Source organism: Triticum urartu, chromosome 3A (genome assembly GCF_056163025.1).
Source record: "Triticum urartu cultivar PI428250 chromosome 3A, HENAU_Tu73, whole genome shotgun sequence".
NCBI lineage: Eukaryota > Viridiplantae > Streptophyta > Magnoliopsida > Poales > Poaceae > Triticum > Triticum urartu.
The window spans coordinates 240,326,555-240,398,643 of NC_141875.1; the positions used below are offsets into that span (position 1 = coordinate 240,326,555).

Here is a 72,089-nt window from a genome sequence, read left to right on the forward strand (position 1 = left end):
CCAATGGAGTTGAGTGGGAAGAAGATCAATACCCCAAGACAAAGTTTGTTCCTCAACAAGAGAAGTATGATACTTCTTTCAAGGGGACACAAGCTCAAGATGATCTTCCACCACAAGACTACAAGCAAAAAGGCAAGGACAAGCTTCAAGAGGAAATTGATGCATTTGAAGAAGCTCCTAAGACCTTAGTCAAGTGGATTCCCAAGACTACTTCAAGTTCCACTTCATCAAGTACGACTACAACTCCAAGGATTCCCATCAAGATGGTGTGGATCCAAAAGAAGAAGAACTAGAGAGTTCTTGAGGGTGACTCCGCCAACATACTTCACTCTTATCATTTTGGCAAGAACAAGTGCAATCAACTTCCACATCTTGCACTAGTTCAAGGAGTCACAAACCCTCTTGTTGGTAAGACAAGGGACAAGGTAACCTAAAAGTTTTCATGGACATGATCTTGTGTGTGCATCACTCTATGTCTATGGATATCCTTGTTTGTTCCTTGTGGGACTAACCCATGTAGGTATTGAAAGTGCAATTCACTCAAATGGATAGCTCCAAGTGATCTACATCAACATTGAGCATCCACATCTTCAACATCTACATGAAGTCATCATCGACAAAACCCGAGGTTAGTTCATCCCTCTAAGGGGGGATATCACATCTAGGGGGAGCTTTACTCTAAGACTTGAGCTAAAGCAACTCTAAAGATGTGAACACAACAATGCTTTATGTAAAAGTGGTAACCCCACTTGAGCTTAAACGATGAGTATGACCTATGATCAAGTGTTCTCACTTGACTCCTAAGTCAATATACTCATATATAGATGACCTTGTCATCGCAAATTGCTTGATAGATGCTAGAATTGGTTGTGCATGCCTTGTCACATATTTCATTTGCCATCTTATTGTGTGAGCATGCTGGTTGCATATTTTACTCATTCGAGGACATCCACTTGTTGTTTTGATTGTTTGGTTTTATTTCCTTTTGCCAAGTGGATGGACAAGAATGCCTAAGAACCTCCTCTAGCTATCTATGCTTTTCTCGTCTCAAACTCTATTCATGCTACATCACAAAATTTGATCAAGTCAGATTCGAACCACTCTGTGTGAGGAGCGCTCGGAGTCCCCGATTTGTCATAGACTTAAACTTCCAAAACCTCTTTATGATTCTCGGTCTGACCGATACCCCACTTTCGGTCCTACCGAGCTCATTAAGTTGATCTAGGTTTTCGATCTCGGTGCAACCGATTTGAACCATTCGGTAACACCGAGTTGCAACAACTGTATACAGTTTTGCATCTCGGTGCCACCGAGTTGTTCCACTCGGTCACACCGACAGGGTCGGGCTATATATAGTCACGGGCAAAAATTTGGAAATTTCTCCGAACCCCTTCGCCCGCGCGATAGCCTGCTCTGCCAACTTGGTCTCCGGATCGTTTCCTCGCCGCCAGCCGCCTCCAGTCGCTGGTCTCCGTCGCCATCAACGGAAATTCAACCCCGCTGTTGCCGCCGTAGCGAGTCTCCGCCGAACTAGGGTATGGACTCGATCTTTGTGCTATTCCCCAATCCGATTCTTAGCACATTGTGATCATCATGATTCTTGCCACATTTGTTAAACTTCTATCCAGTCAATGAACTCGTAGATTAGGTTTAATTCGAAAATTTTAGGGTTAGGTTTCCGCCGAAACCATCTCGGACCCACCGAGTTGAAAAACTCGGTCCCACCGATTTGGCTTATTCCATTGCACAAGTGAGACTCGGTCTGGCCGAGAATTACTTATCGGTGTGACCGATTTTGGAACTCTGTGAAACCCTAGCAGTCTCGGTGCCACCGAACTGTGACTCGGTCTGACCGAGTTCACTAGTTTAGGTGCCAAAACTGCTTCGGTATCACCGAGTTTAGAAATCGGTAGATCCGAGATGCTTTCAGTGGGAAACTAAAACTAAGTTTTTGAATTATTCTTTTGCAAAAATCTCTGCATTTTGTGATGCTTATCCACTCTATCTCATCTATAACCTATTCACAGGGTCAGCAGTCAGAGTTTTCATCATGTCAGACCAAAGTGATAGCCAGAACTTGTCAGAGCAGCAAGTGCAGATGAGTGAGGGCACTAGTCCCTCAAGTTCCTCAGATGATGGCAGCAGGAGCATCCCTAGCAATCTGCCTAAAGCTGCCACAAGACAGAGAAAGAAGAGAACCTCAGACTCAGAAGATGAGGATTATGTGGCAGAAGAGGAAGCAACTTCCAAGAGAGTTGAGCCAGCACAGGGCATAAAACCAGGGATGAAGATCAAAAGGCTAGCAGGCAGGCAGCCTATGTCAAAGGCCAGAGCTTCAACTAAGAAGCCCACTCCCATTGAGCCAGTTGCTGCTGAAGGCAAGAAGAGGAAAGAAAGGGTGAAGAAAACTATAGCCAGAGTGCTTGGCAAGGCTTCCATCATGGAAGATGAGGAGGAACAAGAAGAGGTAGCTGCACCAGCACCTAAGGCACCCAAGCTGATGGGTGATGCCATAAGAACAGGGGCAGCTGCTTCCAAGGCCAAGCCAGCTCCAAAGCCAAAGCCAAAGAGGAACACAAGAAGCATCCCAGCTACTGAGAAGAACAAGGCCCCAGTGCCTGAAGCTGCAGAAGAAGAAGAAGAAGAGAATGTTCTTAGAAAGCTCAAGCCCAAGATCCCAAACCATAACGATGCTCATCCTGTGGCTGAGGATATGAAACTCAGGAGAGAATCAGGGCTCCGGAAGTGGAGAGAAGCAGACCCGTATGCTTCAAGGAGAAGGACTGTAGTTGACTACAGGTTTCACACCAAGGAGCAGCAAGACTTTTATGAGACAGTGCTGCTAGACAAGAGGCCAATTGTCTGTGATATGAGATGGGTTGATTGGCAATACATCAAGGACAACGAAGAGTACTACCCTGGAGTGCAGGACAGCTTCAAGGCATGTGGAGTAGAGGACTTTGTTGGGCAGAAGCTCACAAAGTGGAACGAGGAACTCATCATGCAGTTCTACTCCACAGCCCATTTCTATCCAGATGGCAGGATTGTATGGATGTCAGAGGGTACGAGGTACCAGTCTACAGTTGCTGAATGGGCTCAGCTAATTAATGCCCCAGAAGAGCATGACGATGACTTGGACATTTATGCCAAGAAGAAGATGGACCACAACTCAATGTCAAACATGTATAAGGAGATTCCAAATGAAGCACTTGATACGTTCAAGTTTGGCTCAGTACACTATCTTCTGTCAGGGCTGCCAACCATCAACTGGATTCTTAGGCACACCCTATTGCCCAAGTCTGGAGATCACAAGATGATCAGGGGCCACGCGATCAACTTGCTTCATATCTTTGACGTGCCACAGAAATTCAAAGTCATGAGCCTTATGATTGAAACAATCAAGAGGACAGCAGCAAACCAGAAGAGGAGCTGTGGATATGCCCCACAGATTCAGGAGCTCATCAACTCTAAGATCGGCACGGGCATATACTTATTGGACAAGAAACACCTGCCCATCCGTCCAGACTTTGAAGATAATCAAGTGGTCATGACTGAGAATGAGCCATCATCTGCCCAAGCACAAGCCAAGAAGGAGAAGGCGAGGAAGGAGAAAGCTGCCAAGATGCCTACTCAAGAGGAGGCATCTGAATATTTCCTGAAAACCAAACAAGAGCAGCTTGGTTATTTGATTGCATCCACCCTGCGGATTGAGCAAGGACTAGCCACCCTAAGTCAGAACCAGGCAAGCTTAGAGAGGATCATGGAACAAAAGTTCTATGACTTGGATGTCAAAGTGACAGAGATTCAGACTGCAGTGGAGCAGCTCCAGGATGACATGCAGGAGAGGAGAGGCAAGACTACAACTGATGCCTTTGCCAGAGTGCCACGAGGTCCGAGATCGTCTACAGTGCCAGTTGCTGACCCCAGAGCCACCACGTCTGCACCAGCTACAGCCTCACTTCCACCAGCTCTAGCGTCCACTTCAGCCTCAACTCCGACCACGTCTACAGAAGGCTTCGTCCTTGGAGTGCTCCAGACTCCACCACCACCTGAAGATCAAGCCTGAGTGTCGACTTAGCACTATGCATTTTCTAGGAACTTTTTGGTAACTTGTTGCCAAAGGGGGAGAAAATGTATAGATCATAGGCTTCGAGAGAGAGTGTTGCTTTTATTCTCTCTTGTTTTATTTGGTGGTTTTTCGAACTTTGTTTGCTTTTGTGTGAGATACTATGTCATTGCTCGTGAGACATTGATGATCATGTGTTTGATCATAAGCTACACTTAATGTTTGCTTAATATTATCATCTTATCTATCTTATGTGATCATTCACTAGTCTTGGTGATGAGTGCATGTATTTCATTCTTATCATTTTAAGCGCTCCACCAAGATGTATGTGACATGGAAGAGTAACCCATGACTCTCACTCTTTGTGCATTTGCAGTCCAAAGCAAATTTTAAATATGCACAAATTTAGGGGGAGCTCTTACTTGTCACATACTTCGCAAAGCGACGGTATATTTCATGCTTATTATCATTTGTCGAAGCTTTGATCTATATGTTGTCATCAATTACCAAAAAGGGGGAGATTGAAAGTGCAACTATCCCTAGGTGGTTTTGGTAATTCATAACAACATATAGCTCATTGAGCTAATGCTATTCCAAGATGACTATTTCAGGAAAGCTCAATGATTGGCATGGCATGGATGTGAAAGTGGAACCCTCAAAATGCTAAGGACAAAGGATTGGCTCAAGCTCAAAAGCTCAAGACTCTTCATTTTATATTTTAGTGATCCAAGATCACATTGAGTCTTTAGGAAAAGCCAATACTATCAAGGAGGGATGAGGTGTTTCTTAATGAGCCTCTTGCTTCATGTGCTTAGTGACATGCTCCAAAACCCTCAACTACTTTCCCATATCCACATATGACCTAAACCCTAAGCCAAACTCGGTCCTACCGGTTCTTTCTATCCGGCGCCACCGAGTTTCACTTGTCATAAGCCACTGCCAAACCCTAGCAATTCGGTTCTACCGATAGGGATCTCGGTCTCACCGAGATGGGATTGCAAACTCTCTGTTTCCCTTTTGTAACTTTTCGGTCTCACCGAAAGAGCGAATCGGTCCCACCGAGATTGCAGTGTAAACTCTATGTTTCCTTTTTGTAACTTTTCGGTCTCACCGAAAGAGCAAATCGGTCCCACCGAGTTTACCTGACCAACTCTGTGGTTAGCTTATTACCAAACTCGGTCTCACCGAGTTTGTGTAATCGGTCTCACCGAGATTACGTTATGCCCAAACCCTAACCATATCGGTCCTACCGAGTTGCATGTCAGTCCCACCGAAAATCTCTAACGGTCACTAGGTTTACCTTTTCGGTCCGACCGAGTTTGTTGATTCGGTCCCACCGAGATTGGAAAACTGTGTGTAACGGTTGGATTTTGTGTGGAGGCTATATATACCCCTCCACCTCCTCTTCATTCGTGGAGAGAGCCATCAGAACACATACACAATTCCAACTCATATGTTCTGAGAGAGAACCACCTACTCATGTGTTGAGACCAAGATATTCCATTCCTACCATATGAATCTTGATCTCTAGCCTTCCCCAAGTTGCTTTCCACTCAAATCTTCTTTCCACAAAATCCAAATCCTATGAGAGAGAGTTGAGTGTTGGGGAGACTATCATTTGAAGCATAAGAGCAAGGAGTTCATCATCAACACACCACTTGTTACTTCTTGGAGAGTGGTGTCTCCTAGATTGGCTAGGTGTCACTTGGGAGCCTCCAACAAGATTGTGGAGTTGAACCAAGGAGTTTGTAAGGGCAAGGAGATCGCCTACTTCATGAAGATCTACCACTAGTGAGGCAAGTCCTTCGTGGGCGATGGCCATGGTGGGATAGACAAGGTTGCTTCTTCGTGGACCCTTCGTGGGTGGTTGCTTCTTCGTGGACCCTTCGTGGGTGGAGCCCTCCGTGGACTCGCGCAACCATTACCCTTCGTGGGTGGATCCCTCCGTGGACTCGCGCAACCATTACCCTTCGTGAGTTGAAGTCTCCATCAACGTGGATGTAGGATAGCACCACCTATCCGAACCACGGGAAAAACCTCCGTGTCTCCAATTGTGTTTGAATTTTCCAAACCCTTCCCTTTACATTCTTGCAAGTTGCATGCTTTACTTTCCACTGCCAATATACTCTTTGCATGCTTGCTTGAATTGTGTGATGATTGCTTGACTTGTCCTACAATAGCTAAAATCTGCTAAGAACTAAAATTGGGAAAAGGTTAAGTTTTTATTTGGTCAAGTAGTCTAATCACCCCCCTCTAGACATACTTTCGATCCTACAGACACCCATGGTGCCGATTCGGAGGTTCTCAGCCGCAGAGAAGGGAAACGCCCCCCATGACGAGTCGGGGCCGCTTCCGCCGAAGAAGAGGCTGGCCCGCTGTCGCAACGTACTCGTGAGGCCGGAGGTGTCGAGGCCTTGGTGTGAGCGGCCTCCCCCCGGGTATCCGCTGCCCTTGTACGCCCAGGCCGAGGGCTCCGGAGGAAGAGGCGGCGACCAGCGCCGTCCGCCCCGCGGCCGTGGTCACCGCGCTGTGGTAGTGTGCGCCATCGCCCCAGGAACCCACGCCGAGGGCTCCTCGCGCGAACTCGTGATGTGGACGGTGATGCCTCAGCGCACTTGGATTCGCTTCCCATAGTTCTTCTCCGCTGAGATGCCGCTGAGGGGTCCCCTCGAATTTTGGCTGCAGCATGCCGAGTGTGATGCCCCGGTGACAGGGGCGGAGGTCGAGGTCATCTCCCTGGGCAAGATCTTCATGACCAGCGGCTGGGGTGAGGTCACCCAAGTTTGCCGTACGGAGGGCTCCCTCGCCATCCACTTCGAGTACGACGGCGCCTCCACGATGTTCTTCAAGGTCTTCGACGAGGAAGGCCGCCACTTGGAGTGCTGCCCTGAAGGGGGTCGTCGAGTCGGCGTTGCGGCAGGGGCAAGGCCTGCCGCTGGCCTTGCAGGCGGTTCCTCCGGCAGCAGCGATGGTGCTTAGGAGTCCAGCGAATTTCCCGAGCCCTACGAGACTCCGGAGATGAGCGACGACAACTACGTGCCTCCGAGCTTGCGTCGTGCCCGGAGCGCAGCCGAAGCGTCCGACCGTCGCCGGCGCTGATCTAGATGAGGTTGGCGCCTGCCTCTCATGGCCCACTGTTGATGATGGCGTCGGCGGCGTTGGCGCGTGTAGATAGGGCTCCTGGGAACTTCCTTCTTTTGTTCCCTGCGAGGAATCAAGATGGACCCCATGGGGGCGTGTAAAGGGTCTATAATGCCTTTTGTTGATATTGTCCTTATTATGAAGATTTACGAATGCATGTCCTGCTTCGGCTCGGTCTCCCCTTTCCCACTTTGCGGTATCTTGGTGCTCTACGCCGACAGGTCCTGGTCCCCAGGCAGGCTACAGCCGTCGCTGGTATGCCAGGTCGCGATGTCGTGGTCAAGGCCAGGAGGTGAGCGGCCCGAGGTCTACTTAGAGCTCCTGTGGCGCGATGCTCAAGAGGTCCCCTTTTGTAACACCCCGGATGTAACTTACCATATTTGTAACTCCGACTCTACCATTTTCGGCTATAAGTTATAAGATTTCCCTTTGTGGTTGGGTTTTGTCTTTGTTTTGCATTTTGTTCATGTCATGCATATCATATCATGTCATCATGTGCATCGCATTTGCATACATGTTCGTCTCTTGCATCCGAGCATTTTCCCCGTTGTCCGTTTTGCAATCCGACACTCCCACATGCACCGGCACACCCCTCTTGTCTCTTTTTGTGAGCGGGTGTTAAACTTTCTCGGAATGGACCGAGATTTGCCAAGTGGCCTTGGTACACCATCGGTAGACCGCCTGTCAAATTTCGTGCCATTTGGAGTCCATTTGATACTCCAACGGTTAATCGGGTAACCGCGAAGGCCTCTTGTGTGTTGCAGCCCAACACCCCTCCAAAACGGCCCAATAACCCATCCAAACCACTTCCATGTCCTCTGTCGTCGGATCATGATCGTGTGGGCGAAAACTACACTCCATTTGGACACTCCTACCTCCTCCTAGCTATAAATATGTGCCCCTCCCTGATTTTTTCACTGATGAAACCCTAGCAAAACTCCCTCCCTGCCGCCGGACACGTCCGGTCATCACCGGACAAAACCGCCACCGCACCCGCACCACTCACGCGCCGCCACGTGTCCCCAGACCCATCCCCGCCGTCACGGCCCGGCGAGCCCGAGGAGGGCCCGCCCGAGCCCATAGCCGTGTCGCGCCTCCCCGCGCCCGCGCCCGGCCGCCGCCCGCCGACCTCGCCGGCTTGCGCCGCCGTCTCCAGCGCCGCCCCGCTGTCGCCCGGTCGCCGCCGACCGCCAGTAATATGACCCGTCCTTTATACGGCGGGTTATATCGCGGGGTCATATCCCCAACACAAACTCCATCTCTCTTTCTCTCAGTCTACCTCTCTAACTCCTTCTCTAAGTGTCACTGGCACCCCCCCTTCCCGACATTTGTAGGATCGAAAGTATGTCTAGAGTGGGGGTGATTAGACTACTTGACCAAATAAAACTTATCCTTTTCCCAATTTTAGTTCTTGGCAGATTTTAGCAACTTTGGACAAGTCAAGCAATCTTAACACAATTCAAGCAAGCATGCAAAGAGTATATGAGCAGCAGAAAGTAAAGCATGCAACTTGCAAGAATGTAAAGGGAAGGGTTTGGAGGATTCAAATGCAATAGGAGACACGGATGTTTTTGTCGTGGTCCCAATAGGTGGTGCTATCGTACATCCATGTTGATGGAAACTTCAACCCACGCAGGGTAACGGCTGTGCGAGTCCACGGAGGGCTCCACCCATGAAGGGTCCACGAAGAAGCAACCTTGTCTATCCCACCATGGCCGTCGCCCACGAAGGACTTGCCTCACTAGGGTAGATCTTCACGAAGTAGGTGATCTCCTTGCCCTTACAAACTCCTTGGTTCAACTCCACAATCTTGTCGGAGGCTCCCAAGTGACACCTAGCCAATCTAGGAGACACCACTCTCCAAGAAGTAAAAAATGGTGTGTTGATGATGAACTCCTTGCTCTTGTGCTTCAAATGATAAGTCTCCCCAACACTCAACTCTCTTACACAGGATATGGATTTGGTGGAAAGAAGATTTGAGTGGAAAGCAACTTGGGAAGGCTAGAGATCAAGATTCATATGGTAAGAATGGAATATCTTGGCCTCAACACAAGTGTAGGTGGTTCTCTCTTAGAAAAGGTAAGTTGGAAGTGTAGGTTCGTTCTGATGCCTCTCTTCATGAATGAAGAGGAGGTGGAGGGGTATATATAGCCTCCACACAAAATCTAACCATTACACACAACTTGCCAATATTGGTGGGACCGAATTGATAAACTCGGTCGGACCGATTCAGCAAATCTAATGACCGTTAGGATTTTCGGTGGGACCAACATGCAACTCGGTAGAACCGATATGGTTAGGGTTAGGGCATAATGTAATCTCGGTGAGACCGATTACACAAACTCGGTGAGACCGATTTTGGTAATAAGCTAACCAGAGAGTTGGTCAGGTAAACTCGGTGGGACAATTCGCTCATTTCGGTGAGACCGAAATGTTACGAAAGGGAAACAGAGAGTTTACATTGCAATCTCGGTGGGACCGAAACGTTACGAAGGGAAACAGAGAGATTACAATCCCATCTCGGTGAGACCGAGATCCCTATCAGTGAGACCGATTTGCCTAGGGTTTGTGGCAGTGGCTATGACATCTAAACTCGGTGCCGCTGGATAGAAAGAATCGGTGGGGCCGAGTTTGACTTTTGGTTTAGGTCATATGTGGATGTGAGAAAGTAGTTGAGGGCTTTGGATCATATCACTAAGAATTTTGAGCAAGAGCCTCATTAAGCAACACCTCATCCCTCCTTGATAGTACTGGCTTTTCCTATAGACTCAATGTGATCTTGGATCACTAAAATAGAAAATGTAGAGTCTCGAGCTTTGAGCTTGAGCCAATCCTTTTGTCTTTAGCATTTCTGAGGGGTCCACTTTTCTCATCCATGCCATGCCAATCATTGAGCTTTCCTGAAATATTAATCTTGAAATAGCATTAGCTCAATGAGCTATATGTTGTTAGGAATTACCAAAACCACCTAGGGATAGTTGCACTTTCAATTTCCCCCTTTTTGGTAATTGATGACAACATATAGATCAAAGCTTCGACAAATGATAATAAGAGTGAAAAACATTGTCGCTTTGAGAAGTATGTGAAAAGCAAGAGATCCCCCTAAATTTGTGCATAGTTTAAGATTTGCTTTGGACTGCAAATGCACAATGAGTTAGGATCATGGGTTACTCTTCCATGTCACATACATCTTGGTGGAGCGCTCAAAATGATAATAATTAAATACATGCACTCATCACCAAGCAAAGTGAATGATCATATGGGGATATAAAAGGATAATGTCATCCAACAAGCATTAAGGTAGCATATGATCAAACACATGATCATCCAAGTATCACACAAAAGCATAAAGTATCTCAAACAAGCAAATAACAAAGTTCAACCACCAAACAACAAGAGAGAACAAAGAGCAGCACTCTCTCTCTCGAAGCCTATGATCTATATATTTTCTCCCCCTTTGGCAACAAGTTACCAAAAAGCTCATAAAAATGCATAGTGCTAGATCGACTCTTAGGCTTGGTCTTCAGGTGGTGGTGTAGATAAAACTCCAAGGACGAAGGCATCAGTTGATGTAGATGGAGCTGGTGGAGTGGGTGCTGGAGCTGGTGGCACTGAAGCTGTAGCTGGTGCAGATGAAGTTGCTCTGGTGTCTGTAACTGACACTGTAGTAGATCTCTGTCCTCTGGGCACTCTAGCAAAAGCATCCGTGGTAGACTTGTCCTTCTTCTCCTGCACTTCATCCTGAAGTTTCTCAACAACTAACTGTATCTCTGTGACCTTCACATCTAAATCATAGAACTTCTGCTCCATGATCCTCTCCAAGCTCTCCTGGTTTTGGGTCAGGGTGGCCAATCCCTTCTCAATCCTCAGAGTGGAGGCAATTAAGTAGCCAAGCTGATCTTGCTTGCTCTTCAAAAGATACTGAGATGCCTCATCAATGGTTGGCATCTTTGCAGCCTTTTCAGTCCTTGCCTTCTCCTTCTTTGCTTGTGCTTGCACAAAAGATGGTTCATTCTCATCCATTACCACAGTGTTGTCCTCAAAGTCTGGGTAGATGGGCATATGATCCTTGTCCAAGAGATATGTGCCAGTGCCCATCTTGGAGTTGATTAGCTCCTGGATCTGTGGGGCATACCCACAACTTCTCTTCTGATCTGCAGCGGTTCTCTTTATAGTTTTCACAATTAGGCTCATGACTTTGAACTTTTGAGGCACATCAAATATGTGAAGCAGGTTAATTGCATGACCTCTGATCATCTTGTGATCACCTGACTTTGGCAATAGAGTGTGCCTGAGGATCCAGTTGATTGTTGGCAAACCTGATAGAAGGTAATGTACTGATCCAAATTTGTGTGTCTCAAGAGCAGCATCTGGGATCTCTCTGTACATATGTGCCATGGTGTTGTGATCCTTTTTCTTCTTGGCATAGACATCCAAGTCATCTTCATTCTCCTTAGGAGCATTGATCAGTTTTGCCCATTCTTCAACCGTTGACTGGTACCTGGTACCTTCAGACATCCAGACAATCCTTCCATCTGGGTAGAAATGAGTTGTGGAGTAGAACTACATAATAAGCTCATCATTCCACTTTGTGAGCTTCTGCCCAACAAAGTCCTCTACTCCACAAGACTTGAAACTATCATAGACTCCAGGATAGTGTTCTTCATTTTCCCTGATGTACTCCCAGTCCACCCATCTCATATCACAGACTATAGGCTTCTTGTCAAGCAACACTGTCTCATAGAAGTCATGTTGTTCCTTTGTATGGAACCTATAGTCCACGGCAGTTCTTCTCCTAACTGCATAGGGATCAGTCAATCTCCACTGCCTGAGTCCTGCATCCTTCCTGAGCTTCATGTCCTCAGCTACTGGATGAGCATCATTGTGATCTGGAATTTTGGGCTTCAACTTCCTCAAGACATGTGACCCATCATCTTCTTCTTCTATAGCAGCTTCAGGCACTGGGGCCTTGTTCTTCTCTACAGCTGGAATATTCCTTATACTCCTCTTGGGTGCAGCTTTGGGTTTTGGAGCAGCTTCCTTGGGAGCTTCTTTGGGATTAGATGGAGCAGCCCCTGATCTTATAGCATCTCCCATAAGCTTTTGAGCTTTAGGTGCTGGTGCAGCAACCTCTTCCTCTTCATCTTCCATCATTAAGGGCTTCCCAATTACTCTGGCAATGGTCTTCTTGACCCTTTCTTTACTCTTCTTACCATCTCCAGTTTCCTTGGGTTTAAGAGTGAACTCCATTGTTTCTCCTTGGCAACTTTCCTTGCCTTAGACATGGGCTGTCTTCTTGCTGACATCTTAGTCTTCAGACCTGGCTTAGTTGCAGCAGATGTGCCATATTCCTTTTTCAGAACTTCCTCTTTGAGGTGGCCTCTTCCTCAACAGCCACATAGTCCTCATCCTCAGAATCTGAGGTTCTCTTCTTTCTGGTCCTGGTGGCTTCCTTAGGCAAGTTGCTGGGTGTACTCCTGCTTCCATCATCATAGCTTCTAGAGGAACTAGTGCCCTCACTCATGTGACCTTGCTCCTCAGACTTGTTCTGATTGTCACTCTGATCAGACATGATGCAAACACTGATAGTAGACCCTGTGAATAGATATAGATGAGATAGATTGGATGAGAATCACAAAGTGCAGAGGTTTTTGCAAAAGAATGAGTCAAAACTTAGTTTTAGTTTTCCACAGAAAGCATTTCGGATCTACCGATTTGAAAACTCAGTGATACCAAAGCAGCTTTTGGAACCTAAACTAGTGAACTCGGTCAGACCGAGTCAAAGTCCGGTGGCACTGAGACTGTTAGGGTTTCACAAAGAATTGAACTCGGTCACACCGATTTGCAATTCTCGGTCAGACCGAGAATCACATGTGCAATGGCCTTAGCCAAATCGGTGGAACCGATTTCAACAACTCGGTTGGTCCAAGATGATTTCGGTGGAAACCTAACCCTAAATTTTCAATCCACAACTAAACTACAGAGTGATTTCACTGGATAGAGTGATCTCAATCATGGCAATATACATGGCAAAACAATGTGCTAGGAATCAGAGTGAGATTAGCACAAGGATCAAGTCCATACCCTAAGTGCGGCAATGGACCTGCTACGGTGGCAACGGCGGAGACGATTTCCGTTGACGGCGGCGGAGACCAGTGGCGGGAGGCAGCTGGCGATGAGGAGGACAAACCGGAGACCCAGGGAGGCAGAGCAGGCTGAGCGCGGGTGAAGGGGTTCGAAGAATTTTCCAAATTTTGTCCCGGGGATATATATAGTCTGACCCTGTCGGTGTGACCGAGTGGAACAACTCGGTGGCACTGAGATGCATAACTGCAAGAAGTTACTGCAACTCGGTGTGACCGGAAAGTTCAAATCGGTTGCACCGAGATTGAAAACCTAGATTGACTTAGTGATCTCAGTATGACCGAAATGGATGAATCGGTCAGATTGAAACACACAAAGAAGTTTTGGAAGTTTAAGTCTATGACGAATCAGGGACTCCGAGTGCTCCTCACACAGAGTGGTTCGAATCTGACTTGATCAAACTTTGTGATGTAGCATGAATAGAGTTTGAGACAAGAAAAGCATAGATAGCTAGAGAAGGTTCTTAGGCATTCTTGTCCATCCACTTGGCAAAAGAAAAAGGAACCAAACAATCAAAACAACAAGTGGATGTCCTCGAATGAGTAAATTATGCAACCAACATGCTCACACAATAAAATGGCAAATGAAATATGTGGCAAAGCATGCACAACCATTCTAGCATCTATCAAGCAATTGGCGATGACTAGGTCATCTATATATGAGTATATTGACTTAGGAGTCAAATGAGAACATTTGATCATAGGTCATACTCATCGTTTAAGCACAAGTGGGGTTACCACTTTTACATAAAGCGTTGTTGTGTTAACACCATTAGAGTTGCTTTAGCTCAATTCTTAGAGTAAAGCCCCCCTAGATGTGAGATCCCCCCTAAGAGGGATGAACTAACCTTGGGTTTTGTCGATGATGACTTCATGTAGGTGTTGAAGATGTGGATGCTTAATGTTGATGTACATCATTTGGACCAATCCTTTGGAGTGAGTTGCACTTTCAATACCTACACGGGTTAGTCCCACAAGGAACAAACAAGGATATCCATAGACATAGAGTGATGCACACACAAGATGATGTCTACGAAAGCATTAGGTTACCTTGTCCCTTGTCTTACCAACAAGAGGGTTTGTGACTCCTTGAACTAGTGCAAGATGTGGAAGTTGACTGCACTTGTTCTTGCCAAAATGATTAGAGTGAAGTATGTTCTTGTAGGATCAAAAGTATGTTGGTGGAGTCACCCTTAGTAACTCTCTAGTTCTTCTTCTTCGGGATCCATATCATCTTGATGGGAATCCTTGGAGTTGTAGTCGTACTTGATGAAGTAGAACTTGATGTAGTCTTGGGAACCCACTTGACCAAGGCCTTAGGAGCTTCTTCAAATGCATTAATCTCCTCTTGAAGCTTATCCTTGCCTTTTTGCTTGTGGTCTTGTGATGGAAGATCATCTTGAGCTTCTGTCCCTTTGAAGGAAGTAGGATCATACTTCTTTTGTTGAGGAACAAACTTCGTCTTGGGGTATTGATCTTCTTCCCACTCAACTCCATTGGCATTGAACTTTCGTTCAAAACCAACACCTTGGTTCTTCCGGTGCCTTCCTTGCTTGCGTACAATTTCCTTGAATTGCTTACTCCCGACAAGGCTCTTGTAAACACCTTTCTCTATAATTCCCTTTAATACGCTATTTTCTTGCTCAAGTGTAACTTGGCTAAGAGAATCATTAGTGGAATCATGAGAACTACTAGAAGCAACAACATTGTATTGAGCATGATTATTGTTACTACTAGAGGAAGAATCTTTCTTGTTCTTGTTACTAGACTTGACTTGAGGCATGTGAGTGGATAAGAGTAAATGCTTGGCAATGTAAGAAGAACTTTTCTTGCGAAGATCATCATTGATTGCTTTTAAGAACTCATGCTCTTGCTCAAGGTTGAGCTTTTCAAAACGCAATTTCTCATGAGTCCTTAAAAGTTCTCGATGATCTCCTAAGATAGTTTCATGAGCTAACTTAAGAGTGTTTAGTTCTTTAGTTAGAAACTCAATCTCATCCTTATCATTGTCATTCGTTTTATCTTAATTATCATGATTAATTGATGTTTCATCGTAGTATTCATCACTAGAGTTGTCAACAAGTAAATCATCATCACCTAACAAGTCATCTTCATCACTATTGAAATCAACTTACTCGGGGTGTGATACCTTTGGGCCTTTATCCATGTAGCATCTTCCAAGTCCTTCATTTGGTGAATCAAATATGTCATAGGAGTTGGTTGGCACAAGTGCTAGACCGGCAACACCTTCATCTTGAGTATATTCGGAGTCGGAGCAATAGCTTCTCTCGGAGTGATTGTCGGAGTCGGAGCCGGATACCCATTCACCAACATGAGCTTGATGTCTTCGTTTTTTGTAGCTCCTTGATGACTTGTCCTTCCTTTTTGAATCCTTGCTTCTCCGGGATGTTCTTCGTTCATAAGGATCATCTCTACTCCTTCTCTCTCTTGATGGTGATTCTTCTCTTCTACTTCTTCTTTTTGGAGAATCTTCTCTTCTCTTGTAGGGTGCCGTACACTCATTGGAATAGTGTCCGGGTCTTCCACAATTGTAGCAATTTCGCTCTCGACTAGAAGATCTTTCGTCATTGTAGGACCTTGACTTGGAACTTCTCTCTTTGCTTCTACTCTTGTAGAACTTGTTGAAGTTCTTCACCATTAGGCTCAATTCTTCATTGAAGGTTTGTTTCTCACTTGATGATGTGGGGGCTTCACATGAGGCTTTGTAAGCACCACTTGACTTGTTATGGAGCTCCTCCTTATCCTTGAGTGAAATCTCATGAGCAACAATTCTTCCAATGACTTCTGTTGGCTTGAGATCTTTGTAATTGGGCATCATTTGGATCAATGTGCATACGATATCATATTTTCCGTCCAAAGCTCTTAGGATCTTGTTGATGATGAATTTGTCGGTCATCTCTTCAATTCCTAAGCCGGCGATCTCATTTGTGATAAGAGAAAGCCTAGAGTACATTTCAGTGACACCTTCACCATCCTTCATTTTGAACTTGTCAAGCTGGCTTTGAAGCACATCCAACTTGGATTCCTTGACGGAGTCGGTACCTTCATGCATATCAATCAAAGTATCCCAAATTTCCTTTGCATTCTCAAGACGGCTGATTTTGTTGAATTCTTCGGGGCACAATCCGTTGAAGAGGATATCACAAGCTTGAGCATTGTATTGCAGCATCTTCAACTCTTCCGCGGTAGCTTCACGGTTCGGTTCTCTCCCATCAAAGAATTCACCTTGCAAGCCAATACACACAATAGCCCATACGGCGGGGTTATGTCCAAGAATATGCATTTTCATCTTATGCTTCCAACTAGCAAAATTAGTACCATCAAAGTAAGGACCTCTATGGTGGTAATTTCCCTCGCTAGACGCCATACTCTCCTAGGTTGTGAAACCAAGGCTATGACTACCAAAATCTATGGAAATCAAAGCAAATGGAGACCAATGCTCTGATACCATTTGTAGGATCGAAAGTATGTCTAGAGGGGGATGATTAGACTACTTGACCAAATAAAACTTCTCCTTTTCCCAATTTTAGTTCTTGGCAGATTTTAGCAACTTTGGACAAGTCAAGCAATCTTAACACAATTCAAGCAAGCATGCAAAGAGTATATGAGCAGCGGAAAGTAAAGCATGCAACTTGCAAGAATGTAAAGGGAAGGGTTTGGAGGATTCAAACGCAATAGGAGACACGGATGTTTTTGTCGTGGTCCCAATAGGTGGTGCTATCGTACATCCATGTTGATGGAAACTTCAACCCACGCAGGGTAACGGCTATGCGAGTCCACGGAGGGCTCCACCCACGAAGGGTCCACGAAGAAGCAACCTTGTCTATCCCACCATGGCCGTCGCCCACGAAGGACTTGCCTCACTAGGGTAGATCTTCACGAAGTAGGCGATCTCCTTGCCCTTACAAACTCCTTGGTTCAACTCCACAATCTTGTCGGAGGCTCCCAAGTGACACCTAGCCAATCTAGGAGACACCACTCTCCAAGAAGTAACAAATGGTGTGTTGATGATGAACTCCTTGCTCTTGTGCTTCAAATGATAGTCTCCCCAACACTCAACTCTCTCTCACAGGATATGGATTTGGTGGAAAGAATATTTGAGTGGAAAGCAACTTGGGAAGGCTAGAGATCAAGATTCATATGGTAAGAATGGAATATCTTGGCCTCAACACAAGTGTAGGTGGTTCTCTCTCAGAAAAGGTAAGTTGGAAGTGTAGGTTCGTTTTGATGCCTCTCTTCACGAATGAAGAGGAGGTGGAGGGGTATATATAGCCTCCACACAAAATCTAACCGTTACACACAACTTGCCAATCTCGATGGGACCGAATTGATAAACTCGGTCGGACCAATTCAGCAAATCTAGTAACCGTTAGGATTTTCGGTGGGACCGACATGCAACTCGGTAGGACCGATATGGTTAGGGTTAGGGCATAACGTAATCTCGATGAGACCGATTACACAAACTCGGTGAGACCGATTTTGGTAATAAGCTAACCAGAGAGTTGGTCAGGGCAACTCGGTGGGATCGATGCGCTCATTTCAGTGAGACCGAAATGTTACGAAAGGGAAACAGAGAGTTTACATTGCAATCTCGGTGGGACCGATCGGTCATCTCGGTGGGACCGAAACATTACGAAGGGAAATAGAGAGATTACAATCCCATCTCGGTGAGACCGAGATCCCTATGGTGAGACCAATTTGCCTAGGGTTTGTGGCAGTGGCTATGACATCTGAACTCGGTGGCGCCGGATAGAAAGAATCGATGGGGCCGAGTTTGACTTTTGGTTTAGGTCATATGTGGATGTGAGAAAGTAGTTGAGGGCTTTGGAGCATATCACTAAGCATTTTGAGCAAGAGCCTCATTAAGAAACACCTCATCCCTCCTTGATAGTATTGGCTTTTCCTATAGACTCAATGTGATCTTGGATCACTAAAATAGAAAATGTAGAGTCTTGAGCTTTGAGCTTGAGCCAATCCTTTTGTCCTTAGCATTTTTTAGGGGTCCACTTTTCTCATCCATGCCATGCCAATCATTGAGCTTTCCTGAAATATTAATCTTGAAATAGCATTAGCTCAATGAGCTATATGTTGTTAGGAATTACCAAAACCACCTAGGGATAGTTGCACTTTCAACATTGAAGGAGTAGGGTGACACCTTGATCTTGATATTAATCTATCTAATGGCTTCTCTCTCAAACACACACACACACTCGCTAGTTGTGGCTCTATGCCTAGCACACACACACTCTCGATATGTCTCCCCCCCAGCAAAGACAGGAGCAGGGGGACACTTTGATCTTGATCTTAATCTATCTATTGGCTTGTCTCTCAAACACACACACACACACACACACACTCGCTAGTTGCGTCTTTGTGCCTCACTCACGCACTCTCGATACGAATTTCTCTCCGTAGCCCTCCTTAATATGTAGATTTCTCGGTGGTCCTTGATGGTGGGGGTGGCGGTGATGTACCGAGTGATCTACTCGCCGACCATCAACAACATACCCAAAATAGTAATGATATTGCTAGTTTGTTGCATCAAAGGTGTAATCAACATCGTACATAAGGATCTAGTACTCGGTAACAATCCCATTTAAACTCGTGGTTGTTTTCACAGTTCCGTAATGAATAAAGCCGGAGCTTGAAAACAAATCTTAGAATCCATTCACCTACTCAAGAAAATAGCTTATCTATCGCCAAAGAAAGCCATGGGCAACATTCATCATTATCTGTAATTGATAAATACAGGGCAAAAACAAACGCAATATGAACATAATCTCTTTCAGACAATTCAAAACAAAATATCCTTCAAATAGTTCACCTGAATTCTCAATTGCATTTACTATTTCCCCTTTGCGGATCATTCATAAAACATGTTGTTCATAGGCTGCTTAGCCTCTTCTCTGCAATTGGTCTTTGCGCCAAGGGCGCAATGGGTCATCTAGTATATACAATAATTAGAGCTGCTAAGCTAGGCCTCCTCCGGTGCATTCATAGTGTTGGGCATTGGCTCATCCGGGAGTGACACATGTCCTCGGTTTTTGCCTTTGGCTACCTCCTATCTTTGGCTTTTGCTTCCTTCGGTTTTCTACCTTCTTTTCTCCTATTGTGTTGGACCGTTCATACTGCAGTTGCTGCTTATGATGATCCTTCATGAAGCCTCGACCATTTTCTTCTCATCTAGCATCTCTCTCCCTATCCGCAGCGGAGCGGTGCCGCAACAAGAGGTGCCCTCTCCTTTGTGTCCTCTCCCTCAATTTCTTCTGGTTCTGTCTGCCTCTCCTCTCTCCAATTTACATGTCCACTCCTTTCTTCATGCGCAGGTGAAGATGACACAGGAGAAGCCCCGAAAGGTGGGACCATCTACCATCGGCCACCATGGGAAGACCAACGACTGGCATGACACGTTGCTTTCGGAGAAGATCGGTAAAGGTGGAGGCCATTGGGATTTTGGGAGGAACTTCTGCCAAAGTTGGACATCGGTGGTGCAGTAGCAGGAGTGGCAACACACTCGACCTATCTCCCCAGCAAGACCACACCTTCTCCGTCACGGCTTCTCCTTGTCGGCTGAGCTGCTAGCCTCGACATCCTTCCTCGGTTGCTTTCCTTCGCCTTAGCTGGCTCCTTGACCCCATGGTATGCCAGATTTCATTAAAAGTATTTCCTTTTTCCTTGGTTATTTAACGATCACAGTGATGTGAACTAAGATGTGCCAATCATTATAGATGCCAAAATCATATCAAACATTCGGTTAGTGTCGTGGAATTGTCACTGCAGATGTCCTTAGTGTTAGGACTTTAGTCGCGAGGCCAACGCATCTATGTGGTAACTTGAGAGGGGTTGAGCGGGACGAGAGACGTGATGTTTTACCCAGGTTCGGCCCCTCACCGTGGAGGTAAAATCCTACATCCTGCTTCATTGATATTGATGATGATGATCACAATTACACGGGTGCTCTAACTCGAGAGCTCTAGACTTGTTTGTCTAACCCTAACTTATCAAACTTGTGGAACTTCTCTCTCTTGGGGTGCCCTGCCCCTCCTTATATATGTTGAAGGGGCGGATTACATGACTAGTCCTATTAGGATTAGGATTACTCTATTACAAGTGGAGTCCTAGTCTTGATTTCTTTGTAAGGGAATATTCCTTATGCTTTCCTCTTAAGCCGGCCCACCATAACATAGGCCGGTCTTCCATGAACCGCCTGTCGGGCCATCGGGTCTTGTTGTTCCTCTTGACCCACTTGCCGGGTTACCAATGAGTCACCAGGCCCAGTCGGGTCATTTAGTGAGTGAGGAGATCCGGGCGGGTCACTTCGTGAGTCGCCAAGTCAGGGCGGGTCACCAGTGAGTCGCCAAGTCCGGTCGGGTCATGCTTCCGGTCGGGTCATTCCGCGGGGTATATCCCCGACATTAGCCCCCAGTTTAATTTGGATTCATCCATGTTAAACTTATCCTGCAAAATAAACACAAGAACAAATTTGACAGGTTGTGCTCCGGGCTAAAAATACTTGTAAGTCGGCACCTGATCATCCTGAAGTCCTTGTCATTTCCTTCTTCTAGAAAGTCCAGGTCAATAGGCCAGCTTCATAATCAATCTGATTTTCAGCCGGCTTGAAGATGTAAAACTTGCCGAGTTATAATTTCCAAAATCTTTGGGTTATAAAAGACTGATGATGCCGAGTCATACTTGTTGTTGACACCGGGTCATGTAATTGATCTTCCTGATTTGCTCAAAACTAAGAATTTGAAGTCGTTCCTCCTTTATATGCATAATACCTGTAGCCCCCAAGTCTTAAGAGGAGAACATAGTGATAGCTTAAGACTTGCTCCAATATAATTGTTGCAACCTTGAAGAAATCCGGTTTGTTCATCTCAATCATTAGTCATAATCTGAATATTCCCCATATGTAGCCCCCAAGTGTCGAGTTGTCATGCTTGCAGCAACCTGGGACTTGTAATTGCCTTATGCTCATGAAAACTTCAACCAGTGTAGCCTCCAAGGGCCGGGTCATTATGCAACAATGAGCAGGGACTTTGTAGATATAACCATGTAAACTTGAACATCAACGTGTAGCCCCCAAGGGCCGGCCTAGTAAGATATTACTGAGCTGGGACTTTGCATATTCTTCAGTGATAATAACATCATATGATGTAATCTCCACCATGGGGCTTGAACCCACGTCCACAAGGTTAAGAGCTTTGTACTCTACCAACTGAGTAGTGGATCTTTCAATATAATGGACTGAGTCTTATGTACCTTGAATTTTGACAGGAGCAATTGGTAGCCCCCAAGGGCCGGCTCATTATAATGTGATGAGTCGGGTCTTCAATAAGTTGAGCCAAAAAATGAATTTACATTAGCCCCCAAGTGCCATGGTGCATGCTGGCAGTGACATGGGACTTGCATATTTGATGTAATCTCAATATGAATAATGTAGCCCCCAAGTGCCGGGTCATAAGCCTGCAGTGACTCGGGACTATTCATTTCATTGTAGAATAAACCATATCCATTAATAAAATAATAGCCATTGCACAAAAGCGACTTTGAATACCTTATCTGTTGACAAGTAAATCCGGAGTTTAAATACCATATGCCCTGGCGACTTAATGTCAAAAGCCAGGGCGGGTAACCACCCAAATGTAGTCTTATCCTGCACACAAGTAGATCATAAGATCCCTTGACGGTTTACGCAGGGTGGGTCGTAATATCCCACATATAACCATTGTGATATTGATTTTGTACTGCCGGTTTACATGACCTGTGCAGTAAGGGTGATAACCCAATCCTTAGAAGCCAATACTTCCAAATATATGATGATTGTCACATGCTGGCGACTTATCGTCCAAAGCCAAGCCGGATTTAAACGAAACCACACTCATACTTAGATCCCCTGTTCAAGAATTCATCCGATTAACCAGTTAACTTGCCGATTAATCCCTACTCATAGGGTCCCCGAGTAGCCGATTACCCGATAAATCACCCGATTAATTGATTAAATGGCCGATTAACTTGCCGATTAGCCTATTAATCCCCTACTCACCAGCCGACCGAGCAGCTACCAGTTAACGATTTCCTCAACAATGCTTAGATCTGAACAAAAAGTCTCAAGACAAAACCAAAGATTGTTTGCAAAAACTTAAACCAAAAAAAATCGAGGTTTCTGATTCGAATACGATCAGTAAACCGTTCCAAAGGGGTTAAGTTAGGATTCGAATACGATTATGTAGCCCCCAGTGGCTTTGGCGTTGCGCCGATCAAGAGGGTACCGACAGCTATGTTCTCTTTGGTTCGAATACGACCTATGTTTGAACAGGAAGCCCCCAAATGACCTTAAGAGGTTTTTAACGACCCTGATTCGAATATGATCCAAGTTGGACCCAAAAGGGGTTAAGCTATGATTCGGATACGATCAAGAAGCCCCCTAGTGAGTTTGGCAGTGTGCCGATCAAGAGGGTACCGACAGCTATGTTCTCCTTGGTTCGAATACGACCTATGTTTGAACAGGAAGCCCCCAAATGACCATATAAATTTTGGCATCGCGCCGATCAAGAGGGTACCGACAGCTATGCTCGATGAGTAGGAAGCCCCCAAGTGACCATAATAAGATAAGCCGTAAGGCAGGATACTCATGTTTGAACCGCGCATCATGGCAGCAAGTTCTCTTTGGCAATCTTTAATTTTTCTGAGAACTCGAATCTTGCGAGAGATCAATTCTTTTTAAACCGGAACTTTAAACCGGATTTCAAAACTTTTTGGGAGACAGATTGTCCTTGAGCCGGATGTTTGAACCAGATTTGAGAGTTTAAAAGCTTTGTAAGAGACAAATTTACCTTGAGCCGGATGTTTGAACCGGATTTGAGAGCTTCAAAGCTTTGCGTGAGAGATATGTCTCTTGAACCGGATTTTAAACCGGAATCTTTATTTTGAACCAGAAATTTTCTGACGGCCTTTTAAGTTTTCACCAATATGGCGGTAGCCCCCGGGACCGGATTATCTTCCCTCCAATGATCCGGAGTTCTTGAACGAGTCATGTCCTTGTAGCCCCCGAGTCTTAAGACGACTCGAGGAGTTGGCTTGAGACTCTCCATGCTTGATCATGATATAAACCGGTATATAGTTCAGTAGATCAGTGATATAACTTGTCCTGCATTGGAAAACTTGCAAGCCAGAGTAATTACTCTTTTAAAGAAAGGAGATATATAATATAAAAATATACTGGATGGATTTCACCTGATATGTTAAACCAGAAATTATCCATTGCGGAGTTGATGATTACCATGGTGAAGCTGAAATCAATCATGGCCGAGTCGGCCGTGGGAGCAGACAGATGAGTCGGCCGAGGCGTTGTAAGCCGGCGCAGTCGGGCGAGGCAATCGCAGGTGCGGTAAGCCGCGTGGACGGGCAAATTGTCCGTCACATTATAAGCCGGCGCAAATGTGTAAGCCGGACGCGAGGGCGGACGGGCAAATCATCCATGGCATTGTAAGGCGGCGCGGACGGACGAGTCGTCTGGTGCATTAATATAGACCGAACCGCCGAGGCAGCGGCTTACACGTGTGCCGCGAAGTTGCGCGACATAAACGAACACCAATAAAAATGATGTTGGCGCATGCTTCATATCCGCGGTATATCAACACTTGTGTAATGAATAATGTACCTGTGTATAACAACATTATAGGGTAAAGTGGTTGTTTTTACAATAAAATTAACAGATACTGATAAAAAGTAAACTGGATGGATGTCACCTGATGTTTTGAAATGACTGAAGATCTGTACATAGAATTCTTGCACAGAGCTGTGGTAGTGCTCGGCAATACTTTTTAGACTGTCAACACAAATCGCCGAGACTCGTGCTCTGTTGAATTGGCAGCGTGGTCTTCAAAATGATTATGCATGCATGCACTTCCTTTTCACGTGAATCCTCACAACAACTCCAGGATGTAGCTTCTGTACTGAGGTGCAGCGGTTCAGAGCACCAAGAGGCCGTGGGAGACGGTGATCACGGCGGCGGCTCGGCGCAGAACAGGCGCGAGGACTCACGCGCGGCCGGCTTGACGAGGCGGTGCAGCGACTTGGCGTCTTCGTCAGGCATGTGCGCGAGGCGATGGTTGGCATCAGATGGTCTGCCTGCTGCGGAGATGAGCCGGCGCAACGGTTCATGGCAGCGGCGGGTCAGCAATGTGATGGGGTCGCGGAGGAAGTGAAGCGAGCCGGCGACGTGGTGTGTCTGATATGCCGCGGCAATAAAGGCGGTGGCTTGAGGCGTGGGTGTCGGCGTTCGCGGAGGCAGCAGCGGCTCTCCTCATCGCGTGAGGCGGTGGCGTCTCAAGGCAAAGCGCGGCGCTCGACGGCAACAGCTCCGAGAGGCGAGGCGGAAACGACACGCGAGACCCGGATGGCAGCTTAAGGCACGACGCAGTTTGGTGATGCTGACATGGGGAGGTTGCAGAAGCGGCGGCTCACGGCGGTAGTTGAGGCCGTGGCAGGTGCGGCGGCTCGAAGCACTGCAGGGGAGGCGGCTCAGAACAGGCGGCGTGCAATGGAAACACCGGCTCAACGCGGCAACGAAGGTGCAGCTGTAGAGGTGCTCCGGAGAGATGAGGCGAGGCGACGGCTCACGGTTAAAAGCTTCAGATAGAATAAGTATATGTATCGGACATGGAGTTCTAGTTGTGTACAGGCAATTGACTTGTACGTCAATTGTCCCAGCCGTGTCCTACTCTGTAACGATCTCTGATCGATCTATTGTGATATAAATATAAGGCAGGTGATCCCAGGAGATCATCACGCCTCAACCAATCGATCCTTGATTTATTACATGGTAACAGAGCCTTCTCTTCTATATCGCATCTAGATGTCTCTCGTTCCCTTCGGCGGTTCCCCAGGAGCTTCTTCCTCGATCAGCCAGCCCATGGCGACGCTTGGCGACACCTCCCGCGAGAAGCTTGGCCGTGACAACTTCCTCCTGTGGAAGGCGACGGTCCTACCTCCGATCCGAGGCGCACAGCTTGATGGATATCTGGATGGCTCAATTCAAGCTCCGGCCAAGACCCTTGATGTTCAGAAGGCCGACAAATCAGGCACCGAGACGGTGCCAAATCCCGAGTACGCTCGCTGGATAGCCCAAGATCAGCAAGTTCTTGGATCGCTGCTGACCTCTCTTTCGCGTGAAGTTCTAACTCAAGTCGTCTCCATGAAGACGTCCGCGCAGGTCTGGACAGCTCTTGAGGAGATGTACTCCTCCGTCTCTCGGTCACGAGTTATTCAACTTCGGACCCTGTTCGCCGGCACTCGGAAGAACGAGATGACCGCCACCGCATACTTCACGAAGATGCGGGGCATTGCGGACGAACTCACAGCAGCAGGGAAGAAGATAGAAGACGATGATCTCATCTCTCAGATCCTTGCTGGATTGGATGCAGAATATAATCCGTTTGTCTCATCCATTGGTGCCAGAACCGATGCCTATTCCTTGAGCGAAATTTATGCTCAGTTTCTTGCGTTTGAAGCACGCTTGGAGTCACAAAATTCTGGGTTGCAACAATATAACTCGTCAGTGAATCTTGCTGCACGAGAAGGACATGGCAAAGGAAATCGTGGAGGCAAAAACAGTAGTGGTGGCAACCGCGGTGGCTACGGCAACAACAATCGTGGAGGCTACAACAACTACGGCAATAATTACAGCCAGGGGAACAACTATAACCATGGGAACAACAGTTACTCCAACAATAATCGCCGCGGAGGACGACCAGGACCAGGAAGTGGAACGAATCTTCCTCGCGGTGAGAGGCCTACTTGCCAGATTTGTGGTAAGATTGGGCATCCAGCTCATAAGTGCTGGTATCGGTTTGACCCAAATTATGTCACCGAAGAGAGATATGGTGGAGCAGCCACTACTTCATATGGAGTTGATTCCAATTGGTACTTTGATACTGGAGCAACTGATCATATTACAGGGGAGCTCGACAAACTGACAACACATGCTCGCTACAACGGTCCTGAACAGGTTCATGCAGCTAATGGTGCAGGTATGGCTATTAGTCACATCGGTCATGCAATCATTAATTCTTTTGATCATACTCGAAATTTTCATCTTAATGACATACTTCATGTTCCCCAAGCCACCAAAAGTCTAGTTTCTGCTAGTCGTTTTGCTTTTGATAACAATACTATTGTGGAAGTTCACCCTCATGCTTTTTTCGTTAAGGATCCAACAACGAAGGAAATTCTTCTGCACGGCCCATGTGAGCGTGGCCTTTATCCGTTGAAATCACCATGCTCGTCTCCTTCCTCCGGTATTCAAGTTTTTGGTGCTTCAAGGCCATCACTAACAAGGTGGCACGATCGTCTTGGTCATCCGGCCTCTCCAATAGTCAAACAAGTCCTTAGAAAGTATAATTTACCATGTTCCGTTGAGTCCACTAGTGAGTCCGTGTGTGATTCTTGCCAAAAGGCTAAAAGTCATCAGCTTCCGTATCCTAGGTCTTCGAGTATATCTAGTGCTCCTTTAGAGCTAGTCTTCTCTGATGTTTGGGGTCAAGCACCCGAGTCTGTTGGTCGAAATAAATATTATATAAGCTTCATTGATGATTATAGTAAATTTACTTGGATATACCTCTTACAAAACAAATCTGATGTGTTTCAATGTTTTCATGATTTTCAACATTTAGTTGAGCGCCTATTTAACACAAAACTCATAGCTATGCAAACTGACTGGGGTGGAGAGTATCACAAACTCAACTCCTTTTTTCAGCGTATTGGCATTACTCATCATGTTTCATGTCCTCATGCACATCAACAAAACGGATCCGCCGAGAGAAAGCATCGCCATATTGTTGAGGTTGGACTTGCATTGCTTGCTCATGCCTCTATGCCTCTTAAGTTCTGGGATGAAGCGTTTCTTTCCGCTGTATATCTTATTAATCGTGTTCCTAGTCGAGTCATCAATATGCTTTCTCCACTTGAACGTCTCTTTGATGAAAAACCTGATTATTCTTCGCTTCGCGTTTTTGGTTGTGCATGTTGGCCAAATCTTAGACCATATAATACTCGAAAATTAGCTTTTCGCTCCATTCGGTGTGCTTTCCTAGGCTATAGTAACAAACACAAGGGATACAAGTGTCTTGATATTTCATCTGGTCGTATATATATCTCCCGTGATGTTGTTTTTGATGAATCTGTTTTCCCTTTTGCCCAACTTCATCCCAATGCCGGAGCCCGTCTTAGAGCCGAGATCCTCCTTTTGCCCCCCAACCTTCAGAATCCTACGAGTAATGATCAAGGGGATGATGATTTGCATGATTATGTAACTAATCCTACTAATGAACCTGATGCTTGTGTTGACAGTACTCAGGAACAGGAAAAACTGCAGCAGAATTTGGTGCATAATAGCTCCGGTGGCAATGATTTTATGTGTATAGAGGATGGCACGGAGAGCGAGGCAGACTGCAGTGGATTGCGTGCGTCTACGGGACCTGCAGCATCGGGATCCTATCCATCAGGGTCGCCCACGTCCAGTCACCAGCCGTCGCATGATGCGTGTGGGACCTCCCTGCCGGGTGAAACACGCAGGGCCCCTTCTTTTTGCGCCGAACCAAGCACGCCCACGCGTGGGCATCGCGTGACTGGTGTTGTACCAGACTCACCCGCGTCCAGATCTCCTGGTACTGTCAAAATGGGTGCACATCCTGTACGTACACCCTCTACTGTTCACTCCTCGGGACTGCACACCAATGAGTCTTTCTCAGGTGAAGATGGCACTGAATCTTCTATGGCTTCTCCCGTTCAAGAAACTCAGTCAATACAGCAGCCGTCAATTGCAGATCGTGTCGTGACGCGTTCGCGTAATAATATTTTCAGACCAAAGGTTATCACAGATGGACGAGTTCGCTGGTGCAACGTGTGCACGACAGGTGAACCAGATAATCTCGACGAAGCTCTTGCGGACAAAAATTGGAAAGAAGCCATGGACGAGGAATATTCGGCATTGATGAAAAATAATACATGGCATCTTGTGCCTGCTAAGAAGGGTACAAATATTATAGATTGCAAGTGGGTCTATAAAATTAAACAGAAATCTGATGGAGAGATTGACAGGTACAAAGCACGGCTTGTTGCAAAGGGATTCAAGCAGATATATGGAATTGATTATGAAGACACATTTAGTCCAGTTGTGAAAGCAGCAACAATTCGGTTAATTCTTGCCATAGCTGTGTCCAACAATTGGAGTCTTCGCCAGCTAGATGTGAAGAACGCGTTCCTTCACGGTGTTCTAGAAGAGAATGTGTATATGAGGCAGCCTCCAGGGTATGAAGATCCAACCAAGAGGCAGTATGTATGTAAATTGGATAAAGCTTTATATGGGCTGAAACAAGCTCCTCGTGCATGGTTTTCTAAACTCAGCTCGAAGCTACTAGATCTGGGATTTTCCTCTTCACGGGCGGACATGTCGTTGTTCTTCTTTAAGCGAGGTGGAATTACAATGTATCTTCTCGTCTATGTGGATGACATCATAGTGGTGAGCTCATCTGATTCTGCGGTTGACGCATTGCTCAAAGATCTACAATGTGATTTTGCTCTCAAGGATTTGGGAAATCTTCACTATTTTCTTGGTATTGAGGTGAAGAGGAAAAATGATGGAATATTGCTGACACAGGAGAAATATGCTAATGATCTTCTCAAACGAGTTGCGATGCAACATTGCAAGCCATCGGATACACCACTTTCAGTTTCAGAAAAACTGTCAATTGAGGATGGTGATCGGCTGAGTGATGAGGATGGAACCAGATACAGGAGCATAGTAGGAGCATTGCAATACTTGACATTGACAAGACCGGATATTGCTTTTGCCGTGAACAAGGTTTGTCAGTTTCTTCATTCGCCCACTAGCATACACTGGACTGCAGTTAAGCGAATTTTGCGATACATCAAGGGTACACTTGGAGTAGGACTAAAAATTACAAAATCAAAGTCTACCCTTGTGAGTGCATTCTCAGATGCTGATTGGGCGGGTAGTCCCGATGATCGTAGATCCACAGGTGGTTTTGCTGTATATTTGGCGACAATCTTGTTTCTTGAAGTGCTCGAAGGCAGACAACAGTATCAAGGTCAAGCACTGAAACAGAGTACAAATCCCTAGCTAATGCAACAGCTGAGATCATTTGGATCCAAACACTTCTCAAGGAGCTCGGAGTCAATCAACCTAGAACAGCATGTCTATGGTGTGACAATCTTGGAGCAACGTATCTCTCGGTTAACCCAATATTTCATGCTCGGACCAAACACATTGAAGTTGATTATCACTTTGTCAGAGAGAGAGAGTTGCAGAGAAGCTTCTTGAGATTAGATTCATTCCCTCTGGTGATCAGGTAGCGGATGGTTTCACGAAAGCACTTGCTACTAGACAATTAGAATTGTTCAAACGCAATCTTAACTTAGACAAGTTATAATTGAGGGGGTGTGTTAGAATAAGTATATGTATCGGACATGAAGTTCTAGTTGTATACAGGCAATTGACTTATACGTCAATTGTCCCAGCCGTGTCCTACTCTGTAACGATTTCTGATCGATCTATTATGATATAAATATAAGGCAGGTGATCCCAGGAGATCATCACGCCTCAACCAATCGATCCTTGATTTATTACAGGAAACGGGTCAAACGGCGTGCAATGACCGCAGCCCGGAGACGATGGTTCGGGGCCACGGACACACACCAGGGGCGGGCGGCTTGAAATGGTGCTGGTAAGGGGAGGTGAGTTGCGTCAGAGGCAACAGCATAGGTGACGGGGGCGCGGGTCACAGCCAGCGCAGACAGGTCGGCGGCGAGCTGATCTGAGGCGGCGCAAAGCCCGCGGAGCTCCCGGCCGGAGCAGCGGCGGGCGGTTTGGCCCTGCTGTGGTTGAGGTGGATCGGTGAACGATTTGAAGGAGGAGTCCTTGTGGCGGCTTAGCACAGGCAGATGCAGGGCGACGAAACCGAGTCGCAGCCCGCGGGCAGCTCAACGGTGGACGCGGGGTGAAGTGCGGCGAGGCATGGCGGCCCAAGGTGGAGGCGAGTCAACTTCGACGGATGCAAGGTGGCATCTGGCCGGCTCAGAAGACTGCAGAGGCAGGTCACTTGACGCGCAGGATGCAACTCGGAGCGCGGTTCTGGGTGAAGGGGCCTGACGCGAAACAAAGCACGGTTGGGCATCTCATGACACGGCCTCGGGCTAGACAGTGGCGGTATTGGGCGCCGGCAACTTGACGCGGCCACAAGGCGAGGTCGTTGGGGAGAGCCGATGAAGCAGAGGCGGCTCAAGGAGATTTTAGCGACTTAGAGACGAGAGGTGAGGGCGGCCTACAGAAGCGGCCAAGTGGCTCGACGGGGCTCCGGCGGGTCAGCCAGGTGCCGGCGGCTCGCGACGGCAGCTCGGAGGAGGCGACCTGCAACTCGTGGTGGTAGAGGCTAGTCAATGGAACATTCGAGCGAAGTCGAGGGCAGCAGCTCAGGAGCACAGGTCGCTCAGAAGGGCGGCCACTCAGACGGGAGGTGAGGCCCAACGACGACTCAGACAGGAGGCGAGGCGTGCCGTGGTGATAGAGGAGTCCGGGGCTGTTGACTTTATGTTTTTTTTTAACTGAATTTTGATTTTGCTAACCACGTGTCCCACGCTGTTGACTTTATGTTGATGCCCATGACCATATCTCCTCCGGGTTGTCGTTGGTTTTACCCACTTTTTTTTTAATTCCTTTGAGACTGCTCGTGGGTTTCAGAACCATAGTCGGAGACGTGCCCTTCCTTTCCCTTCTTTACGTGGTCTCCTTAGTTTTGACCTTGTCAACGTGGAAGCAGTAATAAACAGCCTGACCAATAAGTTTCGGGACTTTGATTTTGATAGCTGATGTTGACATAGTAGCAATCGGACCCTGCCGACGACTTGCGTGAGCGAACAAATTGCAAACCCTAATTGCTTTTAAACCTTAAAATTTCACGGATGATAATTCCGGACTGATGAACTTGAAGCTGATGAAGATCTTTCCAAACCGGCTCTTCTTCATCCGGAAAATTGTGAACTCCTCGGTCCATGGAAAAAGTGCCCTCCAAGAACTGAACACCACCATGCGCTAGCCCCACGGTGGGCACCAACTGTCGTGGAATTGTCACGGCAGATGTCACTTTAGTCGCGAGGCCAACGCATCTATGTGGTAACTTGAGAGGGGTTGAGCGGGATGAGAGACGCGATGTTTTACCCAGGTTCGGCCCCTCACTGTGGAGGTAAAAGTCTACATCCTGCTTCATTGATATTGATGATGATGATCACAATTACACGGGTGCTCTAACTCGAGAGCTCTAGACTTGTTTGTCTAACCCTAACTTATCAAACTTGTGGAACTTCTCTCTCTTGGGGTGCCCTGCCCTCCTTATATATGTTGAAGGGGCGGCTTACATGACTAGTCCTATTAGGATTAGGATTACTCTATTACAAGTGGAGTCCTAGTCTTGATTTCTTTGTAAGGGAATATTCCTTATGCTTTTCTCTTAAGCCGGCCCACCATAACATAGGCCGGTCTTCCATGAACCGTCTGTCGGGCCATCGGGTCTGGTTGTTCCTCTTGACCCACCTTCCGAGTTATCAATGAGTCACTAGGCCCAGCCGGGTCATTTAGTGAGTGAAGAGATCCGGGCAGGTCACTTCGTGAGTCGCCAAGTCAGGGCGGGTCACCAGTGAGTCGCCAAGTCCGGCCGGGTCATGCTTTCGGTCGGGTCATTCCGCGGAGTATATCCCCGACAGTTAGGTTCGGAGATTATGATGGTAATGTGAACTAAGATATTATCATAGATGAAAATGAAACTATCATTTGGTAATTTGAACTAAGGGATGCCAAACATCGTAGTCCTAAGCAAAAGCAAAAAACAAATCATTTCTAAAATACCAACTTGTGTTCTCTGAATGTTAGAATCTGTTGTATACAATGAAAAAATTATCTTCATTGTTTCAAGAATTTGCAAGTAATATGTCATATCAATATTGAGTTGCATATGTGTGAAATTAAATAGGTAGCATATAATAGTGTATAGAATTATTCTATCTACTACCAGGAAGTTACATATAGTTTACTTGTGCACATTCACAATATGTTAGAATCTTCGAAAGTTCACAAAAATGGGAGAACATGTGCCTTCTTTTTCTCAGTGCAAACATTCACAATTGTAGGTTTTACAGAATAATAGTGGGTGTTTTTAGATTGTGAAATTTTTGACAATTAGTCAATAATGATTTGTATCATAAAATCGATTGTCTTAAATCTACATACATTAATTTGATAGCAAGACATAAAGTTGTTGATATTTGTTAAATTGGTGTATCTTTCATTTTGCTAGTTTGACCATAGGAGTGCAAATCTCAAGCAAGTGAATCAAAATTTTGAAAGTGTGTGTGTGCTGCTGCCGACTTCATTCACTTCATTACAAAGTAGATACCCTTACTTCCAACTAGATATAAAAACTGGAGCTAAAATTTTGGGCAAGGCTCGGTGATGATTCAAAGATTAAACACCTAAGATACATACTCATTTTACACATTTATCAAGAGAAAATATGAAGCTATAATTGGTACACAGGCTCAAGTATGGTGTAAGTGCTTAGATATTATATCTCCTTTACTACATGATAGTATTGTGGCTTTTGATACATCTTTGTACAACTTGTCTTGATTCTTTATCAGCTCACGTTTAATTCATGCGACAGTGAATTATAAGATATGAATCTGTACAAAAGATTGTATGTTTATCTCCTCCATTGAAATTATAAGTTGATTGTTTATGTGCTCTCCTATAATTAGATTGCAAGGATAAGTTACCTAGAAGGATAAAGTAATTTATTATGCTAAATGGAACATGGGTATTTTCTTTGTTCAATTCTGCAAGTAATTTTCTTGAATTTTCTTTCCATAAAGTTTGAAGCCATACATTTACATTATTTTTCAAACGGCAGGTCGACATGACTGTCACTGAAACCTTCTTATACGTATTTAGTGAAACAATTTCTTTGTTTAGAGAATGGACATGGCTCCAGCCTATAGATCTTAAAACTTTATACTTCTTCAAAATGACTACATGGTTCCAATATGTGGATTTCAATGGAATGAATATTCTCTTGGTCATATTTTGCAAGGTGACTGTAGTGGTGGAATAATCGCTTGCATGCTGAAGGTGTTAGCACACAAATTGTTAAAGATCGTGAGAGGATTATTCATTCGGTAGTTTAGTAGTTTATCAGTGGCTTTCACGGGAATTTGAGGTAACGCTTCTTGGAACCCTTTAGGTAGACTAGGCAAACCCTAGGCTTCTTGGTAGAGTATGACATCAACATTAGAAAACAACAATGTAGCTCTGTCAAAATTGTACCAGTAAAAAAACTACAAAGTACCTGATCTTGAACGTTAACATTTTCATTTGATTTTGAGATATTATGAATGGCAATTTTGTTCCGGTAGTATCAATATAGGATGAGATGGTCACCTGGTTATATTCATTTGCATCGAACAAGCTCAACCAGGATGTTGGCATTAGATCATCAAACCATCTACGAAATGCATGGTAAAAAGATGTGCAATGCTTATTGTTGTTCTCATTAGGAACTACAACTATAGATAGATGAATCATGGTCCGGAACAGATCAACGAACAGGTCGAAATTGCTTCTATATTATTTGTAGTGACAATACATAACAGAATGAGAAAAGGCAAGGATATACAACAAAGCAGGAGCACATTTACATGTTTGTATTTCTGCTTTTTTCCTATCAAGGATATAATTCAATGGGAGATAATTTATTGTGAGTTTCTGCCCTTTTCATTTGTGCTTCATCGACATCTTACTTTTGCTTGGTCAAAGTTAAAGTGCATGACAACTTAACTTGCTGCACGGGAGGAAGATTGGCCAGAAGTAGGTAAGGTAAAAAATAAGTAGGCTCCATCTCTTTTACATCTGTTCAGGCTACTAAATTTAGTTCACTTAGTCATTTCAGTTTCACTTGTGTATGTGAAATAAATATTTTATAAAGCTTTATTTTTAGGGTTCAACTATCATCTGAAAGTCGGGTAGAGAATTAGAAGCGTTATAGTTGGCATTTAAAAGCTATATCTAATTACCAATTAGAACATAGATTTTGTTTCATTATATTGGCAATGCACTATCAATTGGTTTTACATTTTAGATAAAGAGTGATCTTGAATATTCACATATGCTTCTATTTTTTTATTCGCCATGATAACCCTGCCATTGCTATGGTTTGATTCTTGAAAAAAGTTCCATGTCTTCAAAGCTATCCATACCCTTTGTACCGGTCTATTGTAAGTGTGCGGCTCATGGTAGAATATCCATTTAGTTCCCTGAATATTTTAAGATGATGAGCATATCAATTGCATCCTTTTTAATTGAGTTTGCACACATTGAAAAGCTACTGTTAACGGCAGTTACATAAGCGTCTCTAACTATTACCCTTTCCATTACTAACAAGGCATTAGTGATGGAAGAACTATTGTTGAAAGACTGGCAATAAACAACGATGTAAGAGCTATTGCTGAAGGACTTGACAATAAGCAACAACGTAAAAGGGCCTCTTCGCAACTAGCTCGGCCTCAAACCTACTGACATCCCTTCTTTCATTTTTTAAAATAAAAAACAACACATACGTACGCACGGGCTCAACCACAGGTGCGGCGTGCTGCCACACCTTCCACCTGCTAATTGCTCTTCAAGACGGAGAAGAAGCACTTCATCTTCATGCAGTGTTGGTTGAAATTGAATGTGCACCAAGACCGCCTCCATAGCCAATGTAGATGAAGATGGTGATCCAACAAAAGGAGACCTTGCTCCGGCCATAAGGATGACTAGGAACCAAGGGAGGAAGTGGGAGGAGGAGAAGGATAAGCAAGAAGGGGCAGCCGCCAAGATGATGGAGAGGTACGAGGACATCATGGCAAAGGAGGAGGCATGCGCCAAGAGCAATGGCGTGCATGAGAAGAAGGCTGAGAGGTTTGACAAGTCTAGGGTGGCGCAAGAAAAGAAGATCAAGCTCCAACAGAAGAAGGTTGAGCTTGACCGGTTCGGAGGACACCAAGATGTTGACCATAAAAATGCTGGAGTTGGATCCCGATGCAGCGAAGATCGTACAAGCTTACCATGCTAGGATGTTGAAGTGCTTGGCAGCCAATCCTGAGGATTCGGACGCACAGTGAAGAATTTGACATGGACAGCCAGACTGGGAGGCAAAAAATAAAGTTTATTGCACAAACCGGCAACTTTTAGGATCGGCTGCATATAAAAAACTTATGAACATCCGACAGTTTTTGGTTGTGATTGCATATGTTTGCATTTATATTTGCTAAATTTCTATTGATCTACATATGCTTCTTAAATGGAGGAGGCCGAAACCTGGGCGGACATTTGATGCACCGGGTTGGATGGCCGGCTCCCCTACCGCTGTCCGCAGACAAGTGCAGATATGTCCACATACGTTTGGCGCTGGAGTTGCCCTAATGGGGCTAGAACTAAGGAGAGAAACATAGGCCTACGGTCTTTCGTATATTATTATTTATTTGGTGACACTTGCCTCGTCGTTCATTTGTTCAAACAATCATTTCATGACTATGGCATGTCATGGTGCTGTTAGCAGTTCTCAAAGCAAAGATCATGAAGCTGTACGCACGGAGATGCTATGGAAATCATGAAATATAGTTCCCCAGACCAGAGAGAATTGTGTGGGTTGCACTGCATGAGATAAGAAAAACTTGATGTTTTGGCCTCTCAAAAACACATGATGTTTGGGCAGGCACCAAATAGGGAATTGCCAGGAAACAATAATTTTCTATAGTATTGACAAAGCAAGAAAACAATCTTAGCCATTCAAGCTGAAGAACGATAGATACCGCACTTCCATTAACAGAAATATTCATTTAGTATTCATTAACACATTGTGGCTACACTCTTGAAAAGTTGAAACGAACCAAACATAAAAAAAGGGAACAGACAAAATCAGAAAGACCAGAGCAGGATCTATAAAATCTTCAAGGCAAACAATCATTGCCTACAACATACTCCCTCCATTCCATAATGTAGTGCTTCCTCTATCCACGTGCTTCAACTTTGACCGTAAATTTAACTACCAAGACCGATTGCGGCGGAAACAAAAATTATATCAGTGAATTCGTATTCGAAAGAAGTTTTCAATTATATAATTTTTTCTCCCGCCGCAGTTGGTCTCGTTGGTTAAATTTATGGTCAAAGTTGGACCTCGGGAAGCGCGGGCGCACTATATTTTGGAACGGAGGGAGTATGACACAGCACAGTGTTATATTGTTTTCGGTTTAATACAATAGCCATCTCACAAAATGGCACCTGGATAGGTAATATTTTGGCCTGATTACTGAAGCTTCCCTCAGATGGTAATGCAACTTACTTGGCCATCATGACTTTAACAAATTCATCATAGTTGATCTGGCCATCACCATCAACATCAGCCTCACGGACCATCTCGTCAACCTCCTCATCAGTCAACTTCTCACCAAGGTTGGTCATGACATGGCGCAGTTCAGCAGCAGAGATAAAACCATTTTGATCCTTGTCAAACACACGGAATGCCTCCTTGAGTTCTTCCTCAGAATCAGTGTCCTTCATCTTGCGGGCCATAAGGTTGAGGAATTCAGGGAAATCAATTGTTCCATTGCCGTCAGCATCCACCTCATTGATCATGTCTTGAAGCTCTGCCTCAGTGGGATTCTGCCCCAGGGAACGCATGACAGTTCCCAGCTCCTTGGTGGTAATGCAACCTGGAAAGGAGACGATCTATGTTATTCAAGTCCAGGTGTTCAGCTCTCAGGTATCCTGTGTAATGTTTAAGATCATCAATTCTTGTGCAGGTGCATAATAAACAAATAAAACAAAAGGATATAATACTAAAAATAAACCTTGCTTACACTCACTAGACATAAACTAGTATTCGCTAAGCCAAAGATACAAGTCGTGATGGCTATCAAATTAGTAAGTGGAGGCTCCATCTATTTCTTCCACGGAAAAAATTATGGAGCTAACGTTCAGGATCTAATAACCCTCGGGCACAACGGCCGCGAAACCACTTGATCCGGACATCCATTAGTGGATGATTATGATGAGTGAGCATGTGATGACGTCACATTGAGCAGGGCTACGCCGCAGCAGTCGCGCAGTAGTGCCGTCCTTTCTTTTATAAAGCTCTTGCCTGTGTCAAGGCTCAGACTGTATGTTGTTACATGAATCTTTCCAACAATGCATAGTTTTGCCACACAAAAGTGATACCATTGGATTACTAGTTAAAACTATTTTCATGTTGGTCATAATTCTGTACTTATGAGCATGATGATTAAGTCCAATTTTGGAGACCATTAGTCTTATTTCCATCTAGCTAACAATGTGCGAACCCACAACAACTCAAGATATTCCAACGATTGTCAGGTAAATCACCGTTTTGTCTTCTGTTGACCTAAAATCAGGAGCAACTAGCATACCATGCCCCTTGGATTGATTCAGGCAGCTATCCTCCACAGAGCTGCCACTTGATATAAGTTAGTTATCTGATGCGTGGTGCCAAACTATCATGTCCATGCTTTTATTTTCAGTCTCAACTTGATTGTCAGCAAACACATACTTGTGGAACTATTAACTCAATAATGAACAGCGTAACATACTGTGTTGGTGTGTTTGGTCTTTGGGCCATGTTGGCATGGCACCAATGACTTACTATCTGCATAATATGTTTGCTAACAAGGAAACTGAACCTTTCAAATAAAATACTTTCAACAACTGTCAGGATAAACCCCACTAACAAATAGTAAAAGAAAAAACAACCTTCAAAAACTTGATAAAGCACATACATTAGGTATAAAGTTATTTAGTGGTAATAATTAACTTCAAATCCTACCTAGGTTGAATTCATTAGTTCTCCACTTATTGAATTTGCTATCAGAGAGTATCTGCAGAACGAAAAGGAAAACACTTCCCGCAGATCATGATAGGTAAGCAACAAAAGTGAGTCCTTCATTCAATTTATCAATTGATATTAGTCCTCCTGATGGTAATGTTCAGTGATGACAAAGCTATGCACGTAATAGAGGCATGTTGCAGCAGCAGCCAGTTTTGCAGCGAATAGATTCAGAACATCCTCAACTGCTTTACAGTTTACCTTCTCAGTGACAGAATCTGTACAACTTTCGCTTGTAATTTCCTGATTTACCCTATCTAGTTGATAGCTCTCCAACAACAACTTATGGACCACTCCCAGTTATACATCTAAGGCTCTAACTCTGAAACAACCAGATTATAATTAATGAGTGCATGTTGTGTGACCTCAAAGCAAAGAGAAGCGCTCTTTGGATAACACTATCATCCAATGCAAACTACGACGTACAATTTTGCGAGAGTTAAATCATAGCAAACTAACGCGAATGAATCTAGACTCCACAGAGTGCATTTTCTATTATTTAGCCATTTAAGCTCTAGAGAGATTATTCCCTTGCGCTGCAACAAACTGGAGCCCTTAATATACAATTGAAGAAACATGATAGTGAGATGAACGCAATGATTCCACCAACAAATCCAACGAAATCACGGCCTATGGGTGACGAATCAAAACTCGGCAGACCTCTATCCGTTGGCACGAACTGATGATGGATCAAGCGATCAGTTATAGTTTACCCCCAATCAAGCTACGCCACTCTCTAAGATCCAAAAGTGACAAGCAGTCAAGCATTGCCGGCAGGTCCGTAGACTCCAAACGGATCTCAAGAAATCAAAATAGATGGGGATTCAAAAGGAAGGCGTGCAGACCAGGAATCGAGATCCGCGATCCCTCAAAACCGAGAACGATCCAACAGATAGTTCCTGGTCGCTCGTTAACCAATACTGACAAAGCAAACAGATCAAGAAGACGCATAATCTCTTCAGAGAGAGAGAGAGAGAAGAGGGAGTACCGTCCCCATCCTTGTCGAAGAGGCTGAAAGCCTCCTTGAATTCGGCGATCTGGTCGTCGGTGAGCTGGTCCGCCATTGGCCGCAAGTCGGGTCGGAGATGACGAGGGGGGGAGGGAGGAAGGTGGCGATGCGAATGAGCGTTCTTGTGGGTAGGAGAAGACTTCCCCTGGTTCGGTCGTCAACTTGGGCACGTTCAATTGCCCAAGTGGCTCGTTTTTTCTTTTACTCCTTTTTTTTTCTAAGCAGGATTACCCGTGGGTTGCAATGATGGCATAATATTCTCTCGTAACAATGTGTCGCTGCGGTGCCACCACGCTACGAGCCAGCGCTGTTGGCGCCGGATCAGCACTTGCTACTATCTTTTTTCTTATTAGAAAAAATACCCGTGCGTTGTAACAAGAGACACATTATCATGGCAATGAAACCAGCGGTTGAAGAAAAAAATAATAATGTGTATTTTGGCAACATGAAAACGCTATCATTTATTGCCTAAGATTATACTTAGGATATGCCTCGGCTGTGTCGTGAAGCCCGACCGTCCAACACCATATGGCAGCCTCGGTTTGCGTGTGGCTTACAAGCATTGTCGGCTTAGGGGAGCACATAACGGTGCGAGGGCCTCCTTGTCCAGCCGTGTGAGCATCTAGTCTAGGGCATCCTTTTTGACCACATCAGACCTGTGGGCAGCTGAGGGCTTCACGATCTACTCCCTCCGTTTCTAAATATATTTCTTTCTAGAGATTTTAATATAGACTACATACAAATGTATGTAGATGTATTTTACAGTGTATATTCACTCATTTTACTTTGTACGTAGTTATATTGAAATCTTTAAAAAAGAATTCAGGAACGAAGAGAATAGTAGATAGTAAATGTATTTAAAGAATTTCAACATATCATGACATATGATGCTATTAGCAAAAAATCAGTCAGCCAATGTTGTCACATTTACGCATATGTATATTGCGCTTTTTGCATAATTTCAAATATCCTACATGTCGTTACTGATCACCTTTTTTTTCTTTGATTCTACACAGTTCTATAAAAATTAATATGGTTTCCTATACATAATTTTATAGAGTTCAAATCGAGTAGCACTTTTCTCCCAAATTGCTTTTAATTTTCACATTAATCATGGTTTCCAATCAAAATTTAAAATATATTATTACTAAGAAAATTTGAGAGGTAAATAATGCATGTGGAAATACCAATAAATTAAGTGCATCTTCGTGCGTGGATTTCTTACATAATTAAGAGGGTGCTTGGATCCAAGGAACTATTTTTAGTCTGACTAAAAATAGTCTCTTTTAGAGGCTAAAGTTCCAAGCACCCCTAATTAAAGAGAGGCTAGAACTAGTCTTGAGGCTAAAATTTTTTAGTCACAGGAAACCTACTAAAATATGTATTAGCCCTCTCTCTCCTCATTTAATGCCTCTCCTTTAACACATGCGAGTTCTGGATTGGAGGGTTTGGAGGATAATAAATGCTCAATAACTTGATTTTAGTCTCTTTAGTATTTGGATCCAAGCATGTGTGAGGCTAGTAAGTTTTAGTCCCACTACTTTTAGTCATGGGACTAAAACGTATCCAAGCACCCTCTAAAACAGCAGTCTATATATGTTGGGGAACGTAGTAATTTCAAAAAATTTCCTACGCACAAGCAAGATCATGGTGATGCATAGCAACGAGAGGGGAGAGTGTGATCTACGTACCCTTGTAGACCGACAGCGGAAGCGTTAGCACAACGCAGTTGATGTAGTCGTACGTCTTCACGGCCCGACCGATCAAGCACCGAAACTACGGCACCTCCGAGTTTTAGCACACGTTCAGCTCGATGACGATCCCCGGACTCTGATCCAGCAAAGTGTCGGGGAAGAGTTCCGTTAGCACAACGGCGTGGGGACGATCTTGATGTTCTACCGTCGCAGGGCTTCGTCTGAGCACCGCTATAATATTATCAAGGATTATGGTGGAAGGGGGCATCGCACACGGCTAAGAATATGATCACGTGGATCAACTTGTGTCTATGGGGTGCCCCTTGCCTTCGTATATAAAGGATCCAAGGGGGGGTGCGGCCGGCCCTAGTAGGAGGCGCGCAGGAGGAGTCCTACTCCTACCGGGAGTAAGACTCCCCTCCCTTTCCTTGTCCAAGTAGGAGAGAGGAAGGAAAGAGGGGGGCGCCGCCCCTCCCTCCTTGTCCAATTCGGACTAGGGGAGAGGGGGCGCGCGGCCTGCCCTGGCAGCCCCTCCTCTTCTCCACTTTAGGCCCATGAGGCCCATTAACCCCCGGGGGGTTCCGGTAACACCCCGGTGCTCCGGTTTTATCTGAAACTTCCCCAGAACACTTTCGGTGTCCGAATATAGCCGTCCAATATATCAATCTTTATGTCTCGACCATTTCGAGACTCCTCGTTATGTCCATGATCATATCCGAGACTCCGAACTAACTTCGGTACATCAAAACTCATAAACTCATAATATAACTGTCATCGAAACCTTAAGCGTGCGGACCCTACGGGTTCGAGAACAATGTAGACATGACCGAGACACGTCTCCGGTCAATAACCAATAGCGGAACCTGGATGCTCATATTGGCTCCCACATATTCTACGAAGATCTTTATCGGTCAGACCGCATAACAACATACGTTGTTCCCTTTGTCATCGGTATGTTACTTGCCCGAGATTCGATCGTCGGTATCTTAATACCTAGTTCAATCTCGTTACCGGCAAGTCTCTTTACTCATTCCGTAATACATCATCTCACAACTAACTCATTAGTTGCAATGCTTGCAAGGCTTATGTGATGTGCATTACCGAGAGGGCCTAGAGATACCTCTCCGACAATCGAAGTGACAAATCCTAATCTCGAAATACGCCAACCCAGCATGTACCTTTGGAGACACCTGTAGAGCTCCTTTATAATCACCCAGTTACGTTGTGACGTTTGGTAGCACACAAAGTGTTCCTCCGGCAAACGGAAGTTGCATAATCTCATAGTCATAGGAACATGTATAAGTCATGAAGAAAGCAATAGCAACATACTAAACGATCAGGTGCTAAGCTAATGGAATGGGTCATGTCAATCACATCATTCTCCTAATGATGTGATCCCGGGATCAAATAACAACTCTTTTGTTTATGGTTAGGAAACATAACCATCTTCGATTAATGAGCTAGTCAAGTAGAGGCATACTAGTGACACTCTATTTGTCTATGTATTCACACATGTATTATGTTTCCGGTTAATACAATTCTAGCATGAATAATAAACATTTATCATGATATAAGGAAATAAATAATAACTTTATTATTGCCTCTAGGGCATATTTCCTTCAGTCTCCCACTTGCACTAGAGTCAATAATCTAGTTCACATCGCCATGTGATTCAACGCTAATAGTTCACATCACCATGTGATTAACACCCATAGTTCACATCGTCATGTGACCTATACCCAAAGGGTTTACTAGAGTCAGTAATCTAGTTCACATCGTTTATATGATTAACACCCAAAGAGTACTAAGGTGTGATCATGTTTTGCTTGTCAGATAATTTTAGTCAACGGGTCTGTCACATACAGATCCGTAAGTATTTTGCGAATTCTATGTCTACAATGCTCTGCACGGAGTTACTTTAGCTAATTGCTCCCACTTTCAATATGTATCTAGATTGAGACTTAGAGTCATCCAGATCTGTGTCAAAACTTGCATCGACGTAACTTTTTACGACGAACCTTTTGTCACTTCCATAATTGAGAAATATTTCCTTATTCCACTAAGGATAATTTTGACCGATGTCCAGTGATCTACTCTTAGATCACTATTGTACTCCCTTGCTTAACACAATGTAGGGTATACAATAGATCTGGTACACAGCATGGCATACTTTATAGAACCTATGGCTGAGGCATAGGGAATGACTTTCATTCTCTTTCTATCTTCTGCCGTGGTCGGGCTTTGAGTCTTACTCAATTTCACACCTTGTAACACAGCCAAGAACTCTTTCTTTGACTGTTCCATTTTTTAACTACTTCAAAATATTGTCAAGGTATGTACTCATTGAAAAAACTTATCAAGCGTCTTGATCTATCTCTATAGATTTTGATGCTTAATATGTAAGCAGCTTCACCGAGGTCTTTCTTTGAAAAACTTCTTTGAAAACACTCCTTTATGCTTTGCAGAATAATTCTACATTATTTCCAATCAATAATATGTCATTCACATATACTTATCAGAAATGTTGTAGTGCTCCCACTCACTTTCTTGTAAATACAGGCTTCACCGCAAGTCTGTATAAAACTATATGCTTTGATCATCTCATCAAAGCGCATATTCCAACTCCGAGATGCTTGCACCAGTCCATAGATGGATCGCTGGAGCTTGCACATTTTGTTAGCACCTTTAGGATTGACAAAACCTTCTGGTTGTATCATATACAACTCTTCTTTAATAAATCCATTAAGGAATGCAGTTTTGTTTATCCATTTGCCGGATTTCATAAAATGCGGCAATTGCTAACATGATTCGGACAGATTTAAGCATAGATACGAGTGAGAAACTCTCATCGTAGTCAACACCTTGAACTTGTCAAAAACATTTTTGCGACAATTCTAGCTTTGTAGATAGTAACACTACTATCAGCGTCCGTCTTCCTCTTGAAGATCTATTTAATCTCAATGGCTCGCCGATCATTGGGCAAGTCAATCAAAGTCCATACTTTGTTCTCATACATGGATCTCATCTTAGATTTCATGGCCTCAAGCCATTTCGTGGAATCTGGGCTCATCATCGCTTCCTCATAGTTCGTAGGCTCGTCATGGTCAAGTAACATGACCTCCAGAACTGGATTACCGTACCACTCTGGTGCGGATCTCACTCTGGTTTACCTACGAGGTTCGGTAGTAACTTGATCTGAAGTTACATGATCATCATCATTAGCTTCCTCACTAATCGGTCTAGTAGTCACTGGAACAGATTTCTGTGATGAACTACTTTCCAATAAGGGAGTAGGTACAGTTACCTCATCAAGTTCTACTTTCCTCCCACTCACTTCTTTCGAGAGAAACTCCTTCTCTAGAAAGGATCCATTCTCAGCAATGAATAATTTGCCTTCGGATCTGTGATAGAAGGTGTACCCAACAGTCTCCTTTGGGTATCCTATGAAGACATATTTCTCCGATTTTGGGTTTGAGCTTATCAGGATGAAACTTTTCCATATAAGCATCACAACCCCAAACTTTAAGAAACGGCAACTTTGGTTTCTTGCCAAACCACAATTCAGATTGTGTCATCTCAACGGACTTAGATGGTGCCCTTTTAAACGTGAATGCAGCTGTCTTTAATGCATAACCCCAAAACGATAGTGGTAGATCGGTAAGAGACATCATAGATCGCACCATATCTAATAAAGTATGGTTATAATGTTCGGACACACCATTATGCTGTGGTGTTCCAGGTGGCGTGAGTAGTGAAACTATTTCACATTGTTTTAACTGAAGGCCAGACTCGTAACTCAAATATTTTACCTCTGCGATCATATCGTAGAAACTTTTATTTTCTTGTTACGATGATTCTCCACTTCACTCTGAAATTCTTTGAACTTTTCAAATATTTCAGACTTGTGTTTCATTAAGTAGATATACCCATATCTGCTCAAATCATCTGTGAAGGTCAGAAAATAATGATACCCGCCACGAGTGTCGTGGTTTTGTCACGGCAGATGTCCTATTGAAAGGACTTAGTCGTGGAGCCATCACTACGGGTTAGCTTGAAGGGGTTAAAGTGGACGCAAGAACGCAAGAGAGTTTATACTAGTTCGGCCCCTTCAATGAAGGTAAAGCCTACCTCTAGTTGTGATGGAATTGATGGGTGTTTCGATGACTAGGGAGCAAATAAGCTTCGCCTATGTCTCGAATTGTTGTCTGTTGTCCCTGAACCGCCGCCGGGTCGTCCCCTTATATACATGGGTGACGCCTGCCGGTTCAGAGAGTCCCAACACCGGTCCATACTCGTATCCGGGTTGGTCTCTCCTTGTTCCTAACTTATATTACAAGTATATGCACAAAGCCGATGTACGGCTACAGGTTGTAAACCGACTACGGGCCCTAGGCCTTTATCTGCCTCTTTGGGCTTTAACACCTTTGAACTACTGATGGAGTTAATCCGGCCCAGGTAGGCCGGTTTATGCCCAGTAGTAATATCCCCAACATTAGGCCCCAGATTGATTTGAACAGGTTCATGTCAATCCTTAGCAAAAATCTTCATCTTCAACATCTTCTTGTAGTTGTTGAACCGCTGTGACGTCATCTTCTCTGTTTGCTGTAAACCGGCGTGACATCATCTGTCATAAAGAAAACATCCATGCTATCTTCTTGTTTAATAGATTCGCAATGACCGAGGTGACCGCCCTACTTCCAAAATCTGCGGTCCCTTGATTCCTGCGCTTGACACATGTCCTTTGCCTTATAAATAGGCCTGAAGGGTCATTTCTTTTCTCCCCTTCGTGCCCTTCCTCTTCGTCTTCCTCGCGTCGCCAGTCTCAGAGCTCCGCCGCCGCCATCATCTTCTGCATCACCTTTGGCCGCTGCATCAACTTGAACGTGCCAGAAAGCCGCGGCGACCTTCCGCGTTTTCCTCAGCTCTGGTAGGTCTTTTGTTCTTCTCAACATAGATCTGATCTAGGGCTTCGTGTTCTTGCGGTGTTCATCACTTGTTCACACTCATGCACTATCCCCTGGATGCACAAGCGAACCCTTGCTTTGTGTAGCGGTAACTTTTAGTACCCGCCGTTAGTTTCCTGCCCAAAACCGTAGATCTCACATATACTTCTGCCCATTGATTCAATAATGTTCTGCTTTGATCTTCGACTATTTTTCTTATTTTCTGAACTTGCTTCAGATCCAACGCCGTAACAAGGCCTTGTGAAACCTGTTTCTGCATACTTAACCATCCGCAATCTCAATTGCTTCAATGTTTAGATCAGGCGGTTTAACCTGATAGAAAATTTTCCAAACCGGTATATGCCATTAGTCCCCTTGTTGAACCGCCATATGTTGTTGCTTCATAAAACTCCGGTTTAGATAGATCTGCTTACGGTTTAACGTTGCACATATCAATATACCTTGTAGATTTCATCATGGCCAAGCAAGTGTATGAGTGCAACTGGGTCCCTTCTCGCGTCACCGAGGATCAACTGGACGATTTAGTCCTGATTGGCGCCTTGGGCAGCAAAGACACCATCCATTGGAGGGCTCCTGGCAAAGAATGCCCCCCACACCTCGAGAAGGAGAGGTTGTTGTCTTCGTAGACCACTTAGCCCGGGGTTTTAAACCACCCGGTTCTAAATTTTACCGGGATGTTCTAGCTGATTTCCAACTCCATCCGCAAGACACTAGCCCCAACTCTGTTACAAATATGTGCCACTTCCAAGTGCTCTGTGAGGTGTTCTTTCAAGAGGAGCCCACGGTGGAATTATTCAGAGATCTTTTCCACCTAAACCGCCGTACTGAGTTTACTGATGGCTCTAATACGGAGTTGGGTGGCATGGCGATTAAAAAAAGGAAAGAGGTCGCATACCCTCACGCCAAGCTGCACAGTCACCCCAAGGAGTGGAATCAGACATGGTTCTACTGCAAAGATACCTCCCCTGCTGGTGAGAATCCCTTGCCTGGTTTTCGTCCGGAGCGGCTCAGCAATACCCATCCTTTTCCTCAACGATTGACTGCCCAGGAGAGAAGCAAATATGCTCCCCAGCTGTCAAAGCTCAGAGCCTTTATGGCCAACGGTTTAACAGGGGTTGACCTTGCTCGCTGTTGGATATCATGGAGCATACTGCCCCTTAGTCAGCGCTCCGGTTTGATGTGCGAATATACTGATAGTGTGGATGACGCACTGCGACATTCAAGACTCCAGCTGTCTGGTGAAGAAATCACGGAGGCTGTGCGTAAGATACTGAATGAACCGGAGCACATCTGCGCTAGAACCGGCCTGCTTCCCTTCTGCGCCACCAATAAACCGCCAGCTATAAGACTTTGATTTTTCTCTTTGCTGAATCTGTTATCGATATGTCTGGCCATTGTTTCTAACATCAGTGTCTGCATAATCAGGGTGATGACCCGTTTTGGAGCAAAAAGCTGCCGCAGGAGAAACCAGAGAAAACAAATAAACCGGAAAGGGCAACCCGGCAAAAAAATAAATCTGTGAAGAAGACTACCCAACGGAAAAGAACCACTGCATCTTCTAATCCGGCCCCTGATGACGAGGTGGATAATCCGGACTTTGAGGTAGAGCTTGACTCACTTGGTTTATTTTTCATGCATCTTATTGATGATGATATTTGTTAGGATGATGCCAAAGCCAGCCATGCGGATGTTGCAGAGGTAATTATTCTCTCTTCTGATTCAGAAACTTTGCCTTCACAAAAAATCCATCAGGCAAACCGGAAAGTTAAATTTTCTCATCTTCTTGCTTATTTGGATCCTAAACTTCTTATGAAGACTCAACAACACAAAGCTCGCCGCACCACCCAGCACAGCGGTCAGGTAGTTACCTCTGCCGATTTACCGAACATTTCGGTTCGGAAATGTCATTCAGAGGTCTCTAATTCGCTTGTCAGTACTTGTCCTAAAGCGGGCTGCTTTCGTCAACCTCTTAATCCGTCTGACTCCGATTATCAGGCTATTTCCCACTCATCTTCTGGCGAGTCGTCGGCTACTCAGCTCCCACCGCTCAAAACGGTGCTTGGGTAAGCTATATTTATTGTGATGTTTGCAGTATATTGCCTTAGAACATATGCTGTATTTAAATTTGTTATTTTTTCTTAGGGCCAAACCTAGGCCGAGCAAGAAGGCCCGCCTGGATAAAGCTGCCGAAGAAGATGTCATTCTTGAACCAGGCACAACACCCAATCTTGAAGCGGCTATTCCTGAGGATATTCCCAATGATCCACCGCAGCCAGATGATGATCTTACTGCTGAGGAAAGACCTACTGATACCTCAGGTCCTATCCATCAGCCCACAGGTTCCCTCGGGGTTGAAAGCTCCACCGGTCTCGCAAAACCTACTGACAAGCCAACAGCTCCAGTGCAAACCGGCGGTACGAATGATGATGAAGTTGTCATTACTGGCACTGGCCATACTGAGCCAAGCAACCCTGTCGCTTTATCCAAACATTCTGCCAAGGAGGAATTAGCTGCTTTTGGCAAAGGCAAGTGGAATGCTGATCTGATGGCTTACGCCGCTCTGAACGCTCGAGATATCCATTCCGGCTATCTGAATCGGCTGTATACCAGCCGTGACTATGAAGTCGGTCTGGTTAATATGATGAAGGATAAATATGAGGTAACTTCCATATGCTCCTTCTTGCTTGTATGCTTTCATTCTTGTTGACTCTCCTAGCCCCTAAGGGCCGATTTGAAATATTCTTTCAAACCGGGACTTAATACTATGAATCTTGATACTTTGAAATTTGCTGATGTAGTCCCCAAGGGCCGGTTCAACTTAGCGTAGTTAAACCAGTACTTGAAGTAAATGGAACTGCCGCATCAGAATACTGCTGATCAAATAGCCATTAGCCCCCAAGTGCCAAGTTGAATACTTGTATTGAGCTTGGGACTTTGTAAACAATTGAAAGATGAAGATCGAATATGCATTAGCCCCCAAGTGCTAAGTTGAATACTTGTATTGAGCTTGGGACTTTGTAAACCATTGAAAGATGAAGATCGAATATGCATTAGCCCCCAAGTGTTAAGCACATAACTTGTTATGTGGTTGGCACTTGAATCCTTCTACCAATTTGCTGAAGCATATATCTGTATGCATGCAGGCGGAGCTAAAGACGAAAGAGAACCAAGTCATTGATCTTCAAGAAGCCCTGAAAACCCAACAAGCTGAAACCTCCAAAGCAAAAGAGGAATTGGCCAGTGCTTTAAGCGCCATGGAACAACTTAAGGAAAACTTCAAAAAGAAACGGGCGGACTGGGCCACTGAGAAATCCGCTTTGATCAAACGAGCAGAGGATGCTGAGGCTGCACTAAAACCAGTGGCAGATGAACTGACCAGCATAAAGCGGCACGTGCATGCCATGACTGCTGCTATCTTTGGTAAGCCAGTTTTCCTACTGAATTGGCTCTGCCTTCTGACAAAGTCGCCGGTTTATTAACCCTTTATGGTATTTCAGGGACACGCATTGGTCACTTGGGGTCAGATGTACGGAAGAAGCTAAAAGCTGCCTATACATTGGTTGAACAATTGTATACTGGTGCCCAGCGGATCATCTGTACCGCCTCTCATAACAAACCGGCGCCTACTTTGATTCAAGATACTCTGATGAAACTGTCAGTGCTTCCTGCCCGGATTGAAGAGCTAAAGAAATCTGCTGCTCGAACCGGCGCAATCAATGCTTTAATCCGGGCAAAAGCCTGGGTGCCGGATTTTGATCCTGTTGAAGCGGCTCAGGGCTATCCCAGCTTGAAGGAAGAAGGATCAGAATTCGGTGAAGCAGATCTGCGAGCGATAAACCGGGAGGTGCGTCCACTAGCTTGTCAGTTGGCTGAGGAAGCAGACTTGTCTCGTTATCAAGCGCAATATGACAGTCAGAACAAGCGAATAGCTGCGCCAATCCATGAATCGGAAAATCTGATTCCTCCAATCCGTAAGCATACTTACGCTCCCAATATTGACCCGTCCTTGACGATCCACGATGAAGCTGTTTTTCAAGCATTAATGGGAATCGACTGGACAACTGTGGATTTCCAGCCACTGGGTAGGGATACGGAGGCTGAAGCGGCGCAGGACGACCCACAACCATCAGGCCAGGCTGGTGACCAAGCTTGAACCGGACGCCGGTTTAAAACTGCCTCTTCTTCACGAAAAACAATTATATTATTATGGGCACTATGTTGCCTTGTAATAGGCTAGCTGATACCTTTGATATTGATATGCCTTCGTGCACAATTTGTTCTTCCTGTGGCAATGAACTTTCCAAAATACTTCCTGAAATGAAAAATTCATCAAGTGCCACCGCGGTTGTACCGTCAGGCGGAATATGATGTCTGCATATATGAAATCAAAACAAAATTTTAAGTATGACCAAATTTCGAGATACATAATACCTGCCGTCATTGAGCGTGAAGTTGGCTTGGCCAATCTTGAAGCGGAGTTTTGCAAACCCATACTGTTGGAGGAGATAACAGCTCCTGTATATATATATGACGCTGGTTTACCATGTAAACCGTGCCGAGTTATAATAAACACCATGTTACTCCATAAGAGGATGTTAACAACAAGGATCAAACTGGACAAATAGTCTCCGGATTGACGTGAACTGTGTTTCGTCAACTGATTGGTTAAAAACTTTGTCGGTTTAAAGAACACAATAAAAAGCAAAAAAAACCCTTCAAATAAAAGTATGAAGCAAAAGCAACGACCAAAACGTTTGCCAAAAAAAGATTTATTTAAGCTGATCAAATGGCGTAACCATGGCTAAACACGACCAAGCTCCCGTTAGGTGTAACTATGGTTCTAGTTAGCCAGGTCCCCAAGTGATTCTTGTGGCATTTATGCCGACCAAATGGCGTGGTCATGGTCCGGGTTCGACCAAGCCCCCAAGTGATTCTGTGGCCTTAGGCCGATCAAGAGGCATGACTGGTTCAGGCATGACCAAGTTCCCAAGTTATCTGGTGGCTTTCGCCTATCAAGAGGCATGGTATTGGTTCGGACACGACCAATCCTCCAAGTGATATAACACGATGCTTTTAGCAAAGCGAACTCAAGGGGTAAACCGGAGGCCGTTTTTAGAGCAAGTCCGTGTAACCTCACATGATGTAAAAGAATAGATACCCCGCTTTAGCTGAGGTTCCGGTTTATTATACTTAATCATAATATATACATTGTATGTACATAAGTATAGCCAATGGCTCAGGTATAGTAAGGCCGAAGATGAGCTATATTCCATGGCCTGTTAGTCTCTTCCCCTGATGCACGTGAGTCCTTATGCTCTCGAATATCGATCAGATAGTACGACCCGTTGTGCAGATTCTTGCTGACCACGAAAGGCCCCTCCCAAGGTGGGGATGGCTTATGCATATCAGTCTGATCTTGGATGAGCCGAAGCACCAAATCTCCTTCCTGGAAGGCTCTGGTTTTGACTCGGCGACTGTGATAACGACGAAGATCCAGCTGGTAAATTGCCGACCGGGCGGCCGCGATGTCACGCTCTTCATCCAACCGGTCCAAAGCATCTTGCCGTGCTGTCTCGTTGTCCGCTTCAACATAAGCCGTGACACGAGGTGAGTCATGACGGATATCGCTGGGGAGAACCGCCTCCGCTCCATAAACCATGAAGAACGGTGTGTATCCTGTTGATCTGTTGGGTGTTGTATTGATGCTCCATAGCACAGATGGTAATTCTTCTACCCAACAACCCGGCGTTCTCTACAAAGGAACCATGAGCCGGGGCTTGATGCCTCTCAAGATCTCTTGATTAGCTCTTTCTGCTTGACCATTGGACTGTGGATGTGCCACTGATGAAACGTCGAGCCGGATGTGCTCCCGTTCGCAGAACTCCTTCATAACACCCTTGGATAAATTGGTACCATTATCTGTGATAATACTGTGCGGAAAGCCAAACCGGAAAATCACCTTTTTGATGAACTGAACCGTCGTGGCCGCATCACACTTGCTAACAGGTTCTGCCTCCACCCACTTTGTAAACTTGTCCATCGCCACCAGGAGGTGGGTCTTCTTATCTTTGGACCTTTTGAAAGGCCCAACCATATCCAGCCCCCAAGTCGCAAACGGCCAAGTAATTGGAATCATCCTCAATTCTTGAGCCGGTACATGAGCGCGTCTTGAAAACTTTTGGCAACCATCACATCGTCTGACCAGATCCTTCGCATCAGCATGAGCAGTTAACCAATAGAAACCATGGTGAAACGCTTTAGCCACCAGAGACTTTGAACCGGCGTGGTGCCCACAATCTCCTTCGTGGATCTCCCGCAAAAATTTCACGGCCTTCTTCAGGAGACACGCAACGTTGAAAAGCTCCCGATACACTGCAATGATGCAACTCAGCGTTGATGACAGCCATGGACTTGGATCGCCGGATTATCTGCCGGGCCAGAATCTCATCTTCTGGCAACTCGCCCCGGTTCTTGTACGCCAGATAAGGAAGCGTCCAATCCGGAACAACATGAAGAACCGCCACCAATTGAGCCTCCGGATCAGGAATGGCCAAATCCTCTTCACCAGGATCTTCACCGACGGGTTGTGTAGCACATCCAGAAAAACATTGGGTGGGACCGGTTTGCGCTGAGAGCCCAGCCGGCTTAAAGCGTCCGCCGCTTCATTTTTCCGCCGGTCCACGTGGTCCACCTGATAGCCTCTGAAATAACCTGCAACAATATCCACCTCACGACGATATGCTGCCATGAGTGGGTCCTTAGAGTCCCAAGTGCCGGACACTTGCTGAGCCACAAGGTCCGAATCACCGAAGCACTTAACTCGACTTAGATTCATCTCCTTAGCCATCTGAAGACCATGGAGCAAGGCTTCATACTCAGCTGCATTGTTAGTACAAGGGAACATTAAATGGAGAACATAACAAAACTTATCACCTCATGGGGAAGTTAATACGACTCCAGCCCCCGAGCCTTCCAACTGCCTGGACCCGTCAAAATGGATGGTCCAATACGTATGATCCGGCTTTTCTTCAGGTGCTTGCATTTCCGTCCAATCATTGATGAAGTCAACAAGTGCTTGAGACTTAATCGCTGTCCGAGGCACATATTTCAAACCGTACGGCCCCAGCTCTATAGCCCACTTTGCAATCCGGCCAGTTGCTTCCCGGTTCTGGATGATATCTCCCAAAGGAGCAGAACTGACCACCATAATTGGGTGCCCTTGGAAGTATTGCTTAAGCTTCCGGCTTGCCATAAAAACTCCGTACACCAGCTTCTGCCAATGCGGATACCTTTGCTTGGACTCAATGAGCACCTCACTGATATAATAGACCGGACGTTGAACCGGATGCTCCTTACCTGCCTCCTTTCGTTCCACCACAATAGCTACCCTGACCGCCCGAGCATTAGCAGCAACATATAACAGTAACGGCTCCTTGTCCATGGGAGCGGCGAGCACAGGCGGATTGGCCAATTGCCGCTTTAAGTCCTCAAATGCTTCATCAGCAGCAGAACTCCAGACGAACTGATCCGTCTTCTTCAACATCTGATACAAAGGGATCGCCTTCTCACCCAGGCGGCTGATAAACCGGCTTAACGCGGCAATCCGGCCTGCCAGGCGTTGAACATCATTGATACACTTCGGTTTAGCCAGGGAGGTGATGGCTGTGATCTTCTCCGAATTAGCCTCAATTCCCCTGTTGGACACCAGAAAGCCCAATAACTTGCCTGCCGGTACACCAAAGACACACTTGTCCGGATTAAGCATCATCTTGTACGTCCTTAGGTTATCAAAGGTTTCCTTCAAATCGTCAACCAGAGTCTCCTTCTACCTGGATTTAATCACGATATCATCCACGTAAGCATGTACATTACGACCAATCTGCTTGTGAAGACAATTTTGTACACACCGTTGATAAGTTGCCTGGGCACTTTTGAGCCCAAAGGGCATAGATACATAGCAGAAGGCTCCAAAGGGAGTTATGAATGCCATCTTCGCCTGGTCCTTAACTGCCATTTTGATCTGATGATAACCAGAATATGCATCCAAAAAACTTAAACGCTCACAACCCGCCATAGCATCAATGATTTGATCAATACGGGGGAGGGCAAAAGGATCTGCTGGATAAGCTTTATTAAGATCTGTGTAATCCACACACATACGCCAGGTGCCGTTTTTCTTAAGGACTAGCACCGGATTGGCAAGCCACTCAGGGTGAAAAACTTCAACAATAAAACCAGCTGCTAAGAGCCTGGCTACCTCTTCCCCAATCGCCTTGCGTCTTTCTTCGTTAAACCGGCGGAGGAACTGTTTCACCGGTTTATATTTAGGATCCACATTAAGTGTGTGATTAGCGAGTTGCCTCGGTACACCTGGCATGTCAGAGGGCTTCCATGCGAAAATGTCCCGATTCTCACGGATGAACTCGATGAGCGCGCTTTCCTATTTCGGATCTAAGTTGGCACTAATGCTGAACTGCTTGGACGAATCGCCAGGTACGAAGTCAACAAGCTTAGTTTCTGCTGCCGATTTGAACTTCAGGGCCGGATCATGCTCCGTAGTTGGCTTCTTCAACGGAGTCATGTCCGCCGGATCAACATTGTCTTTATAGTACTTCAACTCCTCGGTGGCACAAACCGACTCTGCATAAGCCGCATCTCCTTCCTCGCATTCCAAAGCGATTTTGCGGTTTCTGTGAACCGTTATTGTCCCCTTGTGACCCGGCATCTTGAGCTGCAAATACACATAACAGGGCCGAGCCATAAACTTGGCGTATGCCGGACGCCCAAACAGGGCATGATATGGACTTTGGATTTTCACCACTTCAAACGTTAATGTCTCCGACCTGGAATCATGATCATCCCCAAAGGCCACTTCAAGAGCTATCTTACCAACGGGATATGCTGATCTGCCAGGCACTACACCGTGGAATACTATATTGGACGGTTTGAGATTCTTATCTGTAAGTCCCATACGGCGGAAGGTCTCATAGTATAGGATGTTAATGCTGCTCCCTCCATCCATGAGCACTTTTGTGAACTTATAACCTCCCACCTGAGGCGCCACCACCAGAGCCAACTGACCCGGATTATCGACCTGGAGTGGGTGATCCTCTCTGCTCCATATGATTGGCTGTTCAGACCAACATAGATAACGGGGTGTGGCCGGTTCAACAGAGTTGACTGCCCGCCTCTGAACCTTCCGGTCTCGCTTGTCCAAGCTAGTGGTAAAGACATGGTACTGCCCACTACTCAACTGCTTTGGGTTGCTTTGGTAACCTGACTGTTGCTGCTGTTGGTTGTGACCACCCTGGTTGTTCTGACTATTTTGACTATTATGCCCGCCCGGATTATCATTAAATCCTGAACCGAAACTTCCTCCACCATAACCCGGCCCGGATCCTGAGCCGCCGCCAGATCCATGATCATACCGGAAATTATTAGAATTCTTGAACTCCTGCATAATAAAACAATCCTTCCAAAGGTGGTTTGCTGGCTCCTCCTTCGTCCCATGTTTTGGACAGGGCTGGTTTAGCAAATAGTTCAGGCGGTTTGGGTTGGGGTTGGGCGCTCCACTATGATTTTTCGGCCTGCCCTTGCGCCGCTGGCCATTGTCCTGTGCGTTGGTATTAGCCACAAAATCCATGTTGCCATCCGCTTTACGCTTGCCTCCTCCGCCATTGCCTATCCAGTGATGTTGCTGACCTTTGGAGCTGCTGTTCTTCTTCCCCTTCCCTGTCTTGTCATCATCAGACTCGGGATCCTTGGTACTATCAGAATCAGCATATTTTACCAAAGTGGCCATGAGGGTTCCCATGTCGGTGCAATGACGCTTCATCCGTCCCAATTTCAACTTCAGGGGCCCAAACCGGCAATTGCCTTCTAGGGTTAATACTGCGGTGTCAGCGTTGATGCGGTCTGAGGAGTGCAACACTTGTGAAACCCGGCGCACCCAATGAGTCGTTGACTCTCCTTCCTCCTGGACGCATGCAGCTAAGTCCACTATCGACATAGGCTGTTTACAGGTATCCTTGAAATTGTTGATAAACCGGGCTCGTAATTGGGCCCACGAGCTGATAGAATTAGCAGGCAAGCTTTTTAGCCAAGTACGGGCCGTTCCTTCAAGCATCATGGTGAAGTATTTCGCACACGCCGTGTCATCCACATCAAGCATCTCCATGGACATCTCATAGCTCTCTACCCATGTCTTTGGTGGTTGATCCGCCGTATAATTTGGTACCTTGCGTGGGCCTTTGAAATCCTTGGGCAAACGCACGTTGCATAAAGCGGGGACGAGGCAAGGCACCCCCAAAGAACTAGAAGTAACACCAGGTTCGATCGAAATGGTTGGTTGAACCGTCGTGAGCTGCCGAGCCTGATGCTGTGTAGCTAACTCGGCCTCTCTACGTACTCGGGCCCGGTTCACCACTTCCTGAGCGTCGTCAGCCCCACCCGTCGGGTTGTTGCCACGGGGTGCTCCACGTCGTTCATTACTCGATACTGTTGGTTCATCCATATGTCTGCTATAGCTCCGGCTCGGACGGGGGGTCGAGTGGATTCGGTCGCGGCTGTACGAGTACACTTCCTGTTGGGCCAAAGCTGTCCTCAGAAGTTCCTTGACCCGTCGCGTCTCTACTGCTTGCGGCGAGTCACATTCAACTGGAATGGCCTCCAGTCGTGCAGCAGCGGCAACAAGATTGTCCATTGGGTTGGAGTAGTGACCCGGAGGTGTTAAAGCATCCCGAGGTATAACGGTGTTTTGACGAGGCGGGTTGATCTGACGAGGCTGAACCGGTGCACCGGTCCTAGGGGCTTCTGCCCAGTTCCCCTTCAGCGGATTGCCGGCTCTTGGTCCTGGAGTGTTGAAAAGGTCTCTGGCCTCGAAAACCGAAGGTAAGCGGGATCGATGCTTCCTTCTCATGACTTCATGTGATGCGCTCTGGTCTAACATAAGCCTGTAGGCCTGTGCGTCTAAAGCAGCCCGCTTTGCGGCCATCCTGGTGTCCTCAGCCGCCAGATCCGCCTTGGCCTGGGTGATCTATTTCTTTATCTTTGCAATCTCCGTATTGTGAACGTCCTGATCTGGCGGATTAACTTCCGCCATAAGCACAGCCAACGCATCAAATAGCTCTGATAGAACCTGAGCCGGCGGGCGCACAGGGCCTCCTGCCCCGGCGGCCGTTGCTGCTGCTGAACCGGAAATCGTTGCCGCAGCTGTCGAAGAATGAAGCGCTGCTTGTGTTCCGGCCATGAATATTCCAACCCGGTTGGGCGGATCAGAGGGGTCCGGAATACTATCGCCATCGAAACAGCTCCCAATCCGGCCATCTTGTAGCTGATAAAGAGATTCGGTTTCTTCGGTCGAAGATTCATCACCGGAACGAATGGTAGTCTCCCCGCGAAGCTCTGATCCATCCTCATAACTCCCTCCATGGATCATTCCCACGAAGGCACGCTTCATGACCGGTTTAACCCGGGCGGATCGCGTACACTGAGCCGTCTCGATGAGGTCGGTGCAGATGTCCGGCTCAGGGCCCGGTTCACCGATCTTGCCAATGAAGACATGAATGCTACCAAAGGGGACCCGGTACCCGTACTTAATTGAGCCGGCCTCGGGGCCCCAGCCTGCGTCGTCGATGTAGAGTTTGCCGCGACGACTCTTAGTCATCCGGCCTACCGCGTAGCCCTCGAGTCCTTCAAAGCGGCCCTCCAAGAACCGGAAACCATCGTGCGATAGCCCCACGGTGGGCGCCAACTGTCGTGGTTTTGTCACGGCAGATGTCCTATTGAAAGGACTTAGTCGTGGAGCCATCGCTACGGGTTAGCTTGAAGGGGTTAAAGTGGACGCAAGAACGCAAGAGAGTTTATACTAGTTCGGCCCCTTCAATGAAGGTAAAGCCTACCTCTAGTTGTGATGGAATTGATGGGTGTTTCGATGACTAGGGAGCAAATAAGCTTCGCCTATGTCTCAAATTGTTGTCTGTTGTCCCTGAGCCGCCGCCGGGTCGTCCCCTTATATACATGGGTGACGCCTGCCGGTTCAGAGAGTCCCAACGCCGGTTCATACTCGTATCCGGGTTGGTCTCTCCTTGTTCCTAACTTATATTACAAGTATATGCACAAAGCCGATGTACGGCTACAGGTTGTAAACCGACTACGGGCCCTAGGCCTTTATCTGCCTCTTTGGGCTTTAACACCTTTGAACTACTGATGGAGTTAATCCGGCCCAGGTAGGCCGGTTTATGCCCAGTAGTAATATCCCCAACAACGAGCCTTAACACTCATAGGATCTCATACATCAGTATGTATTATTTCCAATAAGTCAGTTGCTCGCTCCATAGTTCCGGAGAACGGCGTTTTAGTCATCTTGCCCATGAGGCATGGTTCGCAAGCATCAACTGATTCATAATCAAGTGATTCCAAAAACCCATTAGCATGGAGTTTCTTCATGCGCTTTACACCAATATGACCTAAATGGCAGTGCCACAAATAAGTTGCACTATCATTATTAACTTTGCATCTTTTGGTTTCAATATTATGATTATGTGTATCACTATGATCAAGATCCAACGAACTATTTTCATTGGGTGTGTAACCATATAAGGTTTTATTCATGTAAACAGAACAACAATTTATTCTCTTACTTAAATGAATAACCGTATTACAATAAACATGATCAAATCATATTCATGCTCAATGCAAACACCAAATAACACTTATTCAGGTTCAACACTAATCCCGAAAGTATAGGGAGTGTGCGATGATGATCATATCAATCTTGGAACCACTTCCAACACACATCGTCACTTCACCCTTAACTAGTCTCTATTTATTCTGCAACTCCCGTTTCGAGTTACTAATCTTAGCAACTGAACTAGTATCAAATACTGAGGGGTTGCTATAAACACTAGTAAAGTACACATCAATAACATGTATATCAAATATACTTATGTTCACTTTGCCATCCTTCTTATCTGCCAATCACTTGGGGTAGTTCCGCTTCCAGTGACCAGTCCCTTTGCAGTAGAAACACTTAGTCCCAGACTTGGGACCAGACTTGGGCTTCTTCACTTGAGCAGCAACTTGCTTGCTGTTCTTCTTGAAGTTCCCCTTCTTCCCTCTGCCCTTTTCTTGAAACTAGTGGTCTTGTCTACCATCAACACTTGATGTTTTTCTCGATTTCTACCTTCGTCAATTTCCGCATTACGAAGAGCTTGGGAATCGTTTCTGTTATCCCTTGCATATCATAGTTCATCACGAAGTTCTACTAACTTGGTGATGGTGACTAGAGAATTCTGTCAATCACTATCTTATCTGGAAGATTAACTCCCACTTGATTCAAGCGATTGTAGTACTCAGACAATCTGAGCACATGCTCACTAGTTGAGCGATTCTCCTCCATCTTTTAGCTATAGAATTTGTTGGAGACTTCATATTTCTCAACTCGAGTATTTGCTTGAAATATTAACTTCAACTCCTGGAACATCTCATATGCTCCATGACGTTCAAAACGTCTTGGAAGTCCCGATTCTAAGCCATTAAGCACGGTGCACTAAACTATCAAGTAGTCATCATATTGAGCTAGCCAAACGTTCATAACGTCTGCATCTGCTCCTGCAATGGGTCCGTCACCTAGCAGTGCATCAAGGACATAATTCTTCTGTGCAGCAATGAGGATAAACCTCAGATCACGGATCCAATCCGCATCATTGCTACTAACATCTTTCAACACAATTTTCTCTAGGAACATATCAAAATAAACACAGGGAAGCAACAACGCGAGCTATTGATCTACAACATAATTTGCAAAATACTACCAGGACTAAGTTCATGATAAATTTAAGTTCAATTAATCATATTACTTAAGAACTCCCACTTAGATAGACATCCCTCTAATCCTCTAAGTGATTACGTGATCCAAATCAACTAAACCATGTCCGATCATCACGTGAGATGGAGTAGTTTCATTGGTGAACATCGCTATGTTGATCATATCTGCTATATGATTCACGCTCGACCTTTCGGTCTCCGTGTTCCAAGGCCATATATGTATATGCTTGGCTCGTCAAGTATAACCTGAGTATTCTGCGTGTGCAACTGTTTTGCACCCGTTGTATTTGAACGTAGAGCCTATCACACCCGATCATCATGTGGTGTCTCAGCACGAAGAACTTTCGCAATGGTGCATACTCAGGGAGAACACTTCTTGATAATTAGTGAGAGATCATCTTATAATGCTACCGTCAATCAAAGCAAGATAAGATGCATAAAAGATAAACATCACATGCAATCAATATAAGTGATATGATATGGCCACCATCATCTTGTGCTTGTGATCTCCATCTTCGAAGCACCGTCATGATCACCATCGTCACCGGCGCGACACCTTGATCTCCATCGTAGCATCGTTGTCGTCTCGCCAATCTTATGCTTCCACGACTACCGCTACCGCTTAGTGATAAAGTAAAACATTACAGCGCGATTGCATTGCATACAATAAAGCGACAACCATATGGCTCCTGCCAGTTGCCGATAACTCGGTTACAAAACATGATCATCTCATACAATAAAATTTAGCATCATGTCTTGACCATATCACATCACAACATGCCCTGCAAAAACAAGTTAGACGTCCTCTACTTTGTTGTTGCAAGTTTTACGTGGCTGCTACGGGCTTAAGCAAGAACCAATCTTAACTACGCATCAAAACCACAACGATAGTTTGTCAAGTTGGTGCTGTTTTAACCTTCGCAAGGACCGGGCGTAGCCACACTCGGTTCAACTAAAGTTGGAGAAACTGTCACCCGCTAGCCACCTTTGTGAAAAGCACGCCGAGAGAACCGGTCTCGCGTAAGCGTACGCGTAATGTCGGTCCGGGCCGCTTCGTCCAACAATACCGCCGAACCAAAGTATGACATGCTGGTAAGCGGTATGACTTATATCGCCCACAACTCACTTGTGTTTTACTCGTGCATATAACATCAACACATAAAACCTAGGCTCTGATACCACTGTTGGGGAACGTAGTAATTTCAAAAAATTTCCTACGCACACGCAAGATCATGGTGATGCATAGCAACGAGAGGGGAGAGTGTGATCTACGTACCCTTGTAGACCGACAGCGGAAGCGTTAGCACAACGCGGTTGATGTAGTTGTACGTCTTCACGGCCCGACCGATCAAGCACCGAAACTACAGCACCTCCGAGTTTTAGCACACGTTCAGCTCGATGACGATCCCCGGACTCCGATCCAGCAATGTGTCGGGGAAGAGTTCCGCCAGCACGACAGCGTGGTGACGATCTTGATGTTCTACCGTCGTAGGGCTTCGCCTAAGCACCGCTACAATATTATCGAGGATTATGGTGGAAGGGGGCACCGCACACAGCTAAGAATATGATCACGTGGATCAACTTGTGTCTATGGGGTGCCCCTTGCCTCCGTATATAAAGGATCCAAGGGGGGGGGGTGCGGCCGGCCCTAGTCGGAGGCGCGCAGGAGGAGTCCTACTCCTACCGGGAGTAGGACTCCCCTCCCTTTCCTTGTCCAAGTAGGAGAGAGGAAGGAAAGAGGGGGGCGCCGCCCCTCCCTCCTTGTCCAATTCGGACTAGGGGGAGAGGGGGCGCGCGGCCTGCCGTGGCAGCCCATCCTCTTCTCCACTTTAGGCCCATGAGGCCCATTAACCCCCGGGGGGTTCCGGTAACCCCCCGGTGCTCCGGTTTTATCCGAAACTTCCCCGGAACACTTCCGGTGTTCGAATATAGCCGTCCAATATATCAATCTTTATGTCTCGACCATTTCGAGACTCCTCGTTATGTCCGTGATCATATCCGGGACTCCGAACTAACTTCGGTACATCAAAACTCATAAACTCATTATATAACTGTCATCGAAACCTTAAGCGTGCGGATCCTACGGGTTCGAGAACAATGTAGACATGACCGAGACACGTCTGCGGTCAATAACCAATAGCGGAACCTGGATGCTCATATTGGCTCCCACATATTCTACGAAGATCTTTATCGGTCAGACCGCATAACAACATACGTTGTTCCCTTTGTCATCGGTATGTTACTTGCCCGAGATTCGATCGTCGGTATCTTAATACCTAGTTCAATCTCGTTACCGGCAAGTCTCTTTACTCGTTCCGTAATACATCATCTCACAACTAACTCATTAGTTGCAATGCTTGCAAGGCTTATGTGATGTGCATTACTGAGAGGGCCTAGAGATACCTCTCTGACAATCGGAGTGACAAATCCTAATCTCGAAATACGCCAACACAACATGTACCTTTGGAGACACCTGTAGAGCTCCTTTATAATCACCCAGTTATGTTGTGACGTTTGGTAGCACACAAAGTGTTCCTCCGGCAAACGGGAGTTGCATAATCTCATAGTCATAGGAACATGTATAAGTCATGAAGAAAGCAATAGCAACATACTAAACGATCGGGTGCTAAGATAATGGAATGGGTCATGTCAATCACATAATTCTCCTAATGATGTGATCCCGTTAATCAAATAACAACTCTTTTGTTTATGGTTAGGAAACATAACCATCTTCGATTAACGAGCTAGTCAAGTAGAGGCATACTAGTGACACTCTGTTTGTCTATGTATTCACACATGTATTATGTTTCCGGTTAATACAATTCTAGCATGAATAACAAACATTTATCATGATATAAGGAAATAAATAATAACTTTATTATTGCCTCTAGGGCATATTTCCTTCAATATATACCTAGATAAAGGAGAATTTAGATCTAACTTGAAGCATTAAGAGAAAAACTTCCCCAAACTCACATCGGTAAAAAAAATTAAATTTAGATCAGGTAAAGCAAAGTTTAATCTGTACATAAAACATAGAAAAAAGAATAAATAGACCAAGCCCATGCATCATCTTTCTGCTTACCTCGTCGATGACTGCAAGAAACTACTTTTCTCTTGTTTCATTGTGAGAGCAGATCGTATTCATCTTATTTGTTGCTGCCAAATACTATTGTTTTAACTATTTTCCTTGCATGACTGGTGCATTATGTATATTCTTTTCAGACGTAGAGCAATCACAAACATCAGCATGAACAACCTCGCCTGTTTGTTTAAATAGGTCGTGCTTGATCTTGATGGAGAACAAATTCGCCTGCAATCTGGTCATAATCTTGCTGGGCAACACATGCACGTGTTCTTGCTTTCCAATTAATCTTCATCATGCTTCGATCCATTCTTTCCAACCAAACTGGAGGCATCGTATTGATGTCGACGATCTGGACGAAAACGCGGTGGCATCCCCATCGGTTCACGAGAAGGACGACGCAAACGTCTGCCGTGTGGAGAAGACCACTGACGACACAGAGCCGGGCATCCCCGCATAGAGGTAGCCACCGCCGCCGCCGCCATCGACCTGGCCTGCCATGAGCCCTCGGATCGGTGGTAAATTGTAGCTGCACCTGGACGGGGCTTTGCGCTTTGCGGCGGCGTCAATCTGAGTTGTATACAAATAGGACCAGATAAAAGAATCATCTCTGCTCTTTTGAAATCAGAATCCAACACAGCAAAAGTACGCAAGGACACAGACATGGCCACATGCCAATGCAACTTCCTGCCAATTAGCACCAAACAACAGAAATCAACAACACAGCACGCATGGTTAGGAGGTTACGAGATGGCCGGATGGCAAAATTGATGAACTGCTCGATAATGGTGTCACCGATGTGCAGCTACAGCTCGCAGCCTGAATAACTCTTAAGGCCCAAGCTCCTCCACACTGAATCCCACCCCCCCCAGAACAATCGGAGCCCAGAATAGCCACTGCAAAAATCTCAGTGAATCCCAGCGAGTGCCTGCGTCCGATCCAGTGAGACGGCGTTAGAGCTTCGATGCCGAAGCTGAACCGCCCAAAGCTCGTCGTCGGCTCTGCGTCCCTGTCGTTCCTTGATCTGGTCCGAGCTCGGGGTAAGGCGACCGCTGTAAGGCCACGGCGTCCTCGTCGTCCCTCGATCTATCGCGACATCGGAGCGAGGCGCCCCCTGCAGGGTCGTGGCATCAGCGACATGTTCGGTGTTCTCCCGATTAGATTCATAGGGGCGCTTAATATAGTTGGTAGTTCTCGGTCGTGTTCGGATCGGTCTCCTGATAGTTGTGGGGCAAGAAAAGAAACGAGGCCTGATATACGAAATGTAAATAGGAAAGGAAACAGGCAGACAAGAAACGCTGGATGGACCAAAACGTACTGAAAAAAGAGGATGATGGTGAACCCACGGAGTCAGTTCATGCTTTATTATTAGGGAAAGATATAGTAGGTCGTGAACCTATTTTTATCGTGATAGGTGAACCACGAAGCAACTAGGGTTTTGGCGCGCGGTGGCCGACGTCTTAGCTGTTCCAGGTCGGCTCTTTGATGTGTCATCGTTGGTCTCCTTTTCTTCATCACGAGCTGGATAGAGGATTTTTTGATGTGGCATCAGCGTTTTTTTCCTGACTGTCTAGATTAGATCAGCAGATTGTTCATGGAAGTTATAAGGTTTTGAGGCTGTGCTCTTCATCCTCCTCAGAGGGAGCTCCGTCTCCAGATTCGCCGTCCCCTAGCAAATTTAATTTAGGGTTTGCTGTCCTCCGGCGCCGCCGCCGACCGAGAGTTTTTTCGTTGTTTTACTGCCATGAAGATACTAGCATGGAACTGTCACGGGCTCGGGAACGCCCCAGCAGTCCGAGTTTTCTTGGATGTCCAGCGAAGTTGCAACCTTGATGTGATGTTCTTGTCGGAGACTCACCTCGAATCTTATTTGGCTGAATGTTTGCGAAAGAGATTGAAGATGGACCAATAACTAGTCTGCCCAGGTGATGGGAGGAAAGGTGGTATAATTTTGTTTTGGAACAATAATATTGAAGTCCATATATTAGCCCTTGGTACTATGTTCATTAATGTAAAAATTGAAGAAAGAGACAATACATTTTGGTGTTTGACTACAGGGATGCATGTGGAGTTTAAGTGAGAAAATAAACATTTGACTTGGAGTCGCATGAGGCAACTGCACCAAAACCAGAACCTCCCATGGTTACGTATAGGAGATTGTAATGAAATCCAGTTCCTCCATGAAAAGGGAGGTGGGAATCCAAAGCCCATCCAATATATGCAAGCCTTTCAGAATGAAATGGACGATTGCGAGCTTCAGGATCTTGATTTTGTGGGTGGGGGGAGGGGCGTTTCACATGGTACAAAGCCAGAATTAAGGAATGATTGGAAAGATGTCTCGTGAACAAAGCATGGAGTAATCTTTTTTCTCAAGCAGCCTTAGAGAACCGAGAGTTTAATCACTCGGATCATCGACCCCTACTAGTGTATACTAATTTTTATGGTCGGTCGGTTAGTGGATCTAGTAACATGTGTGAAGCTTTTTTTAACACAATGGTTGAGGAAGCATGGACAAAAACTGGTGTTGATCCCAGGGTAACAAACATTTATGAGAGACTAAATAAAATGCATGATCAATTCAACGATTGGGATCAGTGGGTTCTAAAGAAACCTAGGAAGCGGCTATGCAAGGTGCAAAGGGATTTGGAGAAAGTCATGGCAGGGCCAATGAACGATGATAATGTGGAGAAGAGAAAGGAACTTTCTGAACTAATTGAATACTTGTTGGAATTAGAAGAGATCCAAGTTATGCAGAGATCACGGGTAAACTGGCTGAAATATGGGGACCATAACACTAGGTTCTTTCAAGATTTTGCGTCGGCGAGAAGGAAGGAAAACTTCGTGAAAAAACTAAAGGACAAGGGAGGTAATTGGCTACAAGGTATGCAACACCTAAATCCGCATATTTTGTACTACTTCTCTCACCTGTTCACCTCGGAGGTGCAACACCCAGAACCGATTATTTTGTAGAAAGTACAACCCAAAGTGACCAGTCAGATGAATGATTTTTATGGCCCCCTATACCTGTGATGATGTGAAGATGGCAGTACATAGCATTGGTGATCTTCAGGCACTTGGCCCAGATGGACTACATGATGTCTTCTTTATTAAATATTGGCATATTATCATAGATGAAATTACACAAGAAGTGTTGTTTGCTACTAATTCTAGGAAGATACCAGCTGAGTGGAATGACACCACCATTGTGCTGATCCCAAAAACTGACACCACAGAGCTGGTAACTCAATTCCGTCCTATAAGTCTTTGTAATGTTCTCCATAAAATCATGTCCAATATGCTAGCTTCACGTTTGAAAAATATCCTGTCAGAGATTATTTCAACCACACAAAGTGCCTTTGTACCTGGTAGGATGATTACAGACAACATCCTAATAGCTTATGAGTGTATTCATAAGATAAAAAATAAGAGAGCTGGTAAAACTGGGCTTTGTGTTGTTAAATTGGACATGCACAAAGCATACGATAGGGTGGAATGGTCCTTTCTGCGTGACATGATGACCACCCTAGGATTCCATGAACATTGGATTGAGATAATGATGTCATGTGTGAGCTCGGTAAGATACAAAGTGAGGTTTAATTCCCAGGAGACATATTCGTTTATTCCTACTAGACGCATACGGCACGGGGTCCCCTTTCCCCTTACCTTTTCCTGCTTTGTGCCTAGGGTCTTTCTAGTTTATTGCAGTATGAAGAAGAAGCTGGTGGCATAGAGGGATTAGAGTGTGAAGAAATGCACTATCAGTATCGCACCTTTTATTCACTGACGAATCTCTGTTTCTTATGAAAGCGGATGTTTTAAATCCAGCTTCCTTACAACATGTTTTGGATACCTATTGTCAAAGCTCACGACAATTGGTGAGTCTATCAAAGTCAAGTATTTTCTTCAGTCCTAGTACTCCAGCTACTTCCAGGGCTGAAATTTGTCAGGAGTTACACATTGACACTAAAGCATTATCAGATAGATACTTGGGAGTACTAGCACTAGTTGGTGTAAACATAAGTGATTGCTTCAGACATTTTTATGAGAGAATCAAGGAAAGATTAATGGGTTGGATGGAGAAGCAATTATCTATTGGTGGTAAGGAGATACTTGTTAAGTCTGTGGCTCAGGCCATCCCGGTCTTTGTCATATCAATATTCTACCTACCGAAAGATGTATGTAAAGATATCACTAACTTGATTGCATAGTTTTGGTGGGGAGATGATGAGGCTCATAAGAGGATGCATTGGTATACTTGGTGGAAACTGTGTTACCCAAAGAGTGGAGGAATGGGTTTTAGAGAACTTCATTCCTTTAACTTGGCAATGCTCTCAAATAGTGTTGGTGTCTTATTACCAACCCTAATTCCTTATGTGCCAGGGTGTTGAAGGCAAAATACTTCCCCAACACACACTAACTCCAAGCTACCCAAAAAATGGTGCTTCTTTCACTTAGCAAAGCATCATGAAAGGATTGGAAACTTTCAAGCTGGGACATATTTGGCGTATTGGAATAGGAGAAAGTGTTAATATCTGGATAGATCCTTGGGTGCCTGCAAGCCCGCATAGGAGAATTATTACATCTCGAGGACTCACGATCCTGACGCAGGTAAGCAAATTGATAGATCCTAATATAGAGAGATGTGATGAAGAGTTGATTCGCTCAATCTTCAACCCAGTTGACATCAGGAGAATACTACAATTCCTGAGCAACATTCAAGCCTTTGATGATTTTATTGCTTGGAATCCCGATCAAAAGGGTATATTCTCAGTGAGGACTGCGTATAAAATTCAGTGGTTTTGAACTTTCCGGGTGCATGCAAATCAACTGGCAAGACCAGGGGGCTCAAGGTCACTAGAAATATGGTCTAGGCTTTGGAAACTTCACATCCCACGTAAAGTTTTGATTTTCTATTGACGAGCTCTTCATGGAATAATCCCCTTAAAATCTATACTTACTAACAAACATGCTGGCTCGAATAGTGCTTGCCTGATCTGCCACCAAGTAGCAGAGGATGTACGCCATCTTCTGTTCGATTGTGTCCATGTGAAGGAGCTCTGGTCCAAGCTGGGGTTTTTACAATGGGTTGAGGAGGCCAAACTTATTAACCGATCTGGTTCAATCGTTCTTGAACACCTACTTCTAGCTGATGATAGTCTAGTACCACTAAAACCCAACTTGGATGTCAAAAAAATTATTGCAGTAGGGGGCTGGTACTTGTGGTGGCTCCGAAGATAGTTCACTCATGATGGGAAGCCACCATCCCCTTGTAGATGGCCTATGTCTGTTTTTTGGCTATAGCTAACAACTTCCATGAAGCCAACACGAACAAACAAGACAACAATGAATAGAGATGGGGTAAGCCTGACCCTAAATCCATGAAATTAAATGTTGATGTTGCTTTCTTTGTTGATGAGGGAGCTGGAGCGACAACAGATGTACTACGAGATAATAGTGAGAACTTCCTAGCAGCTCAAAGCAGATACATTCCTCACGCGGCTGATATAGTAACATCTGAAGCATTGGCAATGCGCAATGGTCTGGAATTTGCAAATTCTCTTGTGTTTTCTAGAGTGGAAGCAGAATCGGATTCTCAGGTAGTGACCGATTACTACACGTGACAAACAAGATGGTGGGACTCCGTGGCGACAATTTTTGCAAAATGTGTGGATGTTGCTTCACTTATAGGGAAGATCAACTTTAAACGTTGTGTTCAATGTTGAAATAAAGCGGCACATGTGCTAGCTAGTTATAGTTATTGTAATAATATTTCGAGTACTTGGATGGATGAGGCTCCTGCCTGTCGAGTCCTGGAACTTGTGAATAATGTAATTTCCATTTAATTTCAGTAAAGCTAGACATGGTGGCCTTCCCTAAAAAAAAACTATTTCTTTAACAAAGTCGAGGAACACTCATGGGTCGCTGCAGATCATTGGAAAATAAAAAAATGTAAATAGATAACATACATTTTCTTCAAATAGTTTCAGACATAAGATAAGAGTGCAGGATAAACTAAGCATATGTGTGCTCTAGAATATGCATATGTGTGAGAGCTATATGGAAAATAGTTAAATATGCATACCTATGTAATATCCTATATAGCTTAATATTTGTCAAAAAAGGTAACAACTTAGTAGGATGTAGAATGATTTGCTCTCCTGTGTTGAACTCTAAGTCAAAATAGCACATCTTCTAGCATGAATTATATAGTATTGCTCACAAGAAAATAATGCGCATAGAACATACGGTCGACAAGAAAAGAAGTATCGCCTTGCATGGCATACGTGACCAGGTTTTGGTTTAACATTCAAGTGTCCAAGAATCGCCTCGCTTCCGGCTAGTGAACTATTTCTTGTACTTTTTGCTCTTGCCCCAATCAAAGCGGTTTCTAGTACTTCTTGCTTTTGCCTCGATCAAATGAGCTTTGCATCCATCCTTTCACCGCTACCTAAAACCTGCAAATGGAAATGACACACAAGAAATTAAAGGATGGAACGCCGGGAGAATACCAATGGTCAGCGGCCGCCAAGACCCTCCTTTTGCCATGCTCAACACATGGTTCAGATTACCAGAGGCAGTGCCCCAGCCAGGAGTCAGGGACGGACATTGTGACACAAGCAACGGTGCACATCGTAGGGTAAAAAAGGTGTGTTCGTCTTTTACTAAAAATTCACAATGTAATTTATATTTCTTCTAATTTCTCATAATTCCATTTTTACTCCAGCATGCCATACATGCAAACCTCGGCGAAACGCTACATCTGGCCTCTTTATCATTTCAAACCGTTTTTTGGCCTCCCGCTTCGCGTCTCAAGGCGCGGCCTCTATTGGCACGTCTTGTCAAAGCAGAGATCGTGCCCACTTATTACGGGATCCTCATCAATACGGGTTTGGGTAATCCAACCGTGTCATTCATACAAACCCTTGGGAACAGGCGAGTTTTAAGGCTTAAGGGGGGGGGGGGGCTTGATATTCACTGCCTATATAAGTGGATAAAGATCCCTATTTTCACCCCACGCCTTCTTCCTTCTCCTGTTTCCCATCCTCAAGCTCCAGCGCCCAAGCTTCAATCTTTACCACCGCCACCAACCTCTCCAGCCATGTCTGAATCCGGCTCACAGGGCAAGTGGGTGGCCTCCTTCGTCACAGAGAAGGACGTCAAGGAGCTTTGAGGGGCGGGGTACCTGACTGCGGACATCGCGCATAGGCTCCCTGCCAAGAAGCAAGTCATCCCCACTCCGGAGCCCGGCGAAAGGGTTGTGTTCATCCCCCACTTTCTCCGCGGGCTAGGGTTTCCTCTCCACCCCTTTGTCCGTGGCCTCATGTTCTACTATGGGCTAGTTTTTCATGATCTGGCCCAAATTCTTTCCTCCACATCTCGGCATTTATCATTGTGTGTGAGGCGCTTCTCCGCATCCCCCCACACTTCAACCTATGGCTCAAAGTCTTCAACATGAAGCCGAAGGTGGTCGACGGGCAACACGCGGACTGCGGCGGTGCCATCGTGAGCAAGCTCCCCAACACCACTTGGCCCAAAGGGTCCTTCGTGGAGACCGTCAAGGTATGGCAACAGGAGTGGTTCTACATCACCGAACCCCACGGCGCCGCATGGGCGGCCACTCCTGAGTTTAGATCTGGATCCCCTATGCGGCTCGCATCATGGACCAACAAGGGTCTGGACTGGGGGTCGACCGCGGAAGTGATGACGCTGCAAAAGCGCATAAAAACATGATAAGCAAGAACACCAGCCTCAGCGACGTGATTCAGGTGATGCTCTTCCGCCAGATACTTCCCTGTCAACGCCGGCCTCTCCATATGTGGGAGTTCAATCTGGAAGGTCCCCGAACCCTGCAACACTTCTTCAGCACAACAAACGAAGAGATCTGGAAGCTGCTCTTCAAGGCCCCGAAGTCGTGGACGAAGAAGACCGAAGACTTCGGCCTCGACAGCCCGAATCCGGCTACTTCGGTAAGTGTTTTATCCGAATATACACTTCGGTCCATAAATTCTTAGGCATGATGAGTTTTCGTCCCTCTCACAGGGCTGGACAATGAAGGCGGAGCGGATCAAGTGTCCATCTCCGCTGCCTGAAGATCCGGCCACATCCTAGCTCACGAAGACGCGGTTCTAGCGCCCTATTAGGCACCGAAGAAGAAGGCCAAGAAGAAGAGCAAGGAGGCCAAGGGCGGCCTCTGCCGTAAAGGTACTTCGGACGCCGTGTCCGGAGAGACCGAAGCCCCCTCCTCCCACGAGGGAGATGAAGATGAAGAGGAGGAGGAGGTGGAAAGTGGCTCTACCCTCTAGGGGAGGAAAAATAAAAAGGCAGCTTCCACAGACCCGGAGGAGGGGGTGCCCAAGAGGGGGAAGATAACCCTCTCGGATGGTTCGGACTCAGATGCCGAACACATTCCCAAGAGGCGCCCCAGGGTGAAGCCCCTGGCCGAATCGTAAGTACCAAAGGTTTTATTACAAATATCCGGTCTTCTATGCTTTTCATGTAACCTGTTCTGTTGTGTGTATTTTAGTCCTGCTCGTGACCTCCCCCAACCATCGCTATCTGAGGGGAACTCTCTGGCACATGTTCTATTGTGCGTAGGGGCTCCGGAACCGTTTGTGATATCATGTTATCGCATAGGAGAGCTCAGAGTAAACCGTGCCCAATGTAAAATACAATCCCAGTCGTAATTTTTTTAGGAAACATGTGGGATCCCAAACAAAAAGCACATGTCACTCTTGCCGCAACCGTCAGTGATACACAACAAATCACAAACGGTCTGCAGCACTTGTATGTGTGCGAAGGGGCTCCTGAACCGTTTGTGATAGAACATTATCGCACATGGTAATTGTTGGGAAACGTGTGCGATGGAGTCTTGCATGGCAGATGGGTTCCGCAGAAAACTCGTGTGCAATGGGGCACATATCGCACACAGTTCATATGTTGGCCCATGTGCCTTACATACTGTTTCCCAAACGGTTCATTACAACACACCGTTTGGTTTCACTGCATCATTAGAAACATTTAATCACCGATCCCACACGGGTAAAAGGATTTAGTATGTGTTGCATCGCATAAGATTACATTTGGCAAGGCCTCTACATCATGGCTCCATATCCCCAATGTTTTCTGGGTCGT

The 72,089-nt window shown here is 45.5% G+C and overlaps 2 protein-coding genes and 2 pseudogenes across 2 annotated transcripts; 3 read left to right on the forward strand and 1 right to left on the reverse strand.

Moving 5' to 3' along the window:
• Positions 1-25,288: 25,288 nt before the first annotated feature.
• LOC147979333 (uncharacterized) lies at positions 25,289-35,552 on the forward strand. Its single transcript, XM_087515158.1, has 3 exons — positions 25,289-26,405; positions 27,468-29,236; positions 35,181-35,552. Exons 1-3 carry the CDS (start codon positions 25,289-25,291, stop codon positions 35,550-35,552), a joined length of 3,258 nt encoding a protein of 1,085 aa, XP_087371284.1.
• LOC125533296 (small nucleolar RNA Z247) lies at positions 25,748-25,886 on the forward strand (annotated as a pseudogene).
• Positions 35,553-36,267: 715 nt separating the features above from the next.
• Positions 36,268-39,621, reverse strand: LOC125529266 (calmodulin-3). Its single transcript, XM_048693671.2, has 2 exons — positions 39,367-39,621; positions 36,268-37,191 (listed from the first exon to the last, which is right to left on the reverse strand). Exons 1-2 carry the CDS (start codon positions 39,440-39,442, stop codon positions 36,818-36,820), a joined length of 450 nt encoding a protein of 149 aa, XP_048549628.1. The 5' UTR covers positions 39,443-39,621; the 3' UTR covers positions 36,268-36,817.
• Positions 39,622-70,056: 30,435 nt separating this feature from the next.
• Positions 70,057-70,688, forward strand: LOC147979334 (uncharacterized; annotated as a pseudogene).
• The last annotated feature ends 1,401 nt before the right edge of the window (positions 70,689-72,089 follow it).

Bases quoted from the DNA above. Each gene is read 5' to 3' on its own strand.
- LOC125529266 (XM_048693671.2), bottom strand. From the start codon at position 39,442: ATGGCGGACCAGCTCACCGACGACCAGATCGCCGAATTCAAGGAGGCT. The intron at 37,192-39,366 runs GTACTCCCTCTT...TCTCCTTTCCAG, and splicing joins CTTCGACAAGGATGGGGACG to GTTGCATTACCACCAAGGAG.
- LOC147979333 (XM_087515158.1), top strand. From the start codon at position 25,289: ATGGCGACGCTTGGCGACACCTCCCGCGAGAAGCTTGGCCGTGACAAC. The intron at 26,406-27,467 runs GTATGGCTATTA...GTGCTTTCCTAG, and splicing joins TCATGCAGCTAATGGTGCAG to GCTATAGTAACAAACACAAG. The intron at 29,237-35,180 runs GTTTGTCAGTTT...ATGTGCACCAAG, and splicing joins TTGCTTTTGCCGTGAACAAG to ACCGCCTCCATAGCCAATGT.